The sequence below is a fragment of the Cajanus cajan genome, chromosome 3, assembly GCF_000230855.2.
Source record: "Cajanus cajan strain Asha chromosome 3, NIPB_CcT2T_4, whole genome shotgun sequence".
Lineage (NCBI taxonomy): Eukaryota > Viridiplantae > Streptophyta > Magnoliopsida > Fabales > Fabaceae > Cajanus > Cajanus cajan.
The window spans coordinates 77,413,302-77,485,390 of NC_138519.1; the positions used below are offsets into that span (position 1 = coordinate 77,413,302).

Sequence of the window (72,089 nt, forward strand, 5' to 3'; positions counted from 1 at the left end):
ATATATATATATATATATATATATATATAGTATGTAATAAAAGTAGCTCTTCATGTCTTCCCTTAAATTTTAACCGTATTCATGGAAATATTGTATTTGGTTTTCAATTTCCTGTTATGGCCGTGAACCAAAAATGATGATCCTTGGTAGAGAATGGGCTACCAGGACCCAGTGTGGCATAATTTGAATGAAAGAGGAGGGGAATTTGGGTCAATTATCGATCTATATTTGTTTTTAATTAAAGTAATAATTTGAAGGAAGATTAGAGCGGGAAGGGAAAGATGGCGATGGTTGAGGCAGTTAGGCATTGAATTTGATTGAAGGAAGCGGGTGGTGGGGATGGGATATGAATTATGGGGATGGATATATACGTACGTTGTTTGGTTGGATTTTGATGGGTTGGTTGGGCCCATTCTCAACTCGACCCAGAGGGTGGGGCCCATCTGCTTTTACTTTTTTTTTTTTTTTTTTTTTTTTTTTCCTTAAACAAGCATCTAACCACGACATCTTCGAACTCATTTTGAGTTTGGAGCATTTCTTGATTTTGACTTGGTCAAACTTCCCTATCAAATTTGTAAACTATTTTTTCCATTTCAAATTGTTTTGGGTACATGTGCTATGTCCTCTTCCCTGGCTATTTCCATTATTTTATGGGTCTAACTACCGCTGCTGATGGGGTTCTTTACCGTGCTCCATTTCCACTTGCTTGTTTAAGAAAACAATGATTCCAAGGAGAAGAAGATGAGAAACTTTAAGTGGATCATCATTAATAATTCATATTATTTATCACCATTCTATTGGGGTAAGGGTTAAACAATTAAAATCAGTGTCACAGTGAATTAACCGTTCTTATCAAATTAATTTTATTCTATCTAGATGTAAAGGGTATTTTTGAATTCAATTTATTTGGAAGATGTCAAGATTCAGTAATAACAAATAATTCTTACATTTTTTCCGTGAAAAATACATTTTGTTGTATGTTTAAAATCTTAAGTTATTTTTATTAAATACACGAGTTATATTCAACGATACAAAATTAATTTCTTTTGATTTTAAAATAAACGGAAAGTTTAATACTTTCACGGGTATATAAACTGTAACCCGAACATAACATGTGGTTAGGGCCATGTTATCACAGTATAGATTAATTTTACTACTCTGGTTAATGATAAAAAAGAAATTATACTACAGCTTCAACTAGAATGTTGATTGTCACGTCAAAAAGCAACCAGAATCTTGATAATTACAGAAGAAGTTGAATATTCAAGAATTTAGGTTGTCACTCTAGAGTCTAGACTAGAAAATGACACATGTAGCCTGTTTGCTTCATTCCAAAATTCCAATTGCATTGATTTGCACAGTGTTTACATGGATACGGCTATTTTTGTTAAATTAATTTTCCGTGTAGATATTGCTGTGGAGAAATGTCTTTAATTTTTTTTTAAATTAAGGATAATTTCAAACTGATTATAATTTATTTCTTTTAACAAAGACTTATTTATATGTATGATTAAATAATCGAACTTATGTTGGCAATTGGCATATTTAAAGAGCTTAGGTTTTTTTTTTTCTTCCAACTATGCTAGACACAATTTAGAAATACACTATTTGAATCTTTAAAAGTTTTTCAATGTATGCAGAGTAATTCTTCGTATTATTTTCATTTCTCTCCTTTTTCTCCTGTCGAATTTTTGAATAAAATGAAGTAAAATTACAAAATATCTCTTCCTTCAATTTCCCTGGAGCTAAAGACAATGCGAGTGTTCTCTCAGTGCAACTGCTGAATATTTAATTAAATACATATATGCAATACGTATTTCCTTAGTCAGTATACCCCTACTAGATTTCTGAAAGGCATATATTAAATAATAAAATTTGAATTTGAATTTTGTATTCTTCTCTGTTGGCCCTTTAGGAGTTGAAGAAGCTCTCGATTCGGCTTTCTTCAGGGTGAAGAGCTCCCCCTCCAAAGAAAGAAAACAAATTTATTGATCAATTTTTTTTCAACACGTGGAGGGTCTCAATGCTGTTGTTATGACATGTTTCATTAACCAAAAGAAAAAGAAAATAGTTGTTGTGACATCATGGGTTTCCTTTTATTTTTTATTTCTTCTCTTTTTGTATATCCATTGGATGGATAGGGCTGAGACCTACTTATTTTGTGGCCCATGTCTAGCCTTAAATCACGTTTTTATGGGTCCATTCATGATCCATTGTATTTTTATACCCCTTTTGCTATTTCTATACCAAGTACAAAGTAACGACCACTCTCACAATAAAACCGGGGGATAAACTAGGACACCAATTAAATATCTTGTCATCAATAATTAACGATGCACATTAGTTATCACGAAAATATGTAAGTAATAAACAATGTAACATTTTACCAACAAGTCGTTACACTAGTAGTATTGGTGTTCATCCTTTTAAACAAAATCTCAATCTCAAGTTTCAATCTTATATATATAGAAAAAAAAAACCGTAATTGAAAGAAGAAATTACACATTGATTATCAAAATAAAAATACAATGTAACATTTTTTTTTTAGAATTGTAAAATTGGGTCACCCTTAACTTTAGAGCTAGGTATACAAACCTGCCTCTTGCCCATCACTAAAAAATATGGGGAAAACTTTTATTTTGATGCTTAACTTGATCTTTTTAAAATAAAATAAAAATCACAATTTTTAAAAAATGATTATATGTACGTATAACTAACTAATAAAATAGGTAGAATTCTTTCCTAAGCCCTTACAAATTACAATATATCATCTCCCATCCTAATCTGCACCCCTTCTCTAAATAAAAAAAAATGTTTTTAAATTGAAAATTAGAAAAACTTCAATCAAAATTTTATAAATTGATTGTAAACTTGAAAAGAAATAGATCATATATGTCAATATATGTTTGCCGTGATCCACCTAGTTTTGAAATCATATATAGGCATCTAATCATGAGAAATGATGATAAAATTTGATTTTCCTTGAGTGAAAAATAAAGTATATAATAATTTTAAACAAATTAAAAAATTATTATCCACAAACAAATTATTAGCATCAAATTCAAATACTCAATCAACTCAATCAATACATCTCAATGGACAAATCAAAACAACGCTTGCCATTTCTAAATTAAACATAATTATCCTGTTTGACTTTTGACAAATGTGCCAAATGTTATAAGTAGTAAAATGGATAAAAAAAATATAAATATCAAACGCATGAAAACTTGTGTAACAACTAATTAATCTAATTTAATATTAATTAGAAAAAAATATTTAAAGAATGTAATAAAAATAAAAAAGTATATTTTTAGAGATTTAAAATAATAAAAGATTGAAAAATAATTGAAAATTTTAAAATAAAATATATTAGTGACTGATTTTATTAATTTTTTTCACACACATCTTCCCTAATTATTATTTAATCTTAGTAATTATCAAGTTAATTTAACAATTAATGAAAATATTCAACCATAATTTCTTAGTTGAGAAATTCTAAGTTTTTTTTAAAGAAAATTCAATTCTTTGGTGAAGTTTGTTAAATAATTCGCATTAAGATCGAAAGTTTAAAACATTCAAAATAAGACTTATTTTATTTACGGTAATGAACATTATTAGTGTTATTCTCTGGATAATAGTTTTAAAAGAAATTTTCAACCTCAATTAATTATATGGGATTATGTAGAGAGTTACCAAGCCAATACATGCATTAAGAGAAGAAGAAAACAATTAACTAAATAAAAACACCACTTGAATAAAAATAGGAAGAATTACATGGAGTAGGATACATAGCTACATTAATCTCTAACAACATCTCTCTTTATTCTCTCAAACCTATCTAATATATATATATATATATATATATATATAATATGTCTTTTTTCAATAAAATCTATTTTTATAAGATTTTAAATATATTTTTTTTCTAATTAAGCTTGTGATGTCCACTTGCTTAGAGCATTAAGATGGCTCGCTTGAGTGAGTCCTTCATGATGTTATAAGGTATCTTTTGAGTTGATTCGATCCTAACACCTAGATGACTTGCTTAGAATGAATATGAAGTCATTTAGAATGAGTATGAAGTCACTTAGAGTACATTTCCTTTTCTCTTGGAGCGAATGCTCTTAATTTTGTCTTTTTTGTCATCAATTCCTTCCTCCCTAAATATCAAAATTAGCAAAAAAAAAATAAACAAATTATCAAAACATCTAAAACTAAAATAACTGCATTAATTAAGGAGATAAAATTAAAATACTAAATTTTGACAAAAATAAAACTCTAAAATATAAATATATATTAAATAATTATCTAAATTAAATTAAAATATTAACATATTTAACAATTATAGAGTAAATCAAGTATGTAACAATTTAGAAAGTATATATACAATACTAAAAGTAAAAAGTGCATCAAATCAAATATTTAAAATACACAATCAACAATTTTCTTCAATAATTGTATTTGATTCCATCCTTGATGCAGTTGGCCCTCCATGTTTGTTTCACTTCATCCACAAGTCATCATAATTCCTAAGTAAGGTGGTTTAGACTTTAAACAGAAAATAAAACTCAATAGAATATTTTTCTATACATTAAAGAATTTAATATTTACATTCCACCTCATATCCTAGCTACCAGTTTCTAATACATATAAACAAATTTAAAATATTTTTTATTTAGAATTTTTAAATTCAAATATAATATTTCAATACATTTTATTTTATTTTGTTCCAAATACAAAAATTTAACTCAAATAAAAAAAACAAAATACTAATTGGACTAACTGACTTGATGCATAACGGATCAACACATATTAATCCAGTTGAAATTCGTGTTAAACTGAGTTAGCCCAAATTAAACTAGAATATTTGGTGCTTGCAGTCTTGAACACGTCTTTAGTTTTTATCCCAATTTAATGATTGATCTGCGCAATTTGTGAAAACGAAGCTACTTTTAATTATTTGATGTCATAATTTGTTGCTTACTATTGGAACCAATCATCCACGACACATCCATAATATATGCCTCTTTTTTGGTTAGTGCCATCTATTGTGCATCACCTTATCACTCACCGGTGTGCATTTAGTTAATCATTTGCAGCTAATAATGTATTACAAATACAAAAACTAAACATATTAATCTGCCTTTTTTCTTCTTCTTCTTCTTCTGAATTTGATAGTATTTATCCTTTTCAACTTGAATTTTGATTAAAGAAGTATAATGTCTTATGTGTCATGACTAAAGGTATTGTTTGATAAAAAATAAAATAAATTCTCACCTTGTTAAGCAGTCAAAAACAATGGTAATTGTAATTTATGAACATTTTTTCTTTTAATTCACTCAAACGCTTTTTATTATAAAATTGTGTCGACCGAACGAATGACAAAACAAACGATATTTTATAAGTAGTGACTTTGTTGATGCAAGTGACTGAAAAATACACTTTATAATTTCTAATATAATTTCTCGACATGTTTTTTCACTTTTGTTTCCCATCAGTGATGGTATGGAAGACCCTTTAAAAGTAACTTGAAGCAAATAAATCTTTCTGGACATATTATTAATTTTTATTTTGTTTAAGCATTAAGACATTTCTTTTTTATATTGGTCATTCATTGGTTGTGAATGCATGATCAACTTTAGAGTTGTCATTTCCAAACTTTTTTCTGTGTGTGTCAAGAGTCATTTCCAAACCGAAGGAGAGCATCTTGCATTTTATTCAGCAGATTGCGGAGACAACATGAGGTCCATCATGTAACAACTAATCCTATAAATATGCTAGAAAGAATTTCTCGGAAAATCCTCAAGTACAATGCACTTAAATCATTCTTAGCATGATTGAATATATTTATTAATTAGATTTTTTTTATTAAACATCAATTCGATCAGATCTTAGAAAAAAAATATCAACTTTTTTTATAGTTCTTGGAAAAGAAAGCCACCAAATAGTCTTTTGAAAACTTTATCCATTAGATATGATACTCTCTCAAAACTCCTTACTTTTAAATAGAATTGTTTGTGTCTCAGTTGAGATCACAACTATAATTTTCACTTTTGTTTGGATAAGCGTTCTAGTCAATTTGATTGGCACCAATTTAAATGCTTTCCTTTATAACTTTCACGTATTTCATTATTCGACGTCAAAAAAAAAAGTACAACACCTCTATATTTTTTAATGTTTACTCCAACTAAAAAGAGTATAAAAAAACTAAAAAGAAAAGTTACAAGTTACTCCAACTTATGAGGTAAAGTATCATAAAGTTTAAAATAAAGAAAATTGCGATAGAGAATCATTTAAAAATTGATTAAATAAAAGATGCAATAGGAGTATGTAGATATCCTATTTATAGAGCTTATTAGAACTAAAAATTCTCTCTTAACAAACTAATAATCACTGACTAATATTTCTAACAAACTGAGTACTCATAAAAATAATTTTCTAATTCCTTTTTCTTTTTGTAGGAAATCGTGTCATTTTTTTCTAATCTACAAAAATCACAAAACAAGCTTTCAAAAGTTATGCTATTGAAGGAGGCATCGATTTTGTAATCTATTACATTAAAGGTATATATCATTGTTGCTGAGGTTTCACAGTTTATTACAAAACTATTTTTTGAGTTGTTTGGTTTATACAAGTACCTTGAGGGTACGTATGATTTGTTTGTTTGTTTGTTTTGTTGTGCGAATCCACTACCAATTAATGCATTACCCACATGGACCAAACAACATGAAAATTAGTTTTGTAATAATAGACTTTGAGACTACACCAACATTGACATAACTCTGGTGTAATAAATTCTACAACCGACACATCCTTTAGTTACAATGGTTTCTAATCACAATTTTGGCAAGCAAATATTTATGACAGATCCTTTAGAATTTATGGTTCACAAGAGATTTGGAACAAAATGAGCAAGCATACAATAGGGATTTGAAAATCGGATAAATATTTACGAGTCATAATATATAGAAAGATTGGAATAGAATACACTTTTTTTTTTTTTTTAGTTTATTTGTGATTTTTGTTGAGACATAAATGACGTTGGTTGTTGTTCAAAAAATGTTATTTTATGGGTCAAAATTCTGGATATCATGTTAGCTATACAATAGGTATTAGTTTACAAGAGTACTTGTTCGAATTACGGAGAAAGGAACACACTAAATTAATGAAGAGAACACAACTCAATATAAAATATTATTATGTATCCAATTTGATAGATTTTTTTTTCAACATGGTTGGTCTGAGTATAAAACACTGCTTCAGTCTCTATATTGTCAAGAATATCCGGCCCAAGTATGTATGGGCCTAACGAATAATCATTCACGAGTTTATATTTTGTTTTATTTTTGGTCGTTAATCAGTCACGAATTTAAGTGGCTTAGGAGGATTTTAGACCTAACCTATTTACTTTTAAGAGAATTGATCCTAACTAAAGTTATATATGAGTAGATGACCTTGTTTTGAAATAAAGGTGTTAATGGAATGAGGGTGATTAATTATGGTTAGATTTTCTAAATTGATTTTCAATTGAAATAAATATATAATAATTTAAAAGAATCTAATTTTATGTTTAGTCCTTGCACTTTAATCTATGAGCATGAGATGTGGAGGTAAATATATAAGAGAAAATGTACGAGCAATAATAGAAGGGTATTTAGTTATTTAGATGCATGGATTACTCATGATGGTTGTAAACCACTTTAGTTTAAGTTTTGCTGCTTGAAAATTTTAAAACGGTAGCTGAAACTAGTATTGGAATGATGATGGTAATTCGAGATTTTGAAACAAGCTTATAAATACGAACATTTCAGTTAAATATAAAAAATGGCTAAGTTTGACCAGAAAATATTAAAGAAATGCATGTTATAATTTTAACATTAATATAAATATATCATGACATATGATTAATCCTTGATAAGCTAACAACCAAAACATCCATCATTAGACGTTATAAATATAATATCATTAGAGGTCAAATTAGTGATAAGAATTGAAATAACATGCACAAGGAATTAATTTTAATTTTGATGGATAAAAAAAAGATGCATATAATATCATCAGCCAAAGAAAATTATTTTGTAGCATGTTCCATATGTTTTTAAATAAACAATGAAAGATCCTATCAATGCACTTCAAACAGTTTAGCATGAACTTAATCAAGAGGCTTGAAAAGTAGATGACTCTAATGACAGAATGTAAGTAACCAAGGCTTCCAAAGAAGAGCAAGAGGAACCACCTGTTTTCAAGCAAAGCTTTACCTCTTCCTTCAATTTCAAGGCCCTATCTCTAATCTCCTTCCCTTCAGCATTCACATCCATCAACCTTCTAATGGCCCTTTCTATTTCCCCTCTCTCCACACCATTTTCTAGTTGCAACCCAATCCTCCAAACATGACTCACATACCTTGCATTCACTTTTTGGTCCGTGAAACATGGCATGCATATCATAGGAACCCCTTCACAAATACTCTCCAAGGTTGAATTCCAACCATTATGAGTCCAAAATGCACCAACTGCTGAGTGGGCCAAGACTTCTAGTTGGGGGGCCCATTTCACTATGAGGCCCCGGCCTTCCAAATTCTCCATGAGCCCACTTGGTAGGGGTTCGAGCCATTTTGAGCCCATGATCAGGCCCGGTCGAACCACCCACAAAAAAGGGTGGTTGCTGTTGGCTAAACCCCAAGCTATCTCTAAGAAATCTGTCTCAGTTATTGCAGCAACACTCCCAAAACTCACGTAGAGCACAGAGTTGGGTGAGTGTTTGTCTAACCAAGAGATGCAACTTTGGTCTTGTGATATTAAGCTGCTACAAGAAGAAGAAGAAGAAGTAGGAAAGTACTTGTGAAAGGGACCTATTGGGAACATTGGCATGGAAAAGGAAAACTCTTGGCTCAGTTTTGTTAGTGCAGATGATTCCAACTCCTGAAAGGAGTTCCAAATCACTCCCAAGGAATTCTTGGTCTCGTTGACAAATCTGTGTAATAATTCATAGTATTTCTCTGGCTCCTCTGTCTTCACCGTAGGTAAGTCTTTCACTCTCAGTGGTGGTACCTCTGTCACTGCCTCCTCCAATTTGCAATCTTATAGGATATTTCAAAAAATGAAAGTAAAAAATTACATGAGTTGTTATACTATATTTTATAATAATATTTCATACTTTTTCGTAATGTCATATCATTTTTTTTTAATTATGCGATACGATCAACTTTTTTCTCTAATATTAAGATTTACTATTAGTCTAGTGGAGGTGATTTAATAGGATGGATTAGAATATCTAAGGAGAACCGTCAAGAATTAGAAGTGGATCCTATATTATTTTTTTTATATTTTTTCTATTTATTCTTATGAATTTTGAAAAATATATAAAATTACATAAAATAAAAAATGTTAATTCTAAATATATTATAAAGTGAGGGTTAAATAATAATTCTAAATATCAAATTTACTTTATTTCTCACTTAGTTTTATCCAACTAAATAACTATAAATTCTATTATATTTCTCAATTTTTTTTAATCTAATTCTTATCAAATTAATTATCACTTATTCTATTCTATTTTTCCTCTCTTCAAATAAAGTCTTAAATTTTTCAATAGATTATACAATATATCTAAATTTTTGTACTTTATTATTTATTTTAATTTTAATTTAATGTATCTAAATGGCAATTATTAAATATATAATAATTTTTAATCAAGTAAAAACTTACTTCAAATTCAGCCAGTAATCTTAACTAAAAAAAAAGAAACCTTGATCTTATCGCTCTCTTTCAACTCAAAGTCTTAAGTTTTTTTTTTTTTTTTTTTTTTTTTTTTTTTTTTTACAACTTTTTATCTAAACAGGAATTTTTTTTTTCTTCTTATACATAAACAGGAATCAAATTAACCACTAACGTCGGCTCGACAGGTTAGAGCAATATCCACTTTAATTTCGACCTTTTTCATTATTTTGATAAATAAAAAATCAGAATTAATTTTTAATCCTTAACTAAAAATATAAATAACGAATCAGTTGGATTAATTTTTGGTATATGAGTTTTTTTTTTCTAACTAGTACTTTGTTTTTACAATACTACTCTTTTTAAATTTATATATGAGAAAAAAATACTTAAAATTTTAAAATTAAAATATAAATAAATTTTATTTAATATTTTTAATAAAAAAATAATTTTATAATAATAAATGAGAATACTATCTATCATAAATGTGGTTAAATATATTTTAAATAATATAATATATATTTTATGTAAAATTATAAAAATGAAATGTATTTATTAAATTTTTTAATGTATGTAAAATTAGTTAAGAATGATTAATTTTTTTCCTCTTATAAACATGGTTGATTTCATTATACATCTTTCACAGTAGAAATGTCATTCTACTATCTAGTTTCCTTGGGCTGTGTTGACTTTTGTCTTTGTGATCTTGTGCTCACGAATCCACTTCCCAATAAGAGGTCAGTGATGAATACAAAATTATACTGCTCTTTATCTTTTTATTTTATTTAGCATTTAAGGTTTTCATGGGAGAATATACTCCCTCTGTTAAATAATTAGTGTTTGGTTAATAAAATAAAAAATAACTTACTTTTTGTTTTTACGAGAACACAACAATAATTTAAAAATAATAATATTAGGAGTACATATAAAAAAGTAATTAATGTTATGTTAAAAATGAAATTTCAGGACAAAAAAGAAAAAAAAATGTAGCAGTATCAGTACTGACAAACCTTGTATGGGAATGTAACCTTTTAGTCTGAGAAAGGGAAACGCGGCGAAAGCAACGAAGGAAGAAACTCCACCCGTTCTCAGCACAATCCTGGGGAGGCGAAGCTTGTCGGCGACGCCTTGTGTGAAGTAACACAAAGCATCGGAGATCAAGCAGGCCACAGGTTGAGGTTCCTCCGACAGTAACTTTGTGACGCACTCCTGGAATGGCGTGACGCATTGAGCGTTGAGAGCGAGGAGGAAATTCAAGAGATGGGAAGCAGAGGATTGGGAGAGGCAGAGGGAGGAAGGTTCTTGGATGCAAGAGAAGTTGAAGTGAGGGTAGTTAGAAGGGTCTGGGGAGTTGAAGGTTGTGTGAAGGATGGTGATGGAGAAAGCGTTGGAGTAGAGGATCTGAGCGAGGTGGAGCATGGGGTTTATGTGACCTTGGAGTGGCAAAGGGATAAGCAACAACCTCCGCCCCTTTCTTTCCACTCCCTCCATTTCCTCTCTCCTTCTGTCACTTCTCTGCTTTTTCTCTTTTCACCGGGAAATATAAATATACTATTTATTTATAAATAATTCATTTTAAAATACATTTCTCATAAAAAAATAATTTTAACATGTTTTTTTAATAAAAAATAGTTAGATTAAATTAACTTTTTAAATCAATTTTAAAAGTAAAAGTTGATCATACTAGAATGAAAACAAATTTGTTAAACATCAATTATTATTATTATTTATTTATATTCTTAAAAATATTTTTAAAATATTGATGTTATGTTATATTATTTCTAATAAATAAAATTAATTATTTTTTAAAATATTTTTAAATTAATTTTTATATTAATGAGTCTCTTACTCTATTAACTACTAGACAAATTAAGAAAAATAACTTTAATAAATAATATTTAATGTAACAAAATAATTAATACAAAATATTGGCATCGGTTCTTATAAAAAAAAATAATTAAACAACACTCTTGATTTGAATTTCATAAAAAGAACCCAAAAACCTATTTTATTATGCACAAGTTAATCGTTTATTTTGTATGATAATAAATTTTTAACAAATAAATACTTTAAATATACAAATTATATTATATTTAAAATTTATTATTAATAAATATTTTGAATAAATAAATTCTATTTTAGGTTTATGATTAGTTTATACTATTTTTCAAAGTTATTTTTAAATATTAAAAATTAATTTAAAAATCGAGATAGAAAAATAGATTGAAACAAATAAGACTTTTTTTCTTCTTAAAAACATTATCAATAAAATATAGTTCCTATAAGAACTCTCGATCAATATAATTATAGTATATTCATAAAGAAGACTAATAGCATTAAATTAGTTTTTTTACGATAATATCATTAGATTACTTGACAATTGATTTTTATTGTAAAATTAGCCTTAAAATTATTAAGATTTCTCATCTCACTCTTTCTATCGATTACTTTTCACTTAAGATAAATGTTAGCAATATTATCTTTAATAATTTAAAAATTATTAAAAATCACAAATTTAGTGATTTCACGCCAAATCTCACTCCTATTTTTATGGCAGAATTTAATAAATTTTGTCATTTTTAATCAATTTCAGCCCAAAAAAAATATTAGAGAAAAAATTATTAGTATTTTTCTTTACCTAATTAATTAACACGTGTTAGGATTTATTTAAATAAATCTCCTCATAAAAAATTATAAAAAGATAAATAAAATAAAGTTTTTAATAGTTAAAATTTAATGTAAAAACTAATTTATAAAATTTTCTTCATGTTAATTTCTCTTAAAAATAATTTTCCACTTATATATAAGTTAAAATTTAACCTATTTAAAAAAGTTATTCCATCTTCTTCATTTCATAAATTGAAAATAATCTACGCGCATGTTTTAAAAAAGATTTTAAAGAAAGTAATATAAAATAATTATTACACATTAACTTCCGTATTAATTAAATTTAGGTTACATAGAAGTTGGTTCTATGTTTTTTTTATTTTTCATATAAGTATTTCTGAAAAGTTAATTGATAGGGTTGAGTAGAAGTGAACCTCCTCATTTTGGTTTTGCGGGATAATAGAACAAAACACACAGAAGCTCATTTGGTTTTTGCGGTCCAAACTTGAAAGCTTGAAAGCATGGAGGAAAATCAAAGGTTGTTTCTTATGGCGTCACCGTTACAAGGGCACATAACGCCGTTACTCCACCTGGCAGACATCCTGTTCTCGAAGGGGTTCTCCATCACCATCGTCCACACCCTCTTCAACTCCCCCGACCCTGCTTCCTACCCTCACTTCGATTTCCGCTCCATCTCCGATGGGTTATCCCAAACGGAAGCCTCCACGCTCGACGCCGTGCACCTCACCGACCTCATCAATGTCCGATGCAGAAACCCTCTCAGGGACTTATTGGCTGCGGCGCTGTCTCAGTGTAGGCAACGTGTTCCTTGCTTCATCGCCGACGCTGCCCTTCATTTCACTCAAACCGTGTGTGATGAGTTGAAGCTCCCGCGCCTTGTTCTCAGAACTGGTGCTGCTTCCTCTTTTCTTGTTTTTGCCTCCTTTCCTCTCCTTAGACAAAAGGGTTACCTCCCCGTACAAGGTTCCTTCTTCGCACCCTTCTCATATCACAGTTCCCATCTTCCAATTAAACCTTTATTTTATTCATTTATCTACATGTTATAATAAAAATATCTCATTTTTGCTTTTATCATTTATTTTCTTTTTCGACTGCAAATTGAACTAACGTGCCTTCTTGAGATGAAAATGCTCTAAAAAATATTCGTGTTTGCTTCTGTTGAAAATTCAGAATCTCGATTGGAGGAGCCTGTGGTGGATCTTCCACCGCTTAAAGTGAAAGACCTTCCTAAGTTTCCGTCACAGGACCCCGAGGCATTCTATAAGCTAGTTTGTCGTTTTGTTGAGGAATGCAAGGCATCTTCGGGGGTTATTTGGAACACCTTTGAAGAGTTGGAATCATCTGCATTGACAAAACTGCGCCAAGATTTGTCCGTACCAATGTACCCTATAGGTCCTTTTCACAAACATTGTCTTACAGGTTCAACTTCTTCTACTAGCTTGTTGACCCCAGACAAAAGCTGCATGTCTTGGTTAGACACACAAGAACGTCGAAGTGTTGTTTATGTGAGTTTTGGGAGTATTGCAGCTATAAGTGAGGCCGAGTTCTTGGAGATAGCTTGCGGGTTAGCCAACAGCAAGCAACCATTCTTGTGGGTGGTTCGACCTGGGCTAATTCATGGCTCAGAATGGCTTGAACCATTGCCAAGTGGATTCCTAGAGAATTTGGGAGGAAGAGGCTACATTGTCAAATGGGCTCCTCAAGAACAAGTGCTGAGCCATCCTGCAGTGGGAGCATTTTGGACTCATAATGGTTGGAACTCAACGTTGGAGAGCATATGTGAAGGGGTTCCAATGATTTGTACGCCTTGTTTTGCTGACCAAAAGGTCAATGCCAAATATGCAAGCGATGTTTGGAAGGTTGGGGTGCATTTACAGAATAAGCTAGAGAGAGGAGAGGTAGAGAAGACCATAAAAAAACTAATGGTTGGGGATGAAGTGAACGAGATTAGAGAGAATGCCTTCAATTTGAAGGAAAAGGCAAGTGTTTGCTTGAAACAAGGTGGTTCGTCTTACAATTTCCTTGATAGCTTGGTTAGTGACATATTTTCGCTGGAGTCTTCTACTTCTAAAGCTCATTGATTTCTCTACAACAGTCAATTACATGTAATGCAGAAGGTAACTTAGTATATGTACAACAATCACTGAACAGAACAATCAAATACTGATATAGCACATAATATCCACAACCTTTTACTCTTGCCTTGTCTACAATTTAAATATTTTTTGCTTATCCATGAGTGAATCTTCAGTTTTCTCAGTTCAAATGTATTTTCTACCAGTTTTTTGCATATATTCCATTTGATTTATGTTCTAAGTTGTAACATTAAAGATTAAGTTTATACTCTATAATCGTATTCTCTATAAATTGATGTATGTTCAGGAGAAGCCACTTGTCTTTTTCTGCAAGGCTGTAAAATACGTATATATTGCCATTCAGTCTTTTGTTTTTTTTGTTGATTGATGTTCACAAACTGTTGTTGATAGTCTTAGAATCCCAAGTAACAAGGTATATCTCTCTAACTCTATCTGAGGTTAAAGAGAAATTAGTAATTACAACTCCAATAAATTGAAGTGAAATCGTATGTCTATTAAGCAATGATAGTTGCAAACAGAAATTAGATTCATGGTTGGAATACTATCTTTAAGTTATTCACATTGCAGATAAATTACCCTTTCGTTTTTCACTGTCTTTTTTCCTAACCTTTAAGACTCCACAGAATGGCAAAAACAAAAGGATATAAGTAGAAGAAGTTTCTATTGACTATTGAAAACTGTTTCCATCCTATACTTGGTACTTTGTAGCGAGAAAAGTGAGGAGATAACATTGTAGCTCAACTACTAACTCGACCATGTACCACTATTTACAGAAAAGATGAAAGAAACACAAAGATTTACAAATCTTCATCGCTTTCACTGGTACACGAGTCATCCAAGTTGACAGCCGCTACTTTGGAAGCACTAATCCTAAAAGAAGCCGAACGAATCTTGTAGGGTAACTTGGCATTATTGCTTGCAACCACCCCACCACCACACTCTGACTCTTCCTCTTCCTCTCTCTTCAAATCACTAGGAGGTAAAAAGCAATCCAGGGACAACCCTTTGATGTTAAAATCCACTTCCTCAACTTGCCAAACCTCTTCCATTCTTGTCTTGGAATGTGTCTCGGGGCCCCCACCAAACCTTAACAAGGACACCCTAGTCTTCCCAGCGTGTGCTATTTGGATGCCATCAACGGCCCTGTAGTCTTGTATGAGGGACTCCATGTTGGTTTCCCAGTATATGTTCTCGTTTTCATGATGAGACTTGAGTTTGAGTAAGTGTGAGTCTTCTAGTTGCACTAATAGCCCTGTTCTTTGGCTGAAGTAGCCCCACACCGAGTGGCGAACTATCTCTACGTTGCTGTTGCTCCTCGCTCGCAGCGTGGATGGCTCAGCTTCGAGTTTCAATATGAAACAATCTTCGTTGTTCACTGTCTTCTCTCCGATGCATATGGAGTTGCCGAACAAATTAGCCGTCGACCTTGGATCAAGACCCTGTTAAAAAAAAAGTGTTAGATCATTCGTCTAAAGTTCATAGTCAAAATGTGAATTGTTATTGAAGAGATTTTGAATGATGCAATTAGTAATGTGCAGGCATTTTACAGTAGTTGTAGTAGTTCTGTCTTAGCAGTGTACATTATACTCTTGTAATTTCATACTTCGTCAACTTACTTCTTTCTGTAAGAGGGTTTATATTTTAGATTTTAGTGACACAAGAATAAATAAAGGAAATAAGTTGAAAAATGTAAATTATAAAAAGACAACGTATAATTTACTCTTGTTATTTGTCAGATACAAAGAAGATAATGAGAGGGTACGTCTTTTAACTAATTCAAAGTTGTTCTTTTTTATTATGAGGAGAGAAATATTAGCAACCTATCCTTTATCATACAAGAGAGGGTTAGAAAAAGTATTTTATTAGCACTTCTATCACGTTAATAATTTATTATTTAGTGATTGTTTTTACGTAAACCCTATATTAAATATTTTATACTTTCTTTATATTACCAGGCTCAACTTGAAGATTCAGTTAGTAATAAAAAATAAACAAAAGTTATAATGTTACTATTTACCAATTTTTATATTGGCGGCGTTACATGACGGTCAAATTCTACCTCTTACCAAATGGGGAAGTAGATAACAACTCCAACTGCCTCAAAACTGAAGAGGTTCCAGGCAAAAGAATAAAACAACTTCGAATGGATGAGAACAGGTTGTCACACACGGAGGAAAGCTAAGATATTGTTGACTTGTCTTAATCGCAACTACTAACTAGGAAAAATTCCCTGTTTGACTTTTAAGGAGGAATGTAATTCCCCGTTCCCATCTTATACTGTTTGACTTTTCATATTAAAATTTAGACCTTCTGGTTCCAGGTGATGCTAAAGGGAAGCAAATTTCAATGGGAAAGCAACAAAAAAATATATTTTTTTAATTCCTTTAGAAAATGGGAAGCACTTTGTTACATGGCCTTTTTTTCTTTCCTTGTTGGCATGTTTTGGTTTGGAAGGCTGTCAACAACCAACCCCACTTTTCTTCTCATGCTGAGGGAAGCAAGACTATTTGAGTTTTGAAGAGTTTAAAAATGAAGTGGGAAAGCTACACCTGAGAAAGAAAGTAAAGAGAAAAAAATAAAGTAGGATAGCACTTAAGCATGGTTTAGACTTGAAGGATCCTTTAACCCATTCATATTGATCAGAGGAAACCACTAGGCACAGGAAGCCTAGAGAGGCAATTATCTAGTTACCATGAAAATCAGTGAAGAATATGTCCTCTAGTAGCTAGAATGATTCAACTTTTTACCCCACCCATATACTAATCATAATTAAGCATGCTTTATTGCGCTGCCCCCATACAAACAAACAATCGCATGCCATCAATTTTATCATCACGATCATAATTAAGCATGCTCCTTTATGTCCCAATGGTTTGAAGAACTTTTTGTTAATTATTACCTGTAAGAAACGTCTAAGAGGTCTTGGTGGTCCACGAGAAGCATGAGAATGATGCCAAGGGGTTTGCCTCCATGCCACTTTACCATCACTACCAGCACTGATCTTGTAGCCAGAAACCACAAGCTCCAAGCACCACAACTCTGGCCTCTTCTGCCACACCACGAAACCCCCCACCTCTCCCTTCATCTGCAAGTTCTTCACCTTCACCACCTTCTTACTATTCACACTCCCTTCTCCTGCACAAAACTCAGAAGTCCCCATCTTGACCTGCCCCATTGCATACATGCTGTCCACACAATTCAAAGCACGTTCCCCTCCCACAGCCGCCACATACTGCTTCACTATATATTTAGCCATCGAAACCTCCTAAACAACCATACACAACACATCAAACAATCAATAAAGTCACCAAATTAGTGACCAACCTTCAATAATTTCATTTAAATTGTTTCATCAGTATTGAAACTGGAGTCACACCAGGAAGACAAAAAACTAATTTTTGGCATTCTGGTGTGATCCCGGTTAAAATAATGACTAATTTAAGCAAAGGGATCTATAATTTTTTTGTTATTGTATTGAATCATTGTGTACTGGAAGAAAAAGTGAAGGAAAAGATGACTGACAATGTGTTGGTCTTTAATGCTGCGAGTGATGGGTTGGTTGTCAGAGGCGATAGGTGAAGGGATTAATGGCGCTCCAACAACACCTAACAGAAGCTGAATCTCAGTGTTTTTGCCTCCAAAAACTGCTGTCATGGATGCTGACGATGATCTCGATTCAGAGTGTGGCTTCATCCAGTTCTTCATGTTGTGCCAAGCTTTGGTGGTTCCACTCTTGTGGGTGAGAATCTCCTCCGGGATAGGGACCTCAAGCACGGTTTCGAGCCCATCCTCCCGATCAAGATTGGGACAAAGCTTCTTCATAGCAAAGAATCAATCAAGCTTGTGCGTGCGCGTGTGTTTACTTCTTATTCCGGACCCAAGAGTGAGATAGATACTTTGGAGATAAAAGGATAGATAGATATTAAAGGTGTAGGTAGTTAAGGATATGAGAAAGTAACGAGAGGGGCAAGGAAAGCAAGTCTTGAATGGAAAGAATGAAGAATGAATGAATGCAAGTTGTAGTGTGAGGAGTATGAAACTTTGGAAAAGATTGCCAACCAAACTATGGAGGGTCCCCCCTTAATTTGTAACGTGGTCCGCTATGTCTATGTCGTGTTTGCACGCCTCTATTATTCACACTAACTTAAATAGGAGACTCATTAAGCTTATTCTTAACTTTTAATTAAAAATTGTGTTTGATGTTGACATGTACATATGGTTTCATTAAATTCATTTTAACATATTTTTTCAAAAGGGATCATTTTAAGTTAGGTTGTCCATTTTGAACTGCCAAAGTTACTGTTTTAAGTTACATTTTAGATATACCGTCGATGTCGACCCTGTGCTAGAGGAAAAAATGGAACCACTCTAATCGATCCATTCGTTGTTAGACTTTCACATCAGTGTTTTTACTTATCGGGATTCTTCATGTTAATTTTCAGTTCAGTTTTTGCCTCCAGAAAGAGCGAGTCAAATCTGTTATCATTTTATTGAGTAACGAAAAAAGATCAAATATCTGATATATTCCCCGGTAGAATAGGATGGTGATCCATTCCACTTTCAAGCTTTGTAACATCATGGTAACGGGGACTCCATAAAGTTAGACCTCCTATTCCAAATAATTAATTATTCTGAGTATTAAATCATAGGAGAATTTGAGATGTACTAGAACCATACAAAATGAATAAATTATACTTTTTTCCCCCTAGTATTGCTAACTACTATTGCTAATTATTGCGCGTATGCATGAAAAAGTTTAATAGTAACAAGGTGGTATGAGGTCTTTTTCACATAACTATATACAAATTGACAATATTAATTTCCCGTATTGAGTGAGAGTAAAATATACACCAAATTGGTTAATCACTAATAAAGATACTTTCTTTCTAGACTAATAATTATTTTTGAAACAAAGAGACTAGATTGCTACACTTATGAATGGTATACATATTTCATAAACACCCCCCCTAAAGCAAATATTATTATTATTATAATATAAAGTAGATAAGAAAATGGTTATCCACGTACACTACTAGCTAGAAGGAAATTAAGGAAAATGATAGATGGACACGCACGCACAGCAATGTCCGAGAAGCACATAAGATTGGTAAATGGCATAAACATTCAAATTGTGATCAGAAGGATGAGATTCTGGTTAGGAAGAAGTGAATCTATGGGTGTGTCGAAAGGGTAGGGTGCAGAGGCATGTGAGGTGTGGCCTGAAAGTATTTGCTGCCAAGTAACACATACATGGGGTTAGGGTGACGAGGATAGGATAGGATGTATTAACCGACAAATTAAGTTGTTGTCGTTTCCAATCATGCCATGCACGTTCTGTTGCTAATCTTTATTGTCTGTTGGGGCTAACATCGATGACGTAACAATCTTCTCCTCACAACTGCTATAAATTTATTTCTTAAACAAATTAAATGTATTCTACTCTTTGCTTACATTATTTTCTTAAGGTTATCATGTTCCCCGTGAAAATCTCCCTAGATTGCACAACAGCCCAGCACACGACCAAATATTATTATATTCCCTATATATTCTTTTAATTTGTTACAATTTTGTTTTCCCTTAAATTCTCACTATTATTTAATTAAACTCAAACAAAAGTGGAAAATTATGACATTAATTATTTATAACCACAGTTGCAATTGATTTTAATTACTCAATAATATGTAAATGTGTCGAGTGTCACCCAATTGGTCTAATTCAGTTGCAACATTATGGGGAAGATCGGATTTTTTTATGCATAAACATTCTTAGAGAGGGATGATGAGTTTTAAGTATGAATAAGTCGTGAATTGAGTATTAGTTTTGTAAATGACTCAAAAAATCAAAGTTTGTGAAGATATACCTCCATATCTCACTAAAGAGTCAAATGACCTAATTATGGTGGTTATTAAAAAGAAATGAGTTGAGCCATTGCAGTTTAGAATTAACTTGTGAAAAAAAGTAATTGAGACAAATTTGGATGACTTACTTAAACAAATTAAGCTTGAATTTCTTAAAATGTGCGTATCAAACTTAATTTGTTTAATTCATTTAAAAAATATGTTTATTCTTTAATATTTTCATGAAATTATTTCTAAATTTATTAATTTAATACTTAATAATATATTTTTTTATGTTAAAAGATAAAATAAAGAGATCATTTTAAAAATTAGAGTTACAAATGTGTTACATATTATAAAGGGGATGCCTTGAAAGGGTAATATAACTAAGTTAAATATCTTTGTTTCTACTAATTAATGTAATAACCTATCTTGACCCCTACACTATACAGTATAACTACTAGCAGTGAAAATGTTTAACTTATTAAGATTATAGATTTATAGATACGAAAAACATGTACTGTATTGTATGCATATAAAGGTAATTAACTAAATAAATATGTGCAATATAAATATAGTAATCCACTAAATGTAAACTATACATCATAAGTTGTCGATCAAACAAATAATACTATATATACACCTCTACCTTCATTAGGTAGTCAAAAAACATCCTTCAACTCATGCACCACTGAGTGACCTCCACAACAACTCTTCAGCCCTATCCTTACCCTACTTTCATACCACATATGATTATTACAATCTAAATCACATAAAAACATGTAAGGGTAAGTTAGAGTAAAAAAGAAATAACATAGAAACATCACATCATCATCTCATCTTTAACAACACAACAATAGGGCATCATAGTATACAACACAGATCAATACAATAACTTAAGTTTAACACTAACACATTTCATCATAGATCAATACAACATATGAACAACACTATCAACTCATTTCATCATATGCTCCATCAACACAACAACTAATGCATTGTCACACATTTCAACTTGGAGATCTCCTACGACACAAAGGTGAACAATTTAAGTGGATTGACTCTACCAAATCGACAATACATAGTGATCTTTTTAAGCTTGTTAGATCAACATCAAATTGGATAAAAATTCATAACACAACAACTTGATTTCTCAGATGTCATCACTTAAATAAGGAAATAGAGTATTATTATCAGGATAGAACAATTGGGTATGAGTTTACCACGATATTAGCTAACTCGCTTATCTAAGTCTCCTATGGGATTAACTCACTAACTATCCTCCAAATACTTTGCCGTTTTGATACTCAGTTAGAAACTAGGTTCTTGACTTTGTACTTTACTTGGTTGGTCACTTATAATCAGTATAACTCAACTTGACCCCTATACTTTGGTCACTTTACACACGTGTATCTCCACCTTGTCCACAAACGGTACCAACAAAGTTCTAGAAGAGAAACAACATAGTATTCACTTAAATGGTCAACTTCCCAAGAAGGATTTTCAATAAATTGGACTTTTGGAGCACCTCAACACAATATCCACACAATGAGATATGCAACTTTTCAAAAATCTCTCCTCTAGTTCTAAGTGGTCAACACAACTCAACAACATGACAATTTTTTATTGAAATCAACACACAATTTTATAAATCTCATAACTCAATCATCACAACTCTTATTCAACTATGTAATCAACAAATATCACAATAACACATTGTATATTCAACTCAACTACACAGCCAACATACAACTTGGTCAACACATCTCACATCTTATATCTACTCCTCATCTAGCAAGTCATTCATCATATTTTTATGTAACAACTTAAATCAACAAGTAATCAACACTTTATCAACTACATCATCATGTTTTCCTTCAGCAACTAGCATTCGATGCTACTCACTTAGCTTGAGCCCAACGCCATCTAGGCAAGGAGCTCTTTGTCTTGCACACGCCTAACACTATACAACCCATGCTTGGCGTGGCTAAGGTAGAGACCCCTAAAACCTTACACCTAGTGTGGTAATTTACCACGTATGGCCCCACCTTCGACAAAGAGCCTCTACCCGATTCTTGTTCAACATCACCACATTGTCACTCGACAAAATTCAAAAAAAGACCTATGGCTTGGGCATGCTGGGTGCCACTCAACTTTGGGTCTAGCATAACTAAGTTAAAGAGCTCTCAAGGTTCCTACACTTGACACCATTCAACCACATTTGATGCCATTCTAACTCGAGATGAGTTTCTCTCCTTACACCTGACGCCACTAATCCTGTGTTCAGCGTGATCGAGACAAAGAACCTAAAGTTAGAACAATGCCCAACGCCTTAAAGACGCGCCAAGTGTGATTGAGATAGAGAACCTTGCACTTGAGCCACAACCTGAAATCCAACAAGTTTCCAACACATGCAACACAAGACAACAAACATATACATCATAATTAACTCATTAATGCACTCAATTTCAACATGCAAATAAGGTTCAACAAAAAATCTATTAATGATTATGGCCAACAACCCAAAAACCCCATTTTCAACTTGTTTTCCTCTTTGAATTCATCAACACAGCCACACATAATGTGATTCCATACTACACACAACTCAGAAATGGTTTTCTAACCCTCAATTCATACATTACACTTAAAATTTTCCAGCTTCCCTTACCTTGGGTAGCTAGAGTCCAAGATAGAAGAAAAGGAAAATTAAGTCTTTGCAATGAAATCAACGACTTGATTCTAGGTTTCTACTACTTGAATCACAAACATCACAACTTAGATAAGGATTGAAGGAAGAAGAAGAGAAGATTGAGAGAAAAAGAGCTCACGAACCAGAAATATTCTCTATAGGATCCTGTCTCTAGACTTTTAAGGGAAATGAGTATTTGAGGCTTTGTTCAACCAAAAACTTTACATACTCTCCCCTCTGGATCAAACTGGATCTTTCCCATATACATCTCTTCTCAACACCATTAAAACTCTAAAAGGATCCTGAGATCCTCGAGCCTCTCAACATTAACAACTCAACTTAATAATATAAAACAACTAGGGATAATATAACACTATCATCACTTATAGTGTTACAATTAAGATCTATGATAGAATCCGACTTCTCTCGTACTTTATTTCTTTCCATATGAACTTGTATTAGAAATGAGATAGATAATTCATAATTTTTTATTATATGTTAAATAAATTATTGTCATTTTTTAACTACTCCTACTTGTATTACATTGTTTTATAATATATTATAACGAATATGATGTTATTTTATCTTTTTCTTCATCTCAAGACTGCATATATTTTATTTTATTTTTTAAATATCCTAAGGTAGCGAGTGTCTATTACAATTAATTGAGTAATGCAATAGATAAATTATTATTATTGATATTATTATCTATTTCTTCATAAATTTTTAATTTTGTGTATGTTCCTATATGTCCTAAATATTTGTGTTTTTAATATAAGTCTATAAAGTTTGGGTGTAATTTGGGTAATATTAATAAACACAATTATCTTAACTTAATAAATGATATAAGTTTGAATATTGAATATGTAGTTACTTGTGTTAAACATTTGAAAATCTTTTTTTTTATAACTACAATAATCTAACTTAACTTGAATAAAATTATCTTTATTATAAAATACATGTAACTCCACGTTAAAGATTCCTCTTCCCAAAAATAAAATAACCTTTATACCACCCAAAGATACATGTATCCAAAGCTTTATTTAAGAAAAATAAAATAAACATCTTCTAGCTTAATACCATCCATTAATAAAGATTCTCTCATTTGTCTCTTATCTACTTTCCCCCAAAACATTGCTTTTTCAAGTAATCAAACATAAATATATTAACGATAAATCATAAATGCTCAGTTTAAACTATACGTGTACCAATTATACCTTCTCCATGTGATTATTGTTTTTCTATAATAAATTATAATAGAAAGAAAGCATTCTTATCCATATGTATATACATCAAACATTTCACTCAAAGTAATTTAGAATATCTTAAGATAACTTGAAAAGAAAAAAAAAGTGTGTATTTCATAATGTTACGCAACTGATCAAACATGATTAGAAATTGATAATTACTTAATTAAAAATAAATAAATTTATATTTAAATCACACACACACATATATATATATATATATATATATATATATATATATATATATATATATATATATCATAAATCATATCACTACAATAAAATGAATTTTTAATATTATTTTTTGTGAGAATAAAAATGGCTACAATATATTTTACTTTCACCCTAATCATAGCATATAGTGTTGATAAAATATTTATTAATAATTATTTTGCTTGTTGATACGACATTTATAATGATCAAGAAAATGTATGAATTTTTGTAACATTTTTTATTGACATTTATAATGGCTACTAATATTAATTTTTAAATGTTTATAACTACCTATATACTAACTTTTTGCTATTATTTTTAAAAGTTTAAGAAATAATTTTTTAATTTTTATATTATTTATTTATTTTATCTCTAGTCGATGTAGGACTTGTAATGTGAGAGTTTCCTTTTACTTATATGTTCTTTAATTGTCTTATTTTTAGTTGATGTAAAATTTGAATATTTTTCAATTCACTCCTTCAAGTTTAACACTATTAAGTTTGGTACATGAATAAATGATGGATAGTCTAATACCATTTTAGAATAATGAGTGATAGACCTAATTCAACCTTATAAAATCAACTTATAAGGTGAGAATTGTCCGCCACTTATATAATTTTAAATTATTTTATCTCTAGTCAATGTAAGATTTAAATCTTTTTTTTTAATAAAATGAATTAAAAGTTATCCTTACCTCTTTTACTAACCATTTTCAATAATTATTTTTATAAATATATTTTTAATAATCATTATTTATTAGCTATTAATATTTTATTAGATAATAAAATAGAAACAATTATTATTGTCATTGAATAATTGTTGCTAATATTAAATTTGGGTGTATATCTTTAATAATAATTATTTATTAATTATTAATATTTTATTAGATAATAAAATAGAGATAATTAATTTATTATTATTAAATAATTATTGTTAATAATAATATTCTTTTTTTGGTGTATATATCGTAATCGTAAACATGTAATACCGAAACAAACAAAAACAAGGTATCAATTATAGAGAAGAAGCCTCCAATGTGGCTGTGCAAGAACAAATGAATCGAATCTCACTTCCTTGCGAACATGTCAACAAAATTTTTAAACAATAATACTTCGTACATATCTCTTATAATTACGTCGTTTTATACTTACCTATGGTGACAAAACCAGAGTCTAAATAATGTGCAAAATAACTAATGGATGGGATTCACATGAAAGTGTATATATTTGTCATGACTCAAATCACTATAGATAATTAAAACATTCTCAGAATATTTTAAGATAACATTAATTAATATCGAAACATTTAATGATGTAATTGTTAACATAATCATATTAATACAAAATTTCAAGTTTATGAGGAGATAAACTGCATCAATGTGGGAATCTTGCTGAGATGTAAAGTTGAGTGCCATGTGTGTGTTTAACTTGATGATAAATTTGTCGACATGATTAAGCGTTAAACCCGCCGATTAGCAGCAACATACGTGCACTAGTTAACTTAAATTAATTCATTCTAAATTTCCGACTAATTATTAATCATATGATTCTTTTTCGGTGCTATTAATCATACGATTCTAAGGCTCACTTCACACTTATATATACCGTTTTGTCGTATTATACACTCTTTATATTCAATTTCACTTAGTGATTCCATTTCCTTTGACCTTGTTCCAGCCAAAGGGTAGATTAGGGTTTTTTCCTAGATCGTGTCTTAGAGCCAGAACATTCAAAAGTGTAATCTGCCTTCTCAACTCTAGGGTTTTGGGTTTTATGGTGAGTTGTTCGTGGGCCTCTTGGACCCCGAGGATCAAGGGATTTTCCTAACCGTTTTTATTGTCGATGCGAGATTAGCGGGAACGAACTTAGTCGGGATCCGACCGACAGGGCCTATACCGAAAGTCCAGCGAGGTACATGCCGAGCGGTCCCCTTGTAGGCGAGAAGAATCGAGCTTGCCAAGTCAAGTCGGGCCATGACCGAATAGGCTCGTACTAAGCCCTCCTCTAGGTTGATGCCGAAAAGGAGATCGCGGTCGCCTTATTTCCGAGTGCCCCTAAGGCGAGAAGGTTTAGGGCTTGGAGGCCTAGTCGGGTAATTGCCGAGTGTAGGAACGTTAACACTCTATCACCATTAAGGAGATCAAGTCGATCCATGACCGAGACGGTACATACCTATAAAAAATTTATGCAATGTTAACACTTTACCCATCTTTATTATTTTATTTTTCCTGGAATTAAACTTTGGATTTATGAATTGACGTACGCTGCATGGTGACCGACCTATCACATGGGAATCGTCCACACGATGTCTTGTCTTTTACGTTGATGTCCACATAATGAGTTATGATCATCACTTCAAAAGTATTCTCTATTTTATGCTATACAAATAAAATTGAAGTTCCACTAATACACACCATCCAAATTAGGCATGACAAGGGTGGTGCGAGTTTTATATTTTCCGTTCCTGTTTTTATAAATTTAAATCGCTCTCGATATTTGTTGGAGTAAAGTTTGAGTATTTTCGTTCTCGGTAGGGTTCAAGTTTGCCCACCTCGTCATTGTCTTTGCTTCTACCTTTTTTTTTCTTTAAAAAAAAATATAAACAAATTTTTAAAAAATAAAAAAAAGTAAAATAATATAAAATTTTACATATAAATATTTTTAATTTTAGTTTATATATATATAAATAAATTTTTAATCATATTATTAAGCAGGACGGAGATGAGGTACCTGCCTTAATTTTATCAATTGGGAAAATCCAAACCCAAACTCAAACTTAATAAACACGAATTCTCCGTTCAAATCGGGACGGGTTCGGACAGGTATCCACAGGACAGGTTAGATTGCCATGCCTAATTCCAATCAACTTTCATGTCTACCTGGATGAGTTCCCTTCAGAATTTACACACGAAAAAAATTAAAGAGAATATATATTGAAAAAAAGAAAACAGAAATCATAAGTGGACTGTTTGATCATATTGAGTCCTTAAGCTGTTAAAACGGGCCGTCCGCACGGCCTAGCCCAACTTTTTACATGGGCCATCTTTTTGCTGTGTAATTTTTGTATGAGCCATCTTTTTTATATGTAGCAATATTTTAAAAGAATGTGTCTTCTTTACGGCTTTTATGTGTCATTTTCTTCTACGTTTTTATTTTTATTTATGATATATATCTATAACATTATATAAAGGGGATACAAACGTTTGTAACTACCATTTGGTCTCTACTTTTACTATGACCTTTTTATCCATAATAATATTATATATTAAATAATTAATACAAGTAATTATGTCATTTTATTTAAGTAACTACTCACTTTTATTTCTTTTAACCACATATTATTTAAGTAATTGCACTCATTGTTCGTACTTTCACATTCCTCTCTTTCTTGCTTCCTCTCTATTTTGTTAAAGTGACTTCATATCCCTGCATAATATATCCTCCATTTCATGGTACATCCTTTCTCATGGCAGTCGAGATTCGAGAGAAAGGAAATTGTTCCTCCCCCACCAGCCACTTCATTTCATTATTTTCTTCTCGCAACAAACCCCTCACACCTCTCTTCTTCTTTTTATTCTCTCTATCATATCTTGTTATCGTCTTTGTCTCTTTGTTTTTCCTTCAAACCTTTCTACTTTTTTTTTTCATTTTTCAATCCACTTAAATTGTCCACAATAAACATTTCACCAATTGTATACATTACGACCATCATTGTTCGTTGGTTTTGACGTAGAATCAGTACGAATAGATGGGATAACAACATGGGAAGGATTTCAAGGATTGGCAGTTTCACAATTGCGTCTAAGGATTGAGACTTTCTCTCTTTCGCTCAGATTCCTCAGCCATGTTTTTTCAGGTCGATTCTCTTTTCTCAATTCTATTTTCTCACGCTCATTAAAAAAATTCTACATTAAATTATGTAAATTTAGTCATTTTTTACCATGATTTTTTGCATTATTTTTACAATAAATTTAAATTTATTCAACTTTTTAAAAATTCAAATTTAAGATATCTCTATTTTCCAAATTCATTTTTTTCCTTTTAAATTATAAAAATTCATTTTTAAACTTATTATCTTGATAGATTTAAAATTTTAAATATATAATCATATTTTATTAAAAATTTGAATTTAAAATTTGCATAATTTTGAATTTTGAATTTTATTTAATTTTTAATAGTTTTAAAATTACAAAAAATAATATTTTAAAACTTATAAATATTTGGTCTCCACTTTCTTTTATCCAATTTTACCCCTTATTATTATTGATGTTGATGGTTACTTTCTTTCAAAATAATAACCGTAAGGTGGTTACTTTCTTTCAAAATAATAACCGTAAGGTGGTTACTTTCTTTCAAAATAATAACCATACGGTGGTTACTTTCTTTCAAAATAATAATCACACAAATAGTCATCGTTAAGTATGTTATTTTCAAAAAAATTATAAACCAAATCCATTATCACTCTATTATAAGTCCCAATCCAACGTTTTGTAAGAATATTTTTTTTTCTCTCACCAAAATTTTCATTCAACGCTATCACCAAATCACACAATTATCGTATCTAACTGGGTTGCACATGATTCTTCTACAACATCACTCCCTATACTTTTAAGCAAGAAAAAAAAACATATTTTTTGTCCTAAAAAAAGTCAAAACACGTTGAAATTGACTTACCCGCTTGAATCCTGGTTCCATGACTCATTGCCAATGATATACATGAATGTCTTTCATATTGTGTTTTGATCGATGAAGGCCATTAGTACCTTTGATCTTATGCTTTCCCATTCATAGTTTCTAGGTTAGTATTCTCTTATAACTTCTATCTATAACTTATATAACTTAAGATTTTACCCTTATTGATGATTACTTTCTTTTAAAATAATAACTACACAATATTTCTATAATTTTATCCATTTTTATCTTCTCGCTCTTAGAAATTTTCTCTACCTACTTTGTACAATTTTTTTTCCATTCTCCCTCTCTACATTTTTCTCATCCCAATCAATTCTCAACTTTCGCTTTATTCCAAACTCATCCCCACTCTATCCTAGTATGAATCACATTTGCAAGCAAGTTGTATTATATTTTAAGTCATCTTCTTTAATGTTGGATATAGTGACACATGGTGTAGAAGAATAATACTCTGACCCCAATAAAGACACCTTTAAGAAGCATGATTGTGGTTATGATTAGTACACCCTTGATGATCATGACTTACATGAGGATGAAGAAATGACTTAAGACTCATAAGTCCATCAAACAAAAAAGGAGTGTAATTTTGTTTTTCTTTTCTCAATGATGACATCGCATCAATGCTATTAGTTACACAAAAATGACATGTAACATGTCTACAAGTTATTCGATTTAAAAGTATTAAAATTTACAAAGACATAAATAAATTTAACTATATTTGGAGGACATCCTTTGCATTGAATTCATTTCAAGTTTAGTCAATAGTAAATTTAAATGTATTTTTCTTTCATTTTATGTTTAATCAATTTTTTAAATGTCCATATTTAAAATATGTTTGTTTCTTATTTTGATTTTTATTTTCTAAGTTATAGATTTAATATTATAAAATTTTATTTGAAAACTTATTATTTTAATATATTTAAAAACTTAAATATATTTATAAATATCTAATATAATTTTAGTAGATATTATATATTAAAAAATGTTACAATTCAACCATGAAACATAAAATTTGATTTATGTTACCCAAATAATATATCACTATGTTTGATTGAACTTAAATGTGTATCTTAAATTTATTCTATTTTTTTCAATAAAATTGAGTTTACTAAATTAAATATGTTTCTCAACTTTAATCATTTTTTTCCATGAAATTATGTTAGTTTCAAAAGTTATGTTTTTAATATCACATATTTATTTTGTAGTGTTTAACTCTGTTGTATTAACTAAAATTTGGAAAATGGTGAAAAAATAATTGTTATCTAAAAAATTAGAAAGGTAATATAATAATATGGTTGTGAAAATATTTTTTATGTGTCAATTTAATATATATAAAAATATAATTTTAACATTTCTTCATTTAAATCAATTCTAACTCATATTTTTCTCAATATTAAGACACTTGAAAATGCAAGATTGAGTAATACCTATTATATTGACAACTTTCATGCAAAATAAAATATCTCTATTTTTTAGGTTATGGTTATTTCTTTCATAAAATAAAATAAATTACATGAAATTTTAAATATCTCATATTGATACATGACATTGTATTATTTATTTTTGTAGCTTTTAAAGTCAAAGAAATTATGGATGATGTATTATATAAAGAATTGAAATTTATTATTGAAAAGTATGACATTATTCAATTTAATTATTTATTAATTCTGATATATGTTTTAGTTATGTTAATGTTAACTAAAAGTAATAGCGGAATGACATTTAATTTCTATCATAAATTGTAAGGAACATAAAAATCGTCATGAAGTGGAATCTTTATTTGATATTCCTATTAAGAAAATTTTATGATAGTAAAACATCATATTGTGTAAAATTATTTATATAATTATATACCAACAAATGAATTCATTCCATATATGAGTTATTTTAAATTTTAAGATAATACATATATAGAGGCACGAAGTGCCTCGGCTCCACTAATAATAATAAAGGAAATTCCTTATTTTATTCATTTTTAATAAAGTATAAATTTAACACATTTAACTTTTACTTTGTAATATGTTAATAATTAATCATATTAAAGTACACAAAACAATTAAACATATTAAACTTAAAATAAATTACATATTTAGTAAATTCCTTATTTAAATGCAACGATAGCAGCCCACGATACATGCTTCTTCCGAGGTCCACGATAATGGGCTCTTGAAAGTTGAAAGTCCAAATGAGCAACCCAAAGACCAACAATGCTCAAAGACTTCTCCTAAGTTTAATTTTAAAGGTAAATGTAATATATACCTCCCTTTTTTAATATATTTTATTATTATTATTTTTAAAAAAATTCTTAAATATTATTTTATTTACTTATTTTAAAAGTATCTACTTCATTCACCTTATTTTAATAAAATTAGTTTTTTTTATTAAATATATGTAAATTTTAGAATACTTATACTTTAAAAGTCCTTATATAATATTTTGCCTAATGCCATAAAATGTGAAGACTAGAGCTGATAGCACGCATTTGGAGATTTAAAAAAAAAAATAAAAAAAAAGAAAAAAAAAATATTGTTATTATTATTATTATTATTATTATTACTATTATTAGTAATGAGAAAACAAGACTGGCAACGAGCTTTTCCAAAAAGTAGAGGAAGGTAATATTTTTCATTCAACTCATGAAGACTTGAAAGTAACTTCCAGAAATGGCATATGATGAAGAAACAGAACAAGAAGGAGGCCCTTAAGCTCATTAACCATGCCATTATTATACACCAAAAATGGAAAAACTAATTCATTGGCTAGGTAATTAAGGAAACTTCATGTTTAGTGAACATAAAGCAAAATAGAGGCTATAATTGTTGTTAACAAATTATAATGTCTATTGTGTTGGCAGAAATCGTTAACAAACAATAATGTCTGTTGGAAGTCCTAGCATACCATTTTGTCAAACTTATACAAACATCTAAGTTTTGAATAGAGGGATGGAAGATTTCCTTTATATATATATATATATATATATATATATATATAATAATAATAATAATAATAATAATAATAATAATAATAATAATGTTCGAGTTTGGATGAATTCAAATTGAAATTAGAATAGTCTCGCTCTCCTCCATATATTTTATTCGAGATTCTAATTATAAATATAATGACATTTAAGCATTATTTAATTTCTCTTATTATTTATACAATATTTTGTTTTTTCTTTTAAAAGTAATGATATTCTTTTTTCATTTTTAAAAAAACTTCTCTTCTTTATACTCTTTATACTCTTTATTGTGAACATAATTGTTTTTTCTATTTTTGAAAAAGAATATAAATATTATTTATTTTTCTTTTTAAGTATTTTTTGTTTATAATTTTTTATTATTGGTTTAAAAGTTATAAAAGGTTGCCAGTGACATAATCTATTCTAATTTAGTATATTTTCACAATATAATATTTTTTCCTAAATTAAAATTATTATTATGTATAGCATTTTTATATAAACTCATATTTATCAAATGAATTTAAGTTCTTATAGCTAACCTCCTTTAATATTTATTTTCAAGTTATTGGATAAATTTTTATTGTGCATATTGTTTGGCAGACTAAAGAAAACAAAATAAATAAATAAAATTACGTGATGTGTTGTTTTTCTAGTGGAGGATCTTAAGTATGATAAGAGACCAAAACACATATTAGCTCTTTTTTTTATATCAAATTGTTCACAGCGGATTAATAAAAATGTTTTTAAATATTTTTTAATTTTCTTAAAATATAAAAATAAACTTAAAATACTAGTTATTATTTTTATTCTAATATAAACTTATTATTATTAATAAACATTGTTTAGTTTGGTTAAAATATAAACCTAAATATTATAATATATTTGATTAAATTTGTGTATGTATCTTTAATTAAAAAACTTATAAATTATATCTTATTTATTAATTTTTAATATTATAAAATTATGATATTTCACTTAAAAATATTATTTTATATATTATTTAATAATACTTTTTTATTATTTTAATATTTTTTTAACTACTATTCGAGAGTCTACTAAGGTTAGTTTAGTAGTAGAAGGAAAGGATTACTGTAGTACCAATACGGACACTTGAATTCAATTTTATTATGATCATTTTTTGTAATTTATTTTATTTTATTTTCTAAAAAAACTACTATTCAACAACAACAAATCAACCATTGAATCTTGAATTTTAACCGATTGAATAATCGATCTAATTTTAAAATTAGTGGTTGGTAGCGAGTACCACTTGTTCTCAAACTATTTCTTTTTTGTCATGTGAAAAAGGATGGGTTCACGAATTGTGTTCCTTTCAAAATTCAAATGCATGTTCCTGACACGGAATATCAAATATGAATATATGCTTTGAGTAGTCCGGCATTGAAGTTTTAGATCACTAGATGTCGTTTTTTTCCCATGTCTTCACTTTATCTCTACACTTACATGGTCCCCTTCCCCCCTTCTCTCCCACATTACCATATAATCATGAGTTGAGACAATTGTGGATTCTAATATCTTCGTCAAGCAGCAAGCAGTTGTAGATTCTAATATCTTTATATCTTATATATATCTTCGTCTCTATATTTGATGGGTATATAATTTGTATCTTATTTTTGTAACACTCATGTTTTCAGGTGCTAGTTTAGGTGTATGTTGAGGTCCTGTGTGGACAAGTGGGTTCAACCTTAGAAGTAGTTGCTTTTTTTTTAGGTTTCTTGAGGGGAGACTTATATCTTGAAAAAGGTATTAAGAATGGATGTTAGATTTTTCTTTCCCTCTTTTCTTGAAATCTTTCTTTCCCTCTTTCTAACCATTGATCCATCTTGCAAAACTTATGATTCAAAGCCCGGAGCCAAGAATTCCAAGTGAGAATCGGTGCGAAGTTTAGGGTTTAGGGTTTCATGCGGATAGTCAAGAGGTAAGGGAAACTAGGATGAATGATTGATTAAATTGTTGTGTTCTATGTGAGTGAGATTATCGATTGTTGCATGAATTAGAAGATTTGCATATTTGAAGGTTGTGTTGGTGGGGTTTTGATTGTTCTTGAGGTGGTTGAGATGATTTTGATGATCTTGACAAATTTTGTGGTTGCATGTTGTGGTTTTGGGGCAAAATGAGTTGTTGGGAAGATATATGTATTAATGATTAAGTTGCATGCATAAATTGATGTATGGGTTAGGTTGAATTTTGGATTATTGAAGTGTTTTGCTAGTTTGATGTTCTTGAACTTCGAATTTACATATTTTTTAGGTTTGGTCGCTTAGAGCGCACATGGGGGTCACTCCAAGTGACTTTGGATGGTTGTTTAGAGCTGTTCTCTAACTTGGGTTGCTTAGAATAAGTTTTTGGGCACTTTAAGCAAATTTTAATTGCTCAAAGTGAGTTATTGGTCACTCCAAGCGAGCATGAGTGGTTGCTTAGAGATGCTCTTTGACTTGGCTCGCTTAGAGTAAGTTTTTGGGCGCTTTGAGCAAATTTTGGTCACTCAAAGCTAGTTGTTGGTTGCTCCAAACGAGCTTAGGTGGTTGCTTAAAATACTTTTTGAATTGGGTCGCTTATAGCAAATTTTGGTTACTTTGAGCAAGATTTTGGGTGCTTTGAGTGAATTTTGGCCACTCATAACAAGTTGTTGGTCTCTCTGGGCGAGCTGGCCTTGCTTAAGTGGAAGATTAATTTGTTTAAGTGAGTAGATGACTGACTTTGCTTTTGTGATCTTCATGAAAGTTGTAACCTTAGATATATGTTGTTGGGTAGCGAGATTGGTCTCAATCTCATATGTTCTTGTATGTTGTGAGGAAGGAATCCCAATTCTATCTTGTAATTTATGAATTCGTATTTTATAATTTTCTTATGTGCGTTATATGTGATGTTTGAATTATATGTATAGTTAATTTCGTATAATTTGAATTATTTGAGAATCTGTGAGTGCCTATGATTCTTATAGGAAACACTTGACTTGTAGAGTAAAGTGAAAATTGATGTTAATTACATGAATATGTGAAATTGAGGTCGAATTTGAATAATTGATGGTACAATAAAGTAGTATTAAGCTTTAATTGTAATTTTTATCGATTGGTTTCGAGTTTTGAGTTTGTATTGTGTCATTTTCGCAGTCTATAAATTCCTCACAAACTAGTATTGCGGCAGACATTGAATGGGTCACGCTGGGTGCCATTTGACATTGTTCTTGTGAAATTTCTCATCGAGCATGACATTAGTCACGTTGGGCGTAGGTGTAATAGAGAGGGTTATGCCCTCTCCGTGTTGGGAGAAAAAAATGTCACGTCGAGCATGATAACATGAGAATCAAGTTTTGTAATCTGTATATGAATTATAGCCCTAGATGTTATTTTTCCAATGTCGTTGGAATCATTCAAAAAGGAGGTCTAAAACTCAAGTTATGATCAAATTAGTGAGTGAATGTTAGACTGTCAAATTTAGGCTAAAAAAGTGTGGTTTTGTAATTAATTTTTACTAAGTATTACACCACCTAATAACTTTATATTAATTGTAAATTTTGTAAATCCAATCATTAGATTGAAAGTTCATATTACTTTATATGTGTATATCAAATTTTGTTTAAATTAAACAACAACTTAAAAGTAATTAAAGTGTTCATATTTTAGTATATTTTGAAATAAATATATTACGTCAATTTTGTTTTATAAGAAAAAGTAATAAATCATTTTAGATTATTATAAAATTTTGTATATATGATCTAAGAGTAAAAACTTTCAATCTAACGGTTAAATTTACAAAATTCACATTTAATATAAAGTTATTGAACGGTATAATACTTAGTAAATGTTATACCAGTGTTATTATAATTCATCCTCGCCCTCTCTCTCTTTCTCTCTCTCTCTTTCTCTCTCTCTCTCTCTCTCTCTCTATATATATATATATATATATATATATATATATATATATATATATATATATATATATATATATATATATATATATATATATATATATATGCTAATGATACTTTACTATTGTGTGTTTGGCTATTTAACTTTGTTATATTTAATGAGTCAGAGTGAAATATTTCTCACTCCTTGTTTTCTATGTTATCCTTGATATGTATGTTATTGTACATAAGACTTAGCATGATATTGGTGATGAGACCTAGACCTTGTGTGGGCGTTCTCTTATAAGATGTTACATATAGACGTAGTTAAGATTTGTTATTCATGTTATTTAGTCGTACCTTAAGGCATGGTGTTAGATTTATTTTGTAATGTTTTTATTAGAGGTTATTATTATTGGAGTAGTGACATATTTAGTTGTGATACCAAAAAAGGACTACAAGGACATACTTTGGTCATTCTGACTAAGCAACACCAACCTTAGTTGAGAATAAACTCAAGCTAGCATGTCGCACACTTACATTGGTTTCAATCACCTCGGTGGTCAAGACGGTTGAAACATACATGTTAGATATACGCTTGCCATGATAATTAATCCATACACGCTAACAATTCTTGAGGTAATATCAGCACTCTTAACTGCCGAAACAACTGAGATGGTCGACACAATCATGATGTGGAACCATCACAAGATAAATTACATAATCGATAAAAGGGAATAAATAAGATTAGAAGAATAATCCATCATCTATAGTTGTATTACCTAATTGATAATTAGGAACCAAAATCCACCAAATTTAAGTCCATTATGATCAATATAAAATATACACAAATCAAAATAAAATTTATTCATTAATTACTCACCAACATAATTGACCTCAAAATTGTCAACAAACAAAAAGTTTAGAAAGACCGACATTAGAGATTTATAATGTACCTTCATATAGATATAATTTTTATGTGATATTATCTTCTAGACTTGATTATTCGTATATAAAATCAATTTTTGATTAAAACATTTTCTTCTAGACTTGTGTGATAAACTTGCTTTACCTATTAAAACCAACTGTAGTGCATAGATCCTATTACTGTATTGGCCTATTAAAGTTTAAATTTTAGGATTATAAATAAAAAATATTTATTATACTTTTTTTTATATAAAAATAGATTATATATGCTAACGAAAATATCTTATGTATTAGTGAAAGATTTAATATACAGTCTTTTCATTTAAAAGTAATTTATTTTCTCAAAATTTTACTTATGCTCATCGTTTTGATTTCCACACACCTGTAAGTGAATTTGCAAATTGCAACCTCTAAGACAGTCGCAGTAGGTGCACCAGTAGAGAGAGTGGGTCTTCACTCGTTCTTCCCTTTGCATTTTCATGGCAAAAGCAAGTGCCACCTGAGGGATTGAAATTTGTTGTACAAAACAATATCTCATTGACGTGACTAGGACACTGCACAAACGCAGGCTAAATGAAACACTTTCTAATCATAGTGCTCCATGCCCTACACTTTATTCACACACCCAGTGTCAAACGTAACCCACTTTTCATACACAGACACACCCCCATTAATTTTTATTCTTTAGGTCAACATTAATACGTTGTTGATCGGGTGGAAATAGGTAAAAATAAATAAATTATAAGAGAGTGAAAATAATTAAGGTGATTTAGTTGATAAAAAAACAAAAAGGTGAAAAATCAAAAGATGGTGAATTTTACTTTTTTATTTATTTATATTTAGATTAAATTATATTTTTTGTTTTTTTATTTGATTTATTAAATTTATTTTGATTATTTATCTTTTAAAATATTCATTTCGATCTTTTATCACTTAAATTTGAATTAATTTGATTCTTTTGAAATAATAATTATTTTTAATTTTGAAGTATGACTTTGGGTCATTTTTAATTGATCCAAGACTTAAAATTTGTTTTATTTGATTTACTTATATATGAAAACTATTGAAGTTTCAATAAAAAATTGTTACATAAAAAATAAATTCAAAAAGAAATTGAAAATTTTCAAAAATATAATTTTATACTATTTTCTAGTTGTTTATAAGACACTTTTCACACAATTTTTATTATGTTTATAGCCTTTTAGATTAGAACGTCAATAAAATTTCATAACTTTTATATAGTTGAATCTAATGTTGTAAGTTTCATATCATAAATTAATTAAAAATTAATTCAAAATTATATTACAAAGTTAAAAAAATTATTATGTTTTAAAAGGATCAAATTAATTCAAATACAAGAGATAAATGAACAAAATTAATATTTTAATAGATAAAATACTAAAATAAATTTTAAAAATAAGATAAATAATCAAAAATATAATTTAATCTTATATTTATTTTTTTTATCTTTTTTTTATATACTTTATTTCTCACATATTTCTCTTCAATCAAACAACTAAATTTTTATTATATATTTTTTTTACCTATTTCTATTTACTCTTTATTTTTTTCTATTCTATTTCTTATTCATTTCTTTCCTTTTTATCGATCACATTCTAAGATATACGATGGTGGAATCTCTGACACTAATTTAGTTTAGTGACAATTGATCCGAGTATTTTTAATATATTATGGAATCCATATTTTTATTATTTTTTATCTACCATTTTTATTTATAAAAAAAATATATGTTAAAAAACATTGTACTAAAAGCTTATAATTCATAAAGTTGCTGGAATTTTCTCAATAGTATTTGATTATTCGCACACAGTTTGATTGTTTTGCAAAAACTCCTCTAGTGAACCAGTAGAGTTGCTTTATTCGTCAGAGATTTAACACAATATACACATAATTTCAAATTTTGTTGTCGTGATTATAATTTTTACTAGTCGAAAATAAAACTTTTCACATGCGGGACAAGTTATTACAAGATTCCAAGTTTGTTGAATAAAAGAATTATCGTTTCAGTTAATTGTAAATTAGAGATACAGGGGTTTAGACATATGTATACAGATCAAGGTCTATAAACTGATAAATTTAAGTGGCGACCAGCGTAAATCTGAATCCAATAATATATTGATACAGGTTGACCCATAGATTAAATAGTCATAATTATGGACATTGTGCCATCGCAACTTTATACTAGACCCAAAGTTTGCCCTCGTTTAATTAGTCTGGTCCATAAGTTTACAAATTAACTTGTTTAACCTATTGTTTACGGTGAAAATTAACCATCAAATCCTGGGTTCTTTTTATTTAGACTAGCATACGAACGTATTTCAATTTAGGTGCTTTACTGTGTTATCGTGTTCCCGCGAATGGAGAGTAGGATGAAAAAGTCTTAGCAACTACTTGTTTCAAAATGTTCTTCGATTAAAACAAACAAGCAATGTTCCCGCATGCAAATAACAATATGAATAGAATGAACAATGTATACATTCGCAATACAAATCATGTTCAGATTACATAATGTTCAAGCATTACAAGATTGAAGTCTATGACTACGTAATTAAAAGAAGAGAAGAAAAAAGAAAGACTGCACTAATCCTACTCCTAAAAAGAGAAAAGACAAGTGGCCGAGAAGTGATCATACCCAAAGATGATTCCTCGCATGGAAGCCATATGTGCAGGCAGAGAATGCTTCAGAATTTGGTTAGAGTATGAGTTTTCCGACCTTCGTAAAGGTCCGTACTCCTTGTATTTATAGAGCAATCACGGACGGTTAATTCTGTACATGTACGCGTTTGACTCATAACCGCTATCCACTATATTTGCTACGTGGTCTTGACTCACAACTTCCTTTAACCGCTCTTCCCACGTTCCTTGTTTCCTCGATTGATTTTTTGGTAACCGTTTTGGCTTAACCTCCATGTTCTAAGAGTCTCAACTTTTCAACTATTCTCGAGCAACACTTGTTTTTTCGAGTCCCATAATTTCGAGTGCTCTCACGCCCCACATGAGATTAGTCACAAGTATTCAGCATGTGTTGATTTTACTTCTCAGGCAGCGCTATCAATCTTTTCGAGTCACATGATTTTCGAGTACGCCTAACAAATGCCCCCCCTAGGAATTTGGTTTCGATGAGCATCTTAGGAGAAAACTAAATTCCTATCAAGGTTGTTCTTCGATACTTCCTCGATTTGTTTCTTGATGTTCACTTTTCTTGACGTTAACTTAATCTTTCTTTCGATGAAAACCTATTCTTGTAAGGTACTGACCATTTGGATGTGACATTGATAGCTCTGACGGCGCACACTTCTATTTTTCCATAAATTTGTCTTCTGATATGAAATGTTTTGGCGGTTGTTTTGGAAATTCAATTTAATATTTCAAATAACCTTGCCTAACCTAACCCGTTTCAACCTAGACCCATTTACCTCGTTTAAAACCCCTTTTTCACCCTAGGGTTAAATTGTTTTCACCATTCTCTTCCTTCGTGCCCAAGTTTTCTTGCTCACTGTTTCTTTTTTTGCTCTGGTTCTTGATCTTCTTCTCAGACCGTTCTCTCTGTTCTTGCTTTTGTTCGTTATGGCTTCTTCTGCTGCGTCCACTTCCGCTGCCGTAGCTTCTTCAATGTCTCCTACTGCCACCACTTCTTCCCCTATTTTGACTGCTACTACTTCTGCTGCTATGACCACCACTCCGGTAACCACTATGGCCACCGCAACTACTACCCAGGACACTCCTCTGCTAATGACTGGTGCTCAAGTTCAAAAGGTCAAAGAAGGTGATGACACTTTCATCCCAATCCCAGGCATGGAGGAGGCTAGTTTGAAAATATACCAATCTCAGGTACTTCTTCCTTTTTCTCTAGCAGATGGTTCTGTTCATGCTTTCCTTGGTCCTTTTGCTGGTCAAAATACCAAGAGATATGGTAATACCCTTTTGCCTGAGGACTCCACCACCCTACCTTTCATTTATTCCCCAGAAATAGACCTAAACCTTTTTGGGGATACTGCCAAAATTTTTAGAGCGTTTCCCCCCGTTAAAGAAAGGCACCTCTCTTGGTTAGCTCGTGTAGAGGCTTCTATGTCCTCAGAATGGAAAGAAACAGGTATTTTTGAATTTATCCAACTAGCTAAGTTCGACCTCCATCTTTTCGACCCTCAAATGCTCCTTTCTGCTATCTTCTTCTGGAATAGAGAGACTCGGGCTTTCGAGTTTCCTTGTGGCTTCATTTGCCCGACGTTACTTGATGTTGCTGCTATAACAGGGTTAAAGCCTATTGGAGATAGGTTTTATCCTGACGCCTTTGAAGAGGAAATTTCGATCAAGGATACTTCAATTTCTTGGGATAAGAAGACCTATTTGGCCTTTATTAACGCGCATATGGGACAACTGGACACGCCTGTCTCACCTTCAGAGCATATTGCCTTTCTTATGTACTGGTTGTCCGCCTGTGTCTTTTGCACCCCTTCGCTTCAAGTCCCAAAATATTATTACAATTTAGCTTAGGCTCTTCATTTGCAAAGGAAAATTTGCTTAAGCAAACTACTTCTGGCCTCTCTTTATACTTGTCTTGATGAAGCTTCCGAAAGTCTTGCTCGAGAATCTGGGCCTCGAAATCTCTCTGGCCCGTTATGGCTACTTCAACTTTGGCTCAACGCGCTATTGGAGAAGAAACTTCATTTGCCCTCAAAACCCATTCCCATATGTGAACTCGAAGGAGCTCGTTTAACAACCCTTACCCCTCGAAAGCGTCTGGTAGACAATTTCGAGAAATATATTAGAGCCATCCTTAGCTTCACTGACTTCACTGAAGACTTAGCCCCTTTCATTCGACCGAATTTGATAGGTCCTACATGGTTGCGTCAAAATAATCAAGTTGGTAGCATAAGTCCAGCTTCAACTGACCTGTGGTTTGGATTCTTGTCTTGGGATGTGATCATGTCGGGTATGAGGCAAAAAGATGTCAGACTTTATCCTTATCAGCCCCAACTTTTTGCTCGACAGTTTGGGCTTTGCCAAATGAAACCTCTTCCCCTTCGACGTAAAGAAGGCATTGATGCGGATATTTGTGTCGAAAAAGGGAATTATGAAGAAGTCCTTGACTTCATCCTTCGCCCTGATAAAGAACTTAGGCTTACACCGACCACCTTTTCTCCTTCCTTCTTAGTCTCAAAATGCTACCTTCGATGGTGGTGTTACTATATTGTAGATAAACTCACCGATTTTGATGGCTTTCTGAAAAAGCTGATTAGTTCTCCTCTTTCTTGTTCGCAGGGGCCTAAACAACCAGGTACTTTCAAGAATCAACTTATCATTTATCAATTCGAACAATTTTTTAAGGTTTGTTATCGACCTGACAATGCGCACCGAACCATTTTTGACGCTTCGGTCTCATTATCGAAAATGGTACAACGGAACATTCGCTCAAAAAAGGTAATAAATCCTCAAGGTAAAACTGATTTCGAAAAATTTTGTCCAAAGCATATACCTCCTCTTCCAAATGCCCTTTTTGGTCTAGTTAAACATGTATCTCATCCTCCTTGGGTGAAAACACTCGACCCGTTTTACCTTGAGCGCAAAGAAGTTCCTGTAAAGAATAAAGTTACCTACGCGAGATGTTCCGTGTACGATTTTCCTCGAAACAAATGGTGGCCATTATGTTGGGTCAATAACATTAACCCTCCTCCTGGTAAATATTTTTCACCTCCTTCTTCTTCGAGTATACCTTACACTTGTCTCACTTCTTTGCTCGAACCTTGTAGCTGCCATCCCTCAGCGTGTTCCTCGACATGTTGATCCAACTCCTGATTGGGAGAGTGACGATGACGAGGATAAAGAGACATCTAAAAAAGGTCGAAAGAGAAAGACTGCTGCTGACAAGGTTTCTTTACGTTCTAAGGTATAGCTTGTTTGGATTTGCAGTTTTTCTCGAAACTAATATTTTATCTTACCTTCTCGAAATTCCACTCTACAGAGTATTGGAAACTCGAAGAAACAAAGAATAGGTTCAGACAGTACCAAAACTGTAAGTAAATTAACTCAAATATCAAGGTTATTTTCTTGCTCGTGTTTCATACCTAATCAATTATTCTACAATTCAGGTCTCGACCACAAAAAAACAAGACAAAGGGAAAGGTAAGATGGTCTTGCCTCTTCCCAAGAAGCCTCAACAATCCTCTGGCGAGAAGTTGCTCAAAGACGCCATGAAGTCCGCTCCTAAGGTATCTCAATTTCGACGTCTTTCTTCATTTATATTTCTCTTATGCCTTTAACCGTTCTAAAATCCTATTAATAGGATATTGAGATTATCCCACTGGATTCTTCTCAAGGGGTGTCTCAAGAGGTGCAGAAAAACGTACCTCTTGTCACTGAAGTAACTCAACAGGTTCATGTTCTCATACCTTTCGACTTCAAATTTTCTGGTGTTTTAAGTTAATCTTTTAACTTACCCTTTCATTTCATCAGTTGCCTACCTCCCCAGTGGATGTTGCAACATTGGCCTCAGTTATGGCTTCGATAGAGGTTCCTCTTCAAGCTGAAGAGGATAGGGTTTCCCAGCCAGAGCCTTTGACTCATGCGGAGACGCAACCAGACTCTGCTCAAGGTGAACCCTCTTTTGAATTACGACCTCCCCTGAGTCCACACAAGGATATATTTCTTTCGACTTTACTTTTTGATATGATAACTTGTTAATGAAGATCTCTTATGTATTTCTCCTTGTGTAGGTTCTACTGAGTCTCCAAGACCTTTTACCACTTCTCCTTCGACCCAAGGAGGTGCTACTTCTTCTGTCCAGGGCTTCTCTTCCATTCCTTCTCCAGATTTGGATTTGATGAGTTTCTTCAACGACGAGGATGAAGATATCAATAGTATCTTCGAGGTCTTGGACAACTGGACTAGTGGCCCTTCTGGGTCAGAAAAAGAAAAATTGCCCACTGTTGAACCAGCTTCTGAAGTACCTTCTTACCAACCCTTGCTCGAATCGTTTCGATTGAAGGCATATGTCGAGGATCTCGATCAAGCCTTCCTTATCCCTGAATTTAAAACAGAAGTTCAACAAATGCTTGATGACCTGCTGAGCTATTCTGACCTTCCTTCTGACATTTCTTTGGAGCTTCAATCTTTTATCAAGCCTTTTAGCCGTGCATGGGAACTTCGAACTCAATGGTCTACTGCATATCAAGAAGTGACCCAAATTGAGGTCGAAACTGAAGGAAACCGTGCTAAGCTCGAGAAACTCCGAGACGAGTTGGTTTCTATCAAGAAATCAACGGAAGAAATGATTTCTGCTTTACAAGCATTGCAAAAGGAGGAGGCTGATATCGAACATGCTATCGAAGCCTTAAAACACGAGCTTGACAGAACTCGCTCGAAGAAGGATGGAGTGAAAATTAAGAGTCAAGAGATCAAGCAACATCAAACAGGGCTTAAGGAAGAGGGCAAAGCCATTTCTTCTCGCTTAGCAAAGACTTTAGAGCAGAAGAGGCATTTAGAAGCTCAATGTACGTCTCGCAAGAAAAATTTGGACGAAGCTTACAAAGCTTTCGAGGACTTCAAAAAACAATTTTGTAATAATTAGCGTTTAGATTTTTCTTTTCTTTCACTCTTATTAATTTATGTTCGTCCTGTATTGAACAATTCTCATTCTACCCTCTTTTGAAAATGTTTTAAGTATTTCCCATTCATGACTTTTCTTGTACTTGAATCATTTATCCCTTTAATCACGTATGCATTCTTTGAATATACTTGCTTGACTACAAAGGGACCTTCCCAATTATATGACCATTTCCCCAAGTATCGAGATTTTTGATCTATAGGAAGGATGACTTTTAATACCAGATCTCCAACTTGGAAACATTGGGTTTTGACCTTCTTATTATATGTTTTCTCGATTTTTTCTTTTTGTTGCACAAGATTTTGCAACGCAATTAACCTCTCTTCCTCTAAAGAAATTAACTCGTCATACATTAAACTCCAATAATCCGCAACAGGTAATTCATTTTGTTTTTGTATATGAATTGATTGTAAATTAATATCAATAGGAAGAATAGCTTCATGGCCATATACTAATTTATATGGAGTAGTTTTCGTGGCATCTCGAGGTGAATTCCTATAAGCCCATAGTACTTGAACAAGAGTCTCATGCCAACTTCGAGGTCTGTTTGATATATGTCTTTTGATTAAATTAATCACTACTTTATTAGCAGCCTCGACTTGACCGTTTGCTTGAGCATAATACGGTGTTGAAGTTATTAATTTAATCCCCCTCGACTCCGCATATCGAGCAATGTTTCGACCCGTAAAAACTGTGCCTTGATCAGTAGTGATTGTTTGAGGAATCCCAAACCTTGTGATAATATGATCCTCGATAAAATCAATTATGTCTTTTTGCTCGACTTCTTTTAAAGGAATAGCTTCAACCCATTTTGTAAAATAATCTATGGCGACTAGTATATACTTGTGGTTCTTCGAGGAAGGTGAGTGTATTTGGCCAATCAAATCCATTGCCCACCCTCGAAATGGCCAAAGCTTGATAATCGAGTGCAACTCACTAGCCGACACTCTTTGTATCGGTCCATGTTTCTGATACTCTTCACAACTTCTTGCGAATTCGATACAGTCCTTGATCATAGTTGGCCAATACAAACCTTTTCTTGATAATGCCCACTTCATTTTCTTTCCAGCTTGATGTGCTCCACAAATACCTTCATGCATCTCCGCCATTGCTATGTAACTCTCATCTTTCCCCAAACATTTGAATAAAACTCCGTCGAAACCCTTTTTATACAATTCATTGTTCAGTAAAAGATAACTAAGGGCTTGGAGTTTAATCTTCCTTTCTACCTTTAGGTTGGGATTTCGCAAGTATTCGATCAATTCGCTTCTCCAATCTTGCTGACTCACTGAACTAACATTTATAATTTCTCGGTGCTCCCCCAATTCATTTTCTGTGTGGATTAAATACTCAAGACATTCTTTACTTACTTTATACCCTGAGGCTGTTTGAGCCAACCTATTTGCAATGATATTTGAGCCTCAAGGAATATGTTGTAATTCGACTTCATCAAAAGTGTTAAGTAATTGCACGACTCGATCCTTTAATTCAATTAACCTCTCATTTAAGCACTTATATTCTTGTGTTAATTGTTTGACAACTAATTGTGAATCCCCTCGAATCAAAACATTTCGAGCACCCAACTCCATTAATATTTCGAGTCCAGCTATCAACGCTTGATACTCAGTTTCGTTGTTTGAATACTTTTTGTTCATTTTAAGTGACACTTTTGTCGGCAATCCCTGAGGGTTTAGGATTAAAAGACCTATTCCAACACCTGACTCATGTTTCGATCCATCAAAATATAATTGCCATGGTTTCGTGGTTAAGTATAAAATCTCTTTTGACTCATTCGAGTGATCAGCGAGAAAATCTGCGAGTACTTGACCTTTAACTGCTTTTAGTGGTTCAAAAGTAAGTGAATATTCAGTTAATGCAAGTGCCCATTTACCAACTCGAGAATGTAAAACAGGTTTACACAACATATACTTAATCACATTACTTCGACAAAATATTACAACATCACGAGTCCTAATGTAATACTTCAACTTTGTACAAGCAACATATAAACTTAAACACAATTTCTCTAAAGGGGAATATCTAATTTCTGCTCCTACTAACATTCGACTTAGATAATAGATGACTCTCTCGATGCCATTTTCATCTTCTTGCGCCAGCATGCCCGCAATAGTCGAATCACTAGTTGAAATGTACAACTTCAGTTGCTTCCCTTCAGAGATTGGTGCGAGTACTGGAGGATGAGCCAAGTACTCTTTGATGTTATCGAATGCTTTCTGGTGATCTTTATCCCATCGAAATTCTTGTTCCTTTTTTAAACGAAAAAGAGGAGAAAAGATTTTAGTTTTACCAGACAAGTTCGATATGAATCTTCGCAAAAAGTTCACTTTACCTAGGAGATTGAAGTTCCTTTTTGTTCGATGGAGGTTTAGTCTCCATAATAGCCTTCGTTTTGTTTCGATCCACTTCAATTCCTTTCTGGTGTATGACAAACCCCAGAAACTCTCCTGCTGTAACACCAAAAGCACATTTTAGTGGATTCATTTTCAAACCATGTTTTCTCATTCTCTCGAATGATAATTTTAAATGGCTTAGATGATCCTCTTTTCGTTTCGACCCAACAATTATGTCATCAATATATACTTGTACAAACTTACCAATTAGATCATGAAATATTAAATTCATTGCCCTCTGATAAGTAGCACCAGCATTTTTCAATCCAAATGGCATCATCACCCATTCATAGACGCCTAAGGCACCTGGACATCGAAAAGCAGTTTTCGACACATCGTTAGCTGCAATATAAATTTGGTTATACCCAGAATAACCATCAAGCAAACTCATAATTTCATTACCTGCAGCGGCGTCTATCATGTTTTCAGCAATAGGCATAGGATATTCATCCTTGGGCGTTGCTTTGTTGAGATCTCGAAAATCAATGCAGACTCTGAGTTTTCCATTCTTTTTGGTCACAGGCACAATATTCGAGACCCACTCAACATATCTTGAAGTTCTAATAAACTTCGCTTTTAGCAGTCTTTCAATTTCTTCTTTAATTTTCTCGACTACTTCAGGGGCAAATCTTCGAGGGTTTTGCTTAACAGGTCTCTTTCCAGGAACTGTGGGTAACCTATGTTCCACCAATTCTCGATCTAATCCTGGCATTTCCTCGTAATCCCATGCGAAGCAATCTTTATACTCATGTAAAACTCGAAGCAATTCCTCCTTTAGATTTCCTTGCAAGAACTTGCTCACGTAGGTTACTCTTCTAGCCTCACCCGTTCCTAAGTTTACCTCTTCAAGTGGATCCTGAGATTCTAACTTATATTCCTCTTTCTCCGTTCTTTCGAATCCCAACGGTGAGTCGTCGAAGATACAATCCAACTTGGGATCTAGCTCTTGCTCTTGGTTTTCTGTTGTTTTTTCGACCGCGTGGCCTTTTCCGTTCCCTCGATCTCCTTCTTTGCTCGAGGCACCTTGGTCTCCTTGATTTCCCTTTTTTTTTTTCGTTTTCTTTTTTGTTGGAAACTCCCTGGTCTCCTTGATTTTCTATTTTTTGTTTTTCATCGGCCCATGTGGCCATACTGTTTTTATCAACTTCCTTAAACAATGCTTTTTCACTTTGCACTTCTTCGGCCATATTGGACGTTCGATCGGCTACGTAAGCCGATATTCGAGCTAAAAAGCTCGAGTAAGGATCTTTATCCTTCATTCTTCAAGTGGAGCCGAATCCTTCTCGGCTCGAATCACAAAACCTCTCCTTACATCCCAGCAAAACATCTTCTTAATGCCTTCTTCTTCATCCATCATTCTAGAATTGTAAGCATCGAAAGGTTTAGTTTTCGCAAACGCTGTCAGTTGTTGGTCCGCGAAATACATCCCAACTTCATAGGTTTTCTTATCAGCTTCAAGCATCTCTAACCCTTCATCATCATTCCAAAAAAAAATCTTTTGGTGTACAGTGGATGGAACAGCTCCTACTCCGTGAATCCATTCTCGACCTAGCAGGACGTTAAAGTTTGCCTTAGATGGCGTTACTATGAACATTGTAGTCCTCCTTACACTTCCAATTTGTACGTCGAGCAGAATCATACCTTCAGGCTGAGAAGACTTTCCGGCATAATCCGAAATCATTATGTTGTGAGGTTTTAAATCCGCTAAGGACTTTTCAAACCTCTTCAGCATTGTCTTGGGTAGGATGTTCACAGCTGCCCCTCCATCAACAAGAACCTTATTTACCTCTTGCCCCTCAATCAACAATGTCAGCAATAAAGGCTTGAGGTGTCCTTTCATCTCCTCAGTAGGAGAATCGAACACAGCAGTGTTAAACTTGGGAATAACCCTTGATATTTGGTTAACCCATACGATTTTCGACTCATAATTGGGGTCCTCGAAGAAGTCCTCTCGATGGATATCTTCTTGTTCATTCACAGCTTCCATGGCTCCAGCATACTCAGTTGGTAAGATCGAAACTACCCCACAAATGTCCTCTAAAGAGTCCTCGAAGCCACTCTCGAAGCAATCAGTGATCATGTCCTCATCATCGTCAACGAACTTTTGAGATGACTCTCCTCTCTGGGGAACAGGGATCGAAAAACGATTTTCTTTTACTCCTTCAAAAGTAGCTTTCCGCATCCTTTGCTGTCTTCTCCACTGAGTTTTACTCAAATTGTTGAAAGGTTGTCGAAAGCCACGACCATAACTTCCCGTTGGGAATTTCCCTAGATTTCCTTGCACTGGGTTCCGTGGATAAGCCATCACTTGTTTCCCTCGACCTATTCCTCCGACCATAGGTCTTGGCGGTGCATTCCATTTGCCAATAGGCACATTAGCATTTGGCACAAAAGTGTTGCCAAACCTCGATGAATTATACATCTCCATCTTTCCTACTGGAGCGTTATATTGAGGCATGTGAACCTGCCTCATAGTTAACCCAGCATTCAACCCGACGTTGGGCTTAGGCTTTTGTCGAAGGTTTTCAGCCTTATAATTCATCATCATATCTGACTCCTCAAAAGCCTTAGCAGCAGCCCTATCAAATACAGCACTACATCGAGGGCATAACATCACTTCTCTATCAGCTTCTTTCTTTTTCGACAAGAAATCAACTAAGCTATCTCCCTCTTTAGGATAAATGGGCTCCTGCTCCTTAGCAAAATCTTCCATTAGTTCCTCGAGCTTCTCGTCCGAAATGGGCTCAATATTGTCATCCTCTTCGACAGTGACATCCACCATATTGATCCCTCCTATCGAGACTGGCTCGACATATCCAGTATGAGCAGCAAATGGGTCTGTGTCCACTTTCATATCTTTCTCCTCAAAAGCAAGGCGACCATCAGTAATCGCCTTTTCGATAAAATCCCTGAAACGCACACAATTGTTAGTCCAATGACCATACATATTATGATATTTACAAAATTTCTTTCCTTTTCTTTGCTCGAATGGGGGAATTTTATGATTTTCTGGGAGTACGATTTGTTTATCTCTTAATAAAATATCAAATATTTTTTCCGCTTTCGTTACATCAAAACTATACTTCTTACTCGAATTACCTTCTACATTATCTCCTGGTTTTAACATTTGACACTGATACGTAGGGCCAGGGCGTAGTTCGGCTAAGTTGATCTCAAACTCCTCACTCGAGACTTCACAATTAGAATCTTCCCCAAGATTTGAATTTTCTAAATACGCTACCTTCTTCTTTCGAACAAATTTGTCAAATTTTCTCAACCTTTCTTTTTCTAGTTTAATTTGTTCGATCCTTCTCACTTTTTCAGCCAGTTGGGCCATATCCCTCAACTGTTCATTTACTAACTTCTTGCGTATCGAGAAATCTAACCCTGTCGCCGCAATCCTAACTAGTTCATGTTCAGGTATATTGGTGTAACATCGAGATTTTAATTGCCTGAATCTATTCAAATAGTCATCCAAAGTTTCATTATCTTGTCTTTTGATATTCATCAGATCGACTATACTAACTTTTGTTTCCTCTCTAAAGAAGTGTTCATGGAAACTACCCTCTAACTGTACCCATGTGTGTATCGAATTAGGAGGTAAGGTAGTAAACCATGTAAAAGCATGTTTAGTTAATGAACTAGGGAAATATTTCATTTTTAAATATTCGTTATTTGCTAAATCCCCACATTCGACTCCATACCTAGCTATGTGTTCAACTGTTGACTCAGTCAATTCTCCTGCAAATTTCGAGAACTTGGGTACTTTTACTCCTCGGGGTAGTTCTGCTTGGGTAATATAATCAGGAAAAGCTGACACGAAATATGGGCGTTCGTTTCGACCTACATCGAATCCATGCCTATTTAATATTCTTTCTACCATCTGGTCTAAATGATCATTGGGATTCCCATTAGGTCGAATTACATTCTGAAAATTTCCATGCCCCCCAAGGTTTTCTCTGTCATTCAAGTTCGCACTCATGGCTCTCGAAGGTGTTCCCTCACCTAGTTTATCCCCTATTTTGTTTATCAATTCATACAAGGGAGTCATAATGTTATGCATTTGAGTTGACAACAAATTGACCATGTCATGATTACTATGGTCCATTTGCTGTCTAAGAGCCATCATAGCCTGGTTACTAATTCCAGTGGGTACGTAACTGCCTTGTCGAATTAACGAACCTTCCTGACTCGTTCCTATATGTTGATAGGGGTCTTGCATAACAAACCCCATGCCGTTTGGTCCAGGATTATATCCCTGTGGGGATATATGCATTTGGGGATTAGGCCCTATCAAGGGTACTGACATATCAGCATGTATAGGTTGGGTATTTCGCCAATTAGGTGGCATACCCCAAGGATACTCCCTCGTGACATCTACCAGTTCCTGAGTTCCATTATTTGGCCTGCTGTGTTTTCGAGTAACACAGGAGGAGACCTTGCACCCCCGGTCACATTAGTAGCACTATCGGGATTGGGGTTAGGCTGTTCTACATTTGCATTATTATGGCTTGCATTCGGATTATTAGACGTAGACATAGTTCTCCCACTCCTTAATCTCATGCAATTCACACACCTAAACTAGTCCAATTATGTTCTGAATTAAACGGGTCCCACCGGGCGTGCCAATTTGTTTACGGTGGAATTAACCATCAAATCCTGGGTTCTTTTTATTTAGACTAGCATACGAACGTATTTCAATTTAGGTGCTTTACTGTGTTATTGTGTTCCCGCGAATGGAGAGTAGGATGAAAAAGTCTTAGCAACTACTTGTTTCAAAATGTTCTTCGATTAAAACAAACAAGCAATGTTCCCGCATGCAAATAACAATATGAATAGAATGAACAATGTATACATTCGCAATACAAATCATGTTCAGATTACATAATGTTCAAGCATTACAAGATTGAAGTCTATGACTACGTAATTAAAAGAAGAGAAGAAAAAAGAAAGACTGCACTAATCCTACTCCTAAAAAGAGAAAAGACAAGTGGCCGAGAAGTGATCATACCCAAAGATGATTCCTCGCATGGAAGCCATATGTGCAGGCAGAGAATGCTTCAGAATTTGGTTAGAGTATGAGTTTTCCGACCTTCGTAAAGGTCCGTACTCCTTGTATTTATAGAGCAATCACGGGCGGTTAATTCTGTACATGTACGCTTTTGACTCATAACCGCTATCCACTATATTTGCTACGTGGTCTTGACTCACAACTTCCTTTAACCGCTCTTCCCACGTTCCTTGTTTCCTCGATTGATTTTTTGGTAACCGTTTTGGCTTAACCTCCATATTCTAAGAGTCTCAACTTTTCAACTATTCTCGAGCAACACTTGTTTTTTCGAGTCCCATAATTTCGAGTGCTCTCACGCCCCACATGAGATTAGTCACAAGTATTCAGCATGTGTTGATTTTACTTCTCAGGCAGCGCTATCAATCTTTTCGAGTCACATGACACTACTAGAAAAATTAAAATTAGAGAGGGAAAAAATCCGTCACTAAACTTCATAAAATCCGTCACAAATAAGTTAGTGACGGAATTTGTGACGGAAATGATTCCGTCACAAAATTTGGCGTCACAAAATATTTAGTGACGGATTATTTTCTCCGTCACAATTAGTGACGGAATTAAGGCGTCACAAACAATATAATTTCCGTCACTAATTTGTAACAATAAATGTTTAGAAATTAATAAAAATCCGTCGCAATTTGTGAGGGATTAAATCTCTCGCAATTTGTGAGGGATTAAATCCGTCACAAACTGTGATGACTCTAATTAAGTAGAATCCGTCACAATTTGCGAGGGATTAAATCCCTCGCAATTTGTGAGGGATTAAATCCGTCACAAACTGTGATGACTTTAATTAAGTAGAATCCGTCACAATTTGCGAGGGATTAAATCCCTCGCAATTTGTGAGGGATTAAATCCGTCACAAACTGTGATGACTTTAATTAAGTAGAATCCGTCACAATTTGCGAGGGATTAAATCCCTCGCAATTTGTGAGGGATTAAATTCGTCACAAACTGGGATGAATCCCTCACTAACTGTTGATGACTAAATCTGAGGAAACCATTGTTTTTAAGAGTCTGGTAATCGATTACCTATACATGTAATCGATTACCAGACATCATATGTTCAGAATTTACTTATTAAAAGGTTCTCTGGTAATCGATTACCCATTTCTGGTAATCGATTACCAGAGCAAAATATCAAAATAAGGTTCAGCTAAAGCAATATTGAAATCAGAAACCCAAAATATAACAATTCTAAAAAGCAGGGAATCAAATTAAAAGCAAGGGATAGTAGAGCCAATTCAAAAGGATAACCAGAGCCACTTAAAAGAAATCCAATGTAGTTAGTGTTTAAAAACATCCAAGTAAATACAATATAGCGCAATGTGACCAGAAATTAACAAGAACACAGCAATCACACTACTATAGGTTTAAAAACCTCACTCTGTGCCAAAATATCACCAATCACAGTACTCCCTCTGTCTCATTAGAACATAGTTACATATCTAGAATCACTAGTCAAATGAAAAGATCAAGTCAAGTGAGCAAAAAAAATTAGGAAACATGTATTAGTTGTAGGTCATAACAGACCAAAAGAACCTTCTTAGTAAATATTTATACGTTACTCATCAACATAAATTCCAATACCCCCTTTTCTTAACATATTTGTGCACAACAAATATATAAATCTAGTGTTCAATGAATTATGGAAGGGAGATCTTCATAAATTTTATACATCATACATATTAACAAACATAAATAAGGTACCTTGCTATCAGCATCATACATATATAAAGCATTAGGGGAATTGCTAAGAAGGCATTATCTTGTATAGATTATAATGCCTACTTTCCCCATCTGGGATCATACATATATAACATATTTGTGCACAACAAATATCATAGAATGCCACACGCCCATTGCTAGTTCCAGCAGCCAGCATCCAACCATCATCTCTAAAGGCCAACGAAGAGAAAGGTGCTTCATAAGAAATGCAAGATGATGGTCTTCTAGCAAGGCCAACACTAGCAATGATCTGTTGATTGCAGAAAGATACCAGAAAGCAAAATCATATTAAGTCAAAGAAAAGTCTCACTTTCAAATCAAGCTTTTATGGTTGCACCCTGCTTCCCAATCAAGCTTCCTGCTTGTGTATCTGCCACTAGAAGCCTGGTAACAACTGAACGTGCAGTAGCCAAAGTGCTATCCCCAAGGTCACGGTCTACATTGATAACTTGCTTATGGAACCTTAACAAACCATCAACAGCAGGCGGTATGGGGCGATCTGGCTCTTCTTTTGCAGAAACCATTACCTTTCAAAATCATCAAAGAAAAAGAATTCAAAAATACTAAATAAGAGATGATGAAAACTAAAAAGTATCAAAAACAGGGAAGTTAAAATAGACCGAATTGTATTCAAAGAACCAAGGAGATCAAATAAATAAGCATGACAAATAGACAATGATATATATCCAATGTCATCCTTACTGCATAAAATAACAGGGAAATTGAAACTCACTTCTCTTTATGAGATTCCAGGTGGGCCATCAAGAATTTTAATCCGCGCCTTACTCTCTCCTGTAATTTTTTTTATAAACTTGCCCTTTCGACCAATGATACTAACAACCTTTTGCACTGGAACCAACATCCTGAAAACATTCTCTCCCAAAGAAAACTTGAGTTTCCTGATTCGTTCCTATGATTCCTGAAATTATGATTTGAAGGAAATATGTAAGATTAGTGGAAAAACATTAAATAAATAATTTGTCCCATACATATTACCGGCAAGGCATAGTTTGGAAAAACAACTACTGTTGAACGATTAAAAACTCTTCTCCAATCATTCAAAAAGTTCAATCTGCCCATTAGCGGCATATTTCCTTGATCGATAAGCAAGAGCATTTTCATGAAGGATCCATATAAGAGGGATAGACTTGAAAGGCTCCTGCAAAAAACTGTAAGAACTAAAATCATATGTGCTACTTGAATACGGATATTCAGGACAAAAAACCTCAAACACAAATTATAGGTGCAAAATCAGAAAGGATTCAGGTTAAAAAAACTCAAGTATCATACCAAGAAAAGGCACCCTTGGCTTCCAGAGAGCTCACAATTATACCATCATAGCTGGAAAAAAAAAGATAGAATAATTCTTATCAGTTGCAATCAGAATTTGCTAATCCGATCAAAACAATAGCATTTTCTTAGTCGGCAACAAATTAAGAAACAAGTCAAAGTGAATTCACGTGAATTCAGATATACTATTTTCAATGTTCAAATATTATAAGGATTAATTCACATCATTAAAAAGACAAACTGAACGTAATGATTAAGAGAATCAAATAACATTTTTTTTCTCAAACTGAAAATAAACATAACTGAGTAAAGGATAGAGAATTAATCAATATTGTAATCTAGCCATATAAAAACAAATTATTTTACTGCAATTTTCCGATGATTAACTTCAGTATACCTAAAAACCAGAAGTTATAGAAGGTGCATCAACAACAAAGTAGAAAAGATATATAAAGCTTGAAAGGATTAAACAGATCGTCATTTTATCAGTTACCAAATAGTTGGTTCAGATTTCTAGACATTCCAATTATTAAAACCATGCAAAATGCTCTTAGTCCAGAAGTAAAAACTATAACAACAATCATACTTTAGCCAGTCTACAGAGTTGTTGCGCTTATCACAAGTTCTAATGACAGTGATTGGAACTCTTAAGTTGCTGCACACATTATGCCCTGGTCCATCTTGAAGTGAAAAGACCTGCAAAACATAAGACAATATTTGAGCTAAAATAAATATATTAAAAATAAAACACTGAAAGAGACGTGGAGGCAAACATCTTAATATTTTTTAGCCTAACTTCGATAAGTCACCACATTCTTAAGGACATCAATCAACAATTTTAAACCCATAGGCCTGCTTCAATTTCAAACACTTCTCTAGCAAGGTTCTACGTGGAAGGTGAATTAACATCTAGTAGAGTTATCTTCACTTATCCCGTGAGGTGTTTGAAAGTTGAAACCAATAGTAAAATAAACACACGCACACACATTTGCGTAAGAGGAACATTTGACTTATTATCGACTTGTTTGCGTTCTCCATCTCTTCCAGAAATCAAGAACCACATTCAAACCCACACCGGTGCATAAACCTAAATTCAGAAGTATATACCTGCAGGCAAGCAATAAACCATGGCCAACTTAAAAGCTATTTTTGCACTAGTGGCAGCCTCTAACTCGCTGTCAAATAGCCCCAGATATATATACCTGCAGGCAAGCAATAAACCATGGCCAACTTAAAAACTGAACTTTGATTCATCACGAACGAAACCAACCCAAGTAAAATAGCGTTTATGAAGAGTAACTCCCCTGTATTTTGAGCTTCCCCTCGAAAAGCCAGCGCTCCGTTGACGCAGAATATGCACAAACTCCTCCTTCGTGAAATTACTCATCTGCACAACACAATAACGGAAAACCGAAGCTAAAGTCACAAATTCCATTCAAGCTTCTAAAAATACCAACAGATTAAAACCATCACTTCATTCACCTATAAGAAAAAGAAAAAAAAGAAAAGCGAACATAGCATGGTTTCTTCCGCTTTGCCACTGAACAGTTCACAGCGGCGTGACCTTCCTCGCGGCGCATCTCTTCGATGAAGGCATAGCCGTCGAGGAGGATGGTTTCCTTGGGGGGGCGGTTGGACCAGTTGGGGTTGGGGTCGTTGAGGGAGGAGGTGGTGGCGCGTGTGGAGAGGGCGCGAAGGGAGGGGGTGGCGGTCTGGGAAAGCTCTTGGTTGGGGAAGGCGAGGGAGTCGGAGGGAGAGAAGGAGGGGAGGGTTTGAGTGATGTGGCGGAGGAAGAAGGGGGTTGGGTTCGCGGAATGAAGGAAGGGGCTTAGGGTTTGGTGAGAGAGGGAAACCAAAAGATAAGTGAGAGGGAAATGAAAAAAAAAATTATCATTACAAAAATAAAAAAAAAATTTAAAAATTATATTATTAAAAATATATTTTTTATTTAAAAAAAACTACCATTTTAACTCCTATAAATAATATGAAATAAATATCTTTAAAATATAATTATTTTTAAAATTAGTACCTTATATTTTTATTAATTAAATTATATAAATAATATTTTGAATTTAAACTTGAAAATAATGATTAATATAATTTAATTTAAATGCAAAATAGTAGTATTTCAAATTTAAAATAATAATATATTTATAATAACAATAATAATAGTTCAATTTTGAAATTTTAACAAAATTTTAAAGTTTTATGTACAACACTTTTTCTTTGGATATAAAAAAATTATATTCTCTCTAAATAACTACATAAAATCTTCTAACAAAAACACAAGATCGAGTAATACCTGTCATATTAATATTCTCTCTAAATGATTTAACACAGCTGGAGGTGTGGTGGCCGGCGAGAGACTGTTGGAACGGTTTAACACAAAAAGAGGTGTGGTGGCCGGGTGAGGGACTGTTAGAATGGTTAAACCGAGAAGGAGCTGTGGTGGCCGGCGAGGGAGTGTGGATTCGTTTAACAGAGAAGAGAAAGAGGTCTGCTAGGGCAAGAGAGAGTGTGGATTCGTTTAACAGATTTTAGATTTTATTTATTATGTTTTATAATAAATAAAATCCAATATTAAATCAAAAGATTATAAAAATCATAACTCAAATCTAGGTAAATATTTTGATATTAAATTTATTATATTAAAATTAATTAAATATTTTTATCAAACAAACTCATTCAGATTTTAAATTTTATTTACTATCTTTCATAATCAAAAGAAATCCAATATTAATTCAAAAGATAATAAAAATTATAACTAAAATATTTATAAATTTTCTAATATTAAATTTAGTATATATTAAAATTAATTAATTAAATATTTGTATTTAAGAAATTGTTAAAGATTTTAGATATTTATTTTAAAGTTTTTATTTTATTAAATTAATTAAATTTTATCACTTTTTAATAAAGTGAGTGAATGATAATGAATTAACTAAAATTCAAAAATATATTTTAATTAAAAATATTTTTTTGGTTAATACAGTAACTAAAAAGTATTATAATAAATAATTAAACTAAAAAAATAAATTTTATAATGGTTATTTTTTTAATGATGTTAAATTAAATATTTTAATTATTTTATAATAAATTAAATAATAATAATAATAAAATATGTTAATTGATATTTTAAATAAAATATATTAAAATATCATAACCAAAAGAAATCAAGTATTATATCGAAAGATGAATAATTGATTTAGTATGTATATACCTAATTTTATTTAAATTATATATTGAATTTAATTTTTACGTATGAATTTTTTATTACCGAAACAATTAAATTCTTTGTTTAAATATATTTATATTATAAACAATATAAATTGTTAAGATAATTCTATAAGATATAGTTTAGATATACTAGTTTATACTCTCTTAATTTATTGTTTAGTTTCCTTAGTCAGTTTTATCTAAATTCCTAAACTTTAGGGATTGATTATGTTTTATGTCTATTTATTTTATTGTATCCATCAATTCAATAACATGAAAATCATTCAGATTCAAGTACTAAGGAAACTAAACTAGAAATTAGGAGAGGATAAACTAGTATATCTAAACTATATCTTATAGAATTATCTTAACATAAATATATAACAAAAAACACAATATTTTTTTAAAAATAATGTAATTTACTCTACTCACATACAAAAATTAATAAACGTACAAAGTAATCAAATATAAAGATAATAAAATAATTTAATTATTTTACAATAAATTAAATATAAAGATAATAAAATAATAATTATTATAATTACTAGCAAGAAAAAGGCACTTCGTGTCTGCATTGTATTAAAAAAAATTAAAAGAAAAAAAAAATAAAAAATTACTCATAAAAAAGTAGTTATTAAAAAATAAATAAAGGATAAAATAATTCATGTAAAAATAAAAAGTAAAAGTAATTATTGTAAAAATGATTTATTAGTTTCAAATTCTTAAATTTGATTAAAAAATTTTTTTCTAACTTTTTAACATAAAAGGGTATAATGGTCCAAAAAAAAATGGAGACCAAAGTAGTTACTGAAAATTATATTGCCTTTATATATTAGTATAGATATTAAATTTACAATAATATATTGAAATTATATATACTTTTATTTATCTTTTTAAATATTAAACTTGTTGATTTATATAATAAAGTGAAATTTATAAGTCTAAAAATTTGTATACTTTTATTTATCTTTTAATCAATATTAAACTTGTTCCAGACATGGCTGTTGTACCTTAAAATGTGATTCCAGAACGGGCCGTTCTGGATATACATGCTTCTTTTGTTATTTTTCTTATATTTAAATATAAATGTATAATTTTAATATCTCTATGGTTCCTATGAGAAACCTAAGGGAATGCATTTGTAATTGTAAGAGACAATTATATGAGTCAGATGTTTATGGTATAGATTAAAGTGCTCTGTGGGTTCTTAAGAGAACCATGAGAGAAACAAACAAACTATACAAGTTTATATTTTGCTTTTTGATTGTTCTGTTGTATTCCTTGTTGCATGAGATGTATGAATATCTATTTAATTTCACAAATAGATGAGTTTTGATTTGAATTAAACATGTTTAATCTCTTATTTCATTTCAACTTTTGAAATATATATATATATATATATATTATTTATTTTATATTTTTCAATAAATAACTAAATTAATACTTTTGAAATATATAAAATTAAAAATTATGAAATTAGAAAGATATTTTTTAATAAATAAATAAATTAGTTAATTATTATTTATTTTATATTTGTGGACATTATCTTCTTATAGTTATTTTAATGACTTTTATAGAATGTTTTAAAGGTTTTTAATAATTATTAGTATTTTAATAATGAATATTTATGAAAATTAATTTTTGTAATATTTTGATTTTTAAGTAGCCCAAAACGGGCCGTTCTCAAACTTGGGCTTCTACGCTCTTAAGTAAAAACAGTTGCGCCCTGACTATCAGCTGCTTTTGGTTTAGTGGCCTACCATGGTCATGTAATCGATTACCAGTGCGTGTTTGCTTGTTCTGATATATGTAATCGATTACAGAGTAGTGTAATCGATTACCAGGGGCAAAATGCACAGAATCTGAAAAGGGGTAATCGATTACCATATTAATGTAATCGATTACTCGGCGCATCTGCACTTATATTCGTGCAGTTCGTCTTCTTCCTCATGAAAGAAAACCCAAATAAAAATTTAATCTTTTGATTTGAATTCCAAGCATTTGTGAAATTCTTTGAAATAGTAGAATTTCAAATTCTCCCAAAAATGTAAGAATTTGAAATTCCTCATATTTTTTTCCCTTATTTCACTTATATATTTTATCTTATATCTTCATATTTTTAATTATTGAATATTCAAAAATACTTTAAAAATTATTAAATATTAACTAAATTAATTTTTAAAATTATTAAATATTTAAAAATTGGTTAACATTTTTTTTATAAAATTTTATTTAAAAATCTCAACATATAAATATCCTTTTAAAAGCAATTTTATCATGATAGAATCATATTATCATATCCAAATTAACAATTTAAAATTTAAAAAAAATTGAATTGACTTATCCAAACAAAATATTTTAACAATGATAGAAATTGAAATCAAAGTAATTCAAATATCAAGAATTTCAAATTCCTTGAATTTGTAAAATTACTCATCCAAACACACCATAAAGGAATGCAATTGTAAGAGACAATTATATGAGTAAGATGTTTATTGTATGGATTAGAGTACTCTATGGGTTCTTAAGAGAACCTGAGAGAAACAAATAAACTATGTAAGTTTATATTTTGCTTTTTGATTGTTCTGTTGTATATTTATACATAAACTAATAATTTGATAAATATAACTTATTATATATTAATATACTTTTACAAAAATATAAATATACATATCTTATATATCTACTATATTTATATTTTTGTAAAAGTATATTAATATATACTAACTTATATTTATCAAATTATCAATTTATCTATAAATATACTAAAAATATTATTAATATTAATTTATTAGCAATATTAAATTATTAATAATATATAAATTTTATTTATTTAGTAATAATAAATATATATCATTTGTTACATTAATAAAAATTATAGTATATGTTAACTTAAATAAGCAAATAATTGTATAATTTTAAATTATTATTATTATTATATATATATATATTAAAATTTTAAAATTATTAAATTTTTAATGGGAGAGATTCAAATTGCACAATTATGATTTTTGAGGGACTATAATTGTTCAATTAAAAATTAAACGACTAAAATTGCACAATTACAATCCTTTAGGGACTAAAATTATCCAATTAAAATCTTAGGGATCAAAATTGCACAATTACAATACTTGAGGGATCAAAAATGTAATTAAGCCAAAATTAAATAAATTTTTTTTTTTTTAATTTCACAAGTTTTTTTTAAAATATTTTTAATGAATGTCTTAGTTTCTTATGTTCAAAATTGACAATTTTTTATTTAATTAAATGAATTTCATAATTTTTTCAGTCCTTTAATGAAATAAAATATTTTTAATTTTATTATTTTTTTAAAAAAAATTTAACATATTTTCTTTAATTATGCATAATTCTTAAATATAAAAGTTTCATAAATAAAATTTAATATTTTGAGAGGAAACAATTTGTCACAAATTTTTCACAAAATATTTTAACCTATTTGTGACGGAATTTTGAGAGGGCAAAATCCGTCACTAAATTTTTTCATTTTAGTGAAGAACTTTGTGACGGATTTTTTAGAGACGAAGTTCATTCCGTCACAAAATCCGTCACAAACATTTTTTTTTATTTAGCGATGAAATTTGTGACGGATTTTTAGAGACGAAAATTTTTCCGTCACAAAATCCGTCACAAATTTTTTTTTTTTGATTCAGTGACGAAATTTGTGACGGATTTTTAGAGACGGAATATATTCCGTCACAAAATCCGTCACAAAAGTCAATAAATTCTAGTCCGTCACAAAACTTAAAATTCCCTCACAAAATCCGTCACTATTAGCGATGCTATTTTTTCTGTCACAAAATTCGTCACAAATATGAATTTTTCTAGTAGTGTGATTTTCGAGTACGCCTAACACCTATGTAAATATTTCTTTTGGTAAAAGACTAAATTGATTGTGAAAATCCAAAAATAAAAACCTTAATGACTTAATATAAAATGGTACACATAATGTTGTATTTGAAAAATAAAATGTTGTAGTTGAGGTATTTGAATGTTTGACATTAGTTTGGTGTTTTGGTTATATAAAATGTTGGTGTTTGAGATTATATATATATATATATATATATATATATATATATATATATATATATATATATATATAGAAGAGGGTTGAAATAACCGGTATAATTTTTATTAAATATTACATCACGCAATAATTTTATATTAAATGTGAATTTTGTAAATTTAACCGTTGAATTATAATTTCATATCACTTTATATGTTTATATTAAATTTTGTTAAAATTAAACAACAATTTAAAAATAATTAAAATATTTATATTTTATTATATTTTAAAATATATATAATATATATATATATATATATATATATATATATATTAAGTCAATTTTGTCAAATTTATTTTATGATAATCAAGTATCAAATTATCTTGAATTAATATAAAATTTTATATATATTATCTAAGAGTAAATTTTTTTTAATATAACTATTAAATTTATAAAATTCACATTTAATATAAAATTATTGAACTATGTAATTTTTTAATAAAAGTTACACCGATAACATTTAAACATTTTATATATATATATATATATATATATATATATAAATCTAATTTTAAGACTATATATATAATCTTAAATTATTATTTTTTAAATGCAGGAAACAAGAAGTTTCGTACACTTCTCCCTCTATTAGAGGAGAAGTTTTTAATAGTGGGTTCCACATAAAATTATATCATTTCTCTCCTCTTTTATCATTTCAAACACACTTTAATTTTTAACTTTTTTTCACTCAATACACTTCTTTCCCTTTTCTTCAACTTTCTTTTTCTTGAACACACTTGCAATGTTATGCTTAAAAGGTGTAGGTGCTTGCTATTCTCATTCAAATGATCCGATTGTTATTGTTGATATTATTTTTATTTCTATCACTATTATTGTTTGTGTACTCTTTACTTATTAAAAATATTGTTTTGTAAAAGAATCATTATCATTCTTGTTTTCGATCAACAATATATAAAATTGATTTTAATTTTTAAAAAATTTCAATTAAAACCAAAACACGCAGGCCTTAAATTGGCCACGTTTTGTAATGTAGACTGATTGTAGAGCTAGGCACTAAAGTTTTCAAACCTGTCAAGTCAAATTGGTACTATTATTTCATGATACACAATTAATTAGCCATCATTTTCCTTTTACCATCTGAGGCCGATGGAAAGACAAATGTATTACAGAAATATTTATTAGCGGTCTCGTTAAATCGCAATAATACAAACGATGTAGTAGAAAAGCATGGTAATATACAATTGATGAGCCCCTAGTTTTAAATTAATTTCATCTATTTATTTATTTTTTACAAAGGAGGTTCACTATCACAAGCCAGTACAGAAAAAGAAGGTGGAAAAGCTGAAATACAATTCAATTCAATTCAGTGATAATTGAAGGCAATTCCCAATTCTAGATGTCATTTGTGCTATTTGTTGAAGTCTTCTTTTGAAATATAATGGGAAAAACATCGTCCGTTACCTCACCGGGAAGTGATAGGTACGTACCATAAAACTTTGTCATACCCCAACCCTGATTGAACCCTCAAAGTGGAACATACACGAGAAAAAAATTGAACTGTGTGAATGAAAGTTGGCACCAAGCAAAAACCGTATGTTAGTGGGAGATAGATACAAGAAGCACAAAAGAGGAAAAAAAAGAAGAAAAGAAGAGAAATATGGTTGCATCTTTTTTTTTTTTTTTCATTATTAAAGAATATCTTTGGACTTCTCCGTGAATATAAAGATTAATCTCTTTTGAGAGTTTTATAGACATTAAATAGATAAACATCTTATTGATTTGAGTTTTTTTGTATACACAGAAGTTAGGATTCGAAACTCAAATACTTAGTTTTATAAGGTGCATGTTTGAAAGGGAAATGTGTACCACTCGATTGCACACAAATGCTTGGTGGAACCAACATTTGTGTCCTTCAAAAAACGGACACATATACATAATGTATTCTCCCTCAGAGGTCACACAGCTGAACTAAAACTCTTCCACTTTCAAATCACACGAGACAGTATCGTCCTAAATTTGTGTGTGTATACGTGAGATCGCATAGAGCATTATGCAATGTTCATTTAGTGGTAGGGTCTGTGAAGCATCATGATTTTTTCTTTGACGCAATTCAATGTGGTCATTGGTCAGTAGTCATTTTTTGCTCATTAGTGTGGACAAGATCTAGCACCATATATCTATCATAATCTGGAGCCGTCAACTGATTAATGGAAGCATAAGATAGGATCAATCGATATAATTGTTTCAACTTAACTAATAGTCTTAACTTCATTACTTGCATATATAATTGTATATTAAATATATTCAGAAAGTGAACTTTGTTATCCATGGTGATCTAAACCAAAAGAAAGATAACTCGTGAATATGAGAAGTCCTGCGCATGGCAAAGCTAGCTTTTGGAGACTACTGTTTTCTTCTCGTATACAAGCACTATGGTAGCATCAGTAGTGCATCACCTTCTCTCATACCCTGTGCAGATTCTAATTGCCTTAATTCGTTGGAAACTGATTACATGTGTCGCACTCACATGCAATGCACATAGCCTACATATTAAGGGTTGTTGGAGTCAGGGACGGATCTAACGGGGGGTAACCCCTCTCAATCCTTTTGAAACGTTTTCATAATTAAATGTATTTATAATACTAAACATGTGATTATAAAAAGTTTAATTAAAAAATATACACACTCTATATTGTAAAGGATTTCATTATTTAAAAGAATAATATTTATAAGTTAGATGAATAACATGATGTATTTAATAGTTATGTTTTAATATTTATTTGAATCTATTATTAAAAAAAATTTAGCTCCTTTTTGATAAGGTTCTCGATCTGTCCCTGGTTGGAGTTGGATATATATATATCCTCTAGCTATTTTCTATGGGGAAATTTATGCATGTAAATGATCATGTAAACATGAGAAATGGAAGATGGTAAGCGACAGAAGGTACAATGTATAAATCAAAATTTAACGATTTTACCTTTTAAAATAATAAATTCACCTCAACTAGAAGAAGAAAAAAATCTTAAGAATGGAGTTTATTTAGGTCTAACCAGACCTTATAATTTAATAACCTTATATCTTCATTCATGTATTTTATTTTGGCTATATTACTATTTGATTTGTGATTTTTAACAATATATTTAAAAAGAAAATAAATATTTATTATATACTAACATTTATATTTAATATATCTTCTTTATAGAATATTAAGAAAAATAGTAAAATATGAGAAAATAGATTATACAATAACGATATAAAGTGATTTTATACAGTGAATCAATCATAAAATTAAACTTATATAATATAACATTATTTTTTACCAAATTCATATCTACAAACTAGGATCTTCTTCTGTCAAATCTCTTTACAATAGTATGTTTAGTTTAATAGAAAAAAATCATGATACAAAATTATGGTGAATTCACCATAAAATAACTATTTATTGCTTTCAAAAATTACGATGAATTTAACTCGCTACAAAAGTAATTAAAGAAGACAGAGAATATAATGAGTGGCTAAAATTTGTGCTGTAGAGAAAATTTTACTGCAGACAGTAGAGGATGTGAATTCGATCTCCACGTTTAATATTAAACAATGTAGAGATATAATTAAAATATATATAATTGCTAGGCAACTAGTTGGGAATTTTCCAATAATGGATACCTGGCCCACTGCCGGGTAAAATTTATTTCCGTGTGTTTCAATTGATAAGGAATGGGGTCTACATTCAACAAAAATATCTTAATATTTTCTGAAAAACATCTTGAATGATTTCGCAAATCTACATTGTCAAGTATTTTTATGAGTAACAAGTATCATTAGCTTTGAAGTCAATAGCTAAAATATCTGTTAAAAAATTTAACTTAGTAAATTTTTTTCTTTTAATTATAAATTTTTCATAAACATTATTTATTTAAGTTGGAGACAATAAAACCTAATATTTGTCCAAGGACTTGTTGAGAAGTATAAATAAATAATTAATAAAAAAATGATAATGGAAACAGTAGTCTTTATTAATATAAGCACTACTAGCTTCTCTTTACACTAAAAGCCTCTTCCTAAGGCCTCAAACTCAAACCTACCCACTTTCCCTAACAAGAGAGAAAGAGAACGAGAGAGGAAGGGTTATACTATCATTCTCAACTCTCAAGTCTGAACAATTCAAAAGAAAGAGAGGTTTGGTTATTCCACTGCAACTGGAGGAGGCATCCAAAGGGATCGCATTGATCCCAAATCAAAGCTTTCATGTTATCTCTTCCCACTCACCAATATTTATTTGGGATCATGCTATCCCTTTGGATTTCTCCTTTAGTGGCTTCTACAATCATGGCTCATGGTTTCTGGTCACATAGTTGCTGCACCACAACACAAACATACTTCAACACACGCCTCTCAACACTACTACTGCATTATGTGCCCCAAAAAGACTTTCACATAATCATTTTCTGTAAGTCCATATTCTTCTCCTTTTCAATCCCTCTTGCCTCTTTATATCATGTTCTTTCTCAATCCATGAAATAATTTAATTTTCTATCACAATAACCTAATATTATATCATGGTCTCTGATGCCTTGCTTCATGTTTCTAAACTTTGTTTGAATTTATATTCCATTTATGAAATTAAGAAATTCCCATAGGCCCACTTCTTAGCCCTTACATCTAGATCCGACCCTTGAGGCACAGGGTAATTATTTTTGGAAGAAATTTTTTTCTTTTTCTCAGAATCTTGTCTTTTTTTTTTTCATCCAACAGTTGCTGTATATTTTACTGATGTATAGCTTTCCATGAATGTTAGTTATGTCATATGTGTCAGTGAGTGTATGAGTGTCATATATATAGATATATATACTCGGTAATATACATATTTCAGGGTGAGGTCACTCTCTGAAACTAGACATATAATAAGCTTAAAAATTACAACATAAGTTACATGCCAGCTTTTGCTAGGTGAAGTACATATTGGGAGACCCTTTTGCAGTTTATGCGTTAAGAACCCTTGAATTTGGATTTTCATGTTTCTATGCACCTTTGAGTAGTGCGCTATGTATTGAAAAATAACTTTTGTTAAGAACCGTATCTTTTACGGGTTTATATATGTTACTTGTTAGAATGGAAGAAAGAAAATTATAATGTCCTGCAAGTGCTACAGATGCGGATGTTGTGGCTTTTACAATTAGAGGATGCCACTGTTGGCAAAACAGAAATCATGATTAAGTACAATAACAAAGTGGAAGCAAGCTAGTTAGCAATTAGTATTACGAATAAAACAGTACCAAATGATTGATGAGAAGGAAATGATTCTGTGGTAAAAAATCATATCTACCCCATTTTGGAAGCTTTTGATCATTACATGAATCCAACAAATTGATTTCACCTTTTGATAAAGTGTCTCTTTTTTGTTTGTTTGATTTTTTGGTTTCGTTGAAAACAAACCTTGTGGGCATATATAACAGTTTTTATAGTTTTTTGTCACACTATAGTTGTTTTTGTACTGAGATGGTTTTCTTCTCATTGCTAGAGAAAAATGTTGGAATAGCCTTCATGGTCACGCAGTGGCGCCATAGCATAGTGGTGGCCCTGAGTCAATTATACTCTAAGACTAAAACCACTTGCTTTTATGGACTTTAATTAGAATCCAAGGCATTAGAAGTCAATTACATCTTGTAACTTTGGACTTTGGGTTTCACATAGTGTGTTCAAAGTTAAAATATTAAAATTGTCTCCATGAATATAAGTATGTTTGAATATAATTTAAAAGTTTTTTTATAGTTTCTGTACTGAAAATAAAAATTATTTTTCTGTAAAGAAACTTTTAAAAATACTTTTATTTTTATATTCAAACAGAAGGTTTTAAATTCAAACTTATATGATGATTATTCTTATTAATAAAAAAAATTCAAAGTTCAAACAACGAACTATATACATGTACCGAGAGCTTAAGAATTAAAAATTAAAAAGTCTTATAACATGTTTATTTTTTTTAAATAAAGGGTCTATTTTTCGTTTTCCCTATTCTTGGCACATGAACCCAACATTCTAGCATAAACCCACATATTCTTCATTATCCCTTTAATCACATGGCTCCAACCTTCTCGACTCTCTTTATATCTCTTATTCTTCCTTTTCTGTATATACTTTTTCCATTTGTGTCAAAAAATGAATCGTTAAATCCCTATCACCTTCCCCGAAATGGCAAAAGATTTTTTTGACTGATAAATTAATGTAGGGAAAGCCTACAATGAAGGACTTTCCAACTTGTTTCACGAACCATCACCTCTTGTAGTTTATTTTTAATATAATATTCTACTTGCACATTTTTATGACCCAAAATGTGTTAGATTGCTGATTTGGATATATTTGCCTTTGATTGAAAAAAAAAAAAAAAAGAGGCTTAAGTGGGTTTCCTTGAACATAGATCGATGCAGCTATATCAGCACCTTTTTGGTTTATTTGTATGCTGAAAATATATAAATAAGACTACAATATTTTTTTATCTAGCTTAATGATAAAGAGATCATTTTATTATTTCAGAAAAACATTAAAAACAACTACTTTTTCAAAATAAACTAATATAATATGCTACAAGAGAATAGATCACCCTTGTCAAATTTAAAATGTCATTATTGATAAAGTTGAATAGAACCTCTAATGTGGTTCAAATGGTTTCCTAGGTAAACTCCCCACCTCTTTCTTAATTAATTGTGGCCTATGGCTATTGATAGCCTTCCACCAATTGAATAAGTTCAAACAATGGATCTTTTCAAAGGGAAACAAATTTTTCTGTATTTGGCTATTACAATTACAGTAACAACTTATTTTAGTTTCCACAAACTTCATATGCAAGTAAAGCATAAATTACTGTCAATTGCCACAAGTGATAAAGAAATTGACAATGAGATTATAATACTTAGATGCCTATTTTTATCAAATGTATAGCTATATTCATATTAAATAAACAATTATTTATTATTTAATTACTATAATAATTTATGAAGAAAAACATTTATGATAAAACCTGTAATCAATAATAAAATGTTTAATACCTCACCTCAAATAAGACACCCTTGTGGGTACTGGGTACCAGCAACTGGCCATTGGATACTTAAAAATAAAAGAGCAATAAAATAGTATAAAAAGTTAATCATCTTCATTAATAAACCTCTACAAAATAAAAAATTAAACTTACGGGAAAATTTTTCCAGTCATGGTTACCTAACTTCACCTGAATTAATAGAATATTGATTTAATGTGATATTCAAATATTAGAAGTGTCAGACAAAAAATCAATAAAAACTGAAAAGTCTGAAACAAGACCTGAGCAATTGTTGTGTTCTAGAAGATAGAACATGTGTGTGGTTTTGCGGTTAGCCTTTCCTTAAATTATAGAGGTGCATGTTCAAATTTCTAATGAAATGACATTAAATTGAAATTGTACGCAAGGATGGGTCCAAGGCTGAGATAAGAATTTTTGGACATAATAAAGAGTATACAGATTGTCTTCAAATATGAAATGTGTAGTTCAAATGTCTCCCTCTTGGACTACACAAACTTTATATAGAAGACATAAGCTGCCAAAAGAAAAATAGACTAAATGTTTCTTTCAGAAAATAAGGGGGAAAATCATAACACTGAGTTTAATAAATTTTTTTAGAAAAATAATAAATAAAAATTGTGCACTGTTCCTTCTCACTTTTTCCTATAATAATTATTAGAATAGTGGATTAAGCCTAACTCAACCCTACAAAACTGGCTTGTAAGGTGAGGGTTGTTTTTTACTTATATACTATTCAATTGCCTAATCTCTAGTCGATATGAGACTTGGGTTTTTCCCAATTCACGTCCAACACTATTGGGCTTGTTACGTAGATAAATGATGGGTGACCCTTTTAATGATCTAGGATTGACAGGACTTAGGTTTTTCCCAATATACCCCCTCACGTCTAACACTATTGGACTTGGTACGTGGATAACTGGTGGGTGACCCATTTTTAAGAATCTAGGATAGCTCTGATACCATCTTAGAATAGTGGATTAAGCCTAACTCAACCCTACAAAACCAACTTGTAAGGTAAGAGTTGTTTTTCACTTATATACTATTCAATTGCCTAATCTCTAGTCGATGTGAGACTTGAGTTTTTCCCAATACACCCCTTCACGTCCAGCACTATTGGGCTTGGTACGTGGATAAATGGTGGGTGACCCTTTTAATGATCTAGGATTAACAGGATTTGAATTTTCCCAATAATAATCAATTCATTTTTGATAAGTGTTGTGCATGAAAATATATTAGAGATATAAATTGTAATACTGATTCCTCACTCTCAATATCACATTGTCAAGATATTTTTTATTCAATCAAATAATATTTTCGTTTTATATAAAAAAAATATCTTTTTTTCTCTTTTCATATAACATCATAAATTTTATGATATTATTATATATTTAAAGATGATATAAAAATTATTGAAGAGATATTTTTTTACTCTAAGAGGAAGTCTGCTTAGACTTACTCCATTCAATAATTCATGTTTTACATCAAATTTTAACGATCCAACTATTGAATTTAAAGTTCTTAATACATAGATCAAGTTTGCAATTTTTTAAAAAAATTAAAAATTATTTAATACTTCATTTCATTAATTTTAAAATTCAAATTGACGGATAATCATAAAATTATTTTATACATTGATTTGATTTAATGAAATGAAATATCAAATGATTTTCAATTTTTTTTCACAATTTGCAAATTTGATCTACGCATTAAAATTTTTAAATCAACGTTAAATCAATAAAATTTAATATAAAACGTGAATTATTGAATGAAGTAAGTTTAGATAAACTTACTCTTAAAATAAACGGATTCCTCTTCAAAAACTATTATAACAATGAACATCGAGTCATTATTATATTGCTTCTATATATATATAATTTTTATTTTCAAAATCTTAAATCCTAAATTCTAAATTCAAACTATAAAATATGATATTTTGTGCAAAAATTAGAGTAATCTCAAAATCTCTTGTGGAGCACTTAAACCTCAATTAAAATGATGTCATTTATACATCAAAAGTTATATGCTATGAGGGAGATATTGACTGTGGGTATGCCCCACATTTGGGCCCCAAAAGCCCTTGACCTGTCTTCAAAATCAAACTCTTTCCTCAATTTCTTCTCATTCTTTAGTATTATTACACTCTGTGAAGTTGGTGCCACAAATTGAGGATCTAAGGATTTGATTTCTTTTCCTTACGGGCGAGATCATTTGATTGAGATGTATGATAAAGTTATAAAATATTTGTTACATAATTATAATTCTCCTCTCCTTTGTTTTTCACCCTATGAGTAAATTAAAAGTAAATGTAACTCTAGCATAAGACATCGCCAACACTGTTTTGTTGAAAAGAAATAACATTCGCGCGGTCGACCATAATAATTGCGTAGAGAACAAAAAGTTGTTTTGCCATTATCATACAGTAACATATATGAAGTGTCTATTACTGTTCCAAATGTATAGAGCAATCTTAACCATAAATCATGCATGAATATATATTTTTTTTTTTTTAAAGATAGGAAAGATTATAAAGATGGTCGCAATGATGATTGAATCTAGGTTCTCATGCTTCTAACTACTACAACCCTTCCTACCCAACCACTAAACTAACCCCTTCCTACCCAACCACTAAACTAACCCTGATGGTATCATGCATAAATATTGAATTCACATATTAATAATGAAGGCAATAACTTTATTTTTAAATGGTGATATATTAATTGGAATCGGTTGCTTGAACTTTATTTTTCTCTTTTAATAAAATGATTTTAAAATATA

The 72,089-nt window shown here is 31.2% G+C and overlaps 4 protein-coding genes across 4 annotated transcripts; 2 read left to right on the forward strand and 2 right to left on the reverse strand.

Moving 5' to 3' along the window:
* Positions 1–7,996: 7,996 nt before the first annotated feature.
* On the reverse strand, positions 7,997–11,250 carry LOC109790051 (UDP-glycosyltransferase 76B1). Its single transcript, XM_020349146.3, has 2 exons — positions 10,727–11,250; positions 7,997–9,079 (listed from the first exon to the last, which is right to left on the reverse strand). Exons 1-2 carry the CDS (start codon positions 11,205–11,207, stop codon positions 8,157–8,159), a joined length of 1,404 nt encoding a protein of 467 aa, XP_020204735.1. The 5' UTR covers positions 11,208–11,250; the 3' UTR covers positions 7,997–8,156.
* Positions 11,251–12,720: 1,470 nt separating this feature from the next.
* LOC109790050 (UDP-glycosyltransferase 76F1) lies at positions 12,721–14,543 on the forward strand. The gene is made up of 2 exons (XM_020349145.3): positions 12,721–13,307; positions 13,515–14,543. Exons 1-2 carry the CDS (start codon positions 12,845–12,847, stop codon positions 14,423–14,425), a joined length of 1,374 nt encoding a protein of 457 aa, XP_020204734.2. The 5' UTR covers positions 12,721–12,844; the 3' UTR covers positions 14,426–14,543.
* A 541-nt stretch (positions 14,544–15,084) lies between these two features.
* LOC109790046 (replication factor C subunit, putative (DUF620)) lies at positions 15,085–18,539 on the reverse strand. The gene is made up of 3 exons (XM_020349138.3): positions 17,963–18,539; positions 17,340–17,705; positions 15,085–15,879 (listed from the first exon to the last, which is right to left on the reverse strand). The coding sequence occupies exons 1-3, from the start codon at positions 18,260–18,262 to the stop codon at positions 15,238–15,240; spliced, it is 1,308 nt and encodes a 435-aa protein (XP_020204727.1). The 5' UTR covers positions 18,263–18,539; the 3' UTR covers positions 15,085–15,237.
* Positions 18,540–40,462: 21,923 nt separating this feature from the next.
* On the forward strand, positions 40,463–44,542 carry LOC145956474 (uncharacterized). The gene is made up of 3 exons (XM_083072079.1): positions 40,463–41,322; positions 41,422–42,173; positions 42,646–44,542. The coding sequence occupies exons 1-3, from the start codon at positions 40,463–40,465 to the stop codon at positions 42,786–42,788; spliced, it is 1,755 nt and encodes a 584-aa protein (XP_082928205.1). The 3' UTR covers positions 42,789–44,542.
* Positions 44,543–72,089: the final 27,547 nt, after the last annotated feature.

Coding starts and splice junctions, on each gene's coding strand:
- LOC109790046 (XM_020349138.3), bottom strand. CDS start 18,262: ATGAAGAAGCTTTGTCCCAATCTTGATCGGGAGGATGGGCTCGAAACC. Junction 17,706..17,962: donor GCATTAAAGACCAACACATT/GTCAGTCATCTT, acceptor ATGGTTGTTTAG/GAGGTTTCGATGGCTAAATA. Junction 15,880..17,339: donor CTCTTAGACGTTTCTTACAG/GTAATAATTAAC, acceptor TTTTTTTAACAG/GGTCTTGATCCAAGGTCGAC.
- LOC109790051 (XM_020349146.3), bottom strand. CDS start 11,207: ATGGAGGGAGTGGAAAGAAAGGGGCGGAGGTTGTTGCTTATCCCTTTG. Junction 9,080..10,726: donor AGGTTACATTCCCATACAAG/GTTTGTCAGTAC, acceptor ATATCCTATAAG/ATTGCAAATTGGAGGAGGCA.
- LOC109790050 (XM_020349145.3), top strand. CDS start 12,845: ATGGAGGAAAATCAAAGGTTGTTTCTTATGGCGTCACCGTTACAAGGG. Junction 13,308..13,514: donor GGGTTACCTCCCCGTACAAG/GTTCCTTCTTCG, acceptor TTGAAAATTCAG/AATCTCGATTGGAGGAGCCT.
- LOC145956474 (XM_083072079.1), top strand. CDS start 40,463: ATGGCTTCTTCTGCTGCGTCCACTTCCGCTGCCGTAGCTTCTTCAATG. Junction 41,323..41,421: donor ATTGCCTTTCTTATGTACTG/GTTGTCCGCCTG, acceptor AATTTGCTTAAG/CAAACTACTTCTGGCCTCTC. Junction 42,174..42,645: donor GCAGGGGCCTAAACAACCAG/GTACTTTCAAGA, acceptor CGAACCTTGTAG/CTGCCATCCCTCAGCGTGTT.